At 47.7% G+C, this 72,089-nt stretch overlaps 1 protein-coding gene and 1 pseudogene across 1 annotated transcript; one reads left to right on the top strand and one right to left on the bottom strand.

The window, feature by feature from the left end:
- Positions 1 to 29,610: 29,610 nt before the first annotated feature.
- Positions 29,611 to 52,257, bottom strand: LOC119163125 (uncharacterized). Its single transcript, XM_037415067.2, has 4 exons — positions 52,133 to 52,257; positions 49,790 to 50,411; positions 32,626 to 32,791; positions 29,611 to 30,156 (listed from the first exon to the last, which is right to left on the bottom strand). Exons 2-4 carry the CDS (start codon positions 50,342 to 50,344, stop codon positions 29,957 to 29,959), a joined length of 921 nt encoding a protein of 306 aa, XP_037270964.1. The 5' UTR covers positions 50,345 to 50,411; positions 52,133 to 52,257; the 3' UTR covers positions 29,611 to 29,956.
- A 12,182-nt stretch (positions 52,258 to 64,439) lies between these two features.
- Positions 64,440 to 69,657, top strand: LOC119182965 (uncharacterized; annotated as a pseudogene).
- Positions 69,658 to 72,089: the final 2,432 nt, after the last annotated feature.

Genomic DNA, 72,089 nt, shown 5'->3' with positions numbered 1-72,089 from the left:
CATTCCTTCATTATACTTCTACAAACTCAGCAACGTCTGGCTGTGCACACAGAAAAAAGTCTATGTCATTTTTTAGTTTCGCTATTAGAACTTCTCCACGTCCACTTACAGTTGCCCAATATCTGGAAAATTGTATTCAAGATTCATAAATTATAACGTTCTGCGAGCTCTTACCACGCTCGCATTTCTAGGGCTGATGCCATGTACCCCCCCCCCCCCCTGCATGATCTCCAGCCTGTTTCTATATGAATGGCTGACTATGCGTCTTCATAGAAATGTTTAACCAAATGATCATCATGCGTCAATGTAAGTGCGTACGCCTGTATCACCCTCATCTTGTACCATTCCATAAATTTCGTAATAGTACTTTCCACCCTCTCGCTGATGGAATAGTATTTCTCTACTTTGCCAGCGATATTCTTGTGTCTAAGAAACCCCTCCCCTAGTCCTTTGCTGTTGAAGAATCTATGGCGGCATAAGACCTGTCCGTTCTGCCGCACTGAATACGCCTCAGGTGTCCTCCTAACTTCACTGAGCCTTATAGCATCCCATAAAATACCCTCTTATTACTCGAATAGTACAGTTACACTAGCCTCACTAGATAGCGTTCTAGAGTTGAACGTAGCCAAGTTCACGTTCAAATGGTGACTTGTCCGGATCCACATATTCTTAGCACCCTCCGCTGCTTCGCATGACTAATCACCGCCTTATACAGTTGCTTCGACGCCACTGGGGACTCAGGGCCGAGGCTTAACTTCTGCTTACGCAGAGAGGTGGTGGTGAAGTAGTACACCAGGGTGGCCAATCCTGCTCTGGTGAGGGACTGCATAACCGGCAGGTGGTTGCCAGTGAGGCGGCACCCCAGACTTCTTTTTTTAACGATTTCCTCATCACGTGTTTGGAGTAAATATATGAGTGAAAATGATGCGGCATCTGCATTCAAACCGAATGTTGTCATCGTATGCTAGGCTGCTGCGTTAGCTCTAAGTAGGAGTGTCTGTAGCACTTTCTTAGCAGTGTAGAATACGGCCTGACCACCTATCAGCTCTCAACTTCCCATGACCATATGAAGTTTGCACAGATCTGGGGGTTTTACGTGAACGTTTTTGAAAAATAAACCAGTTGTTAGAAATTGTGCCTGTTTGTGTTTTATTCTTTGTCCCCGTCTGCCCGTGGAAGTACTTCAAGATGGGTTAACATGGCTCGTAACTCGCCTCGCCTTTTCTTGAGTGTTTGAAATCCGTTTGAAGGCCGTTGTCTCGAAAGTATTCACAAAGCAAAGCTGGCTATATTTTTTAATATTATCAATTCATGCGTTTACGCTGCTCAGAATATTTTTGTACGAAACATGGTTCTCTAACTGCCTCCAGAATCGGAGCACATTAAACCAAGCAACGATATGGTGACGTCTACATATAACTCCATATAACTTCACGTCCTAGTGACGTCATGTTGACGTCACGAAGATCTCACAATTTTTGTTTGATCGAACTGATGTTGAATTCTATTGACAGATCGCGAGCGCTGGGCCACATTGCGAATTCAGTGAGCAGATCTGAGCGGGATGGCTCTCGCCAAATCTGCAATTGAAACACGCGCGTCTGGACGGGAGCTTTTGTTGAGCGGAAATCTAGCGAGAGGGCGCGAGAGGGTGTGAGGAAATGCAAAGCATTGTCCACAAATCCATCGGTGATTGGATGAAAGGTGGGCGCACAGGATACGTCACTTGAACTTCCGGTCAAATTCTCCGATTTCGGCGGAGCAAGGATTCTCTCTCCACAGAGCAATCCGTGATCTGCCGTTACTTTCGATCTGCCATTGAAACACACAATTCAAGCTCCCAATCCGCCATTGGAAAGTGATCGCTCCGCTCTGAGCAGAAAATCTTGATCTGAATATGCCATTGGAATTCAACGTTGAAAAATCCGTTTTCTACATTTTTGCCGCTATAACGAGCTTCTTCGAGTTACACGCCTACGACGACACCGCACGCATGCGCTGTATTTGTTTTCGTTGAGTACTCCCCGCAAGCTTGCCCCACTGGTGGGGCATTGCTCAGATGCATCTTCGTTTTTCGGTTGCTGGCAGCTTCTGGATGGTGCGGGACATTCGGGAAGATTTCTCACTGGAAGCTGGGAAGCGACAGGGCGATGCGCCACGCGTACGGCCATCTTAGTAAGGCACAAAAAGGCGGGTACTGGACCACGATTTTTAGGGGCAAAGCTCCTTAAAGCGCACCCGTTAATCCCGCGTCGTAGTACGTAACATCTCTTACGCTTTGGCCTGCAAGGTGGTGCCGGTGGAAGATCTCTCTTGTGCGTTGTCGAACAATACAAAATTCGGAGCGTGCGCGTTTGCTGAAAGCTGAATTCTCCTCTCTCTCTTCACCATTAGCAGCCATTGGCATGTGCATTGAGCACTATCTGGCAAGAAAGGGTTGCTACGTTATATTCGCTGGCCGTAACCTCTTTGGTTTTACAAAGGTTTAGCGTTCGTTGGGCCGCAGTGCCATGAATACAGTGAACTAGTATTTACCACGAACTCGAGGTGGTTAAAGGTGGGAAGTAGACACGAAGCGCAAGCCGTAACAAAGTGTGCGTGTGCCACCTCTCGCTTAGTTCTTGGAATGTCCGCTGGATGGCGGTGCTCCTATATGCGGAATATACGATGAAAAGATGCGAGATGGTTGTACTTGGAGTGCTGACTACATGGACGAACGGACACACAGACGAATGCATCGACGAACGCACGGCGGGCTGCATGGACGGATGGATGCATGGACGGACGCAAGGGTGGGTGCATGGACGAACCCAGGGATGGATGCATGGATGGACGTGCAGACGCGCGAACAGACGCACGCACAGACGGGCGGATGGACGCACGGATGGTCAGACAGACGAACGCATGGACAGACGAAAGCAAGAACGATTGGACGGATGGATGCTTCACCCCACTCTCCATCACTCACCCCTAGGATATGTTGCCATTTTTTTATTTTAAATCCTGTTCTTTACCATGCACTTATAGATTTCGCGTTGTTTTCGCATCAAATTCATGTCGTCGCCCTCTTCAGCCTCGTCCAGGCGTGTCGGTATTTCTAAAGCTCGAGTAGCCATGTATGGTGACCGCAGGAAGGAAATAGTGACGGAATGCCCACACACGTCTGAGAAGCAAGCGCACTCTTGTCGTTTACTTTTGGTGAGTTGTGGTACAATGAATTTAGGTGTCACTGACGATCTGACCACCCCTCGCGTTGGAATGGCCTTAGTGTTGTTAGGCTGCTGTTGCAGCCATACACGGAGCAGATGCCTTGGCTTATACGATAGCTGACGCGGCTAGCATTTCAAGCGTGCAGTCCACTGATGAGCCGCGGCGACTCGGGATTTTCAGCTGCGAAGCAGGGTATGGCGGAATTCAATGCGACGTTTGTCGGTACCGCCACCTTTACCGCGCATGCGCATCAGCTTAGTCTAGCACTGCTAGAACGCGTTCAGGCGCTATCGCGTTCCGGTCTGTGTAAGTGGCTTGGTAAGACTAAAAAGATTCTGCTGATGGGGAAGGTTTCGCATTACTTTGGCAGCAGTACTAAAACCAGCTTTTGCCCACCAAAGATCTCAGAACCATGCTATTCTCTAGTGGTGCGCACTTAGACATCAAGTGTCTTTAATTCCGTAGTCTAAAGGCTACGTTAATCATACATAAAAGACTGTTGTTTCCGAAGAAATAATATGCAGACAGTAGCATCAATGACTTACTCTCCAATAATATTTGCTTTGAATTCGAAGCTTTCTAAAGAACACTAGTAACACAAGAACGCCATTTGAACACTATCTGACCCAAACAGTTGCCACGTTAAAATCGTAGGGCGTGCGAGGAAAACGCTTCTTCCCAACGCCAACAGTTAATCATGCCCCCATTATTATGGCTGGTGCAACTGCCATCTTATGTTTGGCACGGCTTCACTCGTGGGAAAGAATTTTCACTACAGCAATTTTTTTAAGCCACCTTGCATAGGACGCTGTAGCCTCTCCCCATCACACTCTCTCAGCAAACATGTGGTGTCATCGCTGAACGAGATCATGCCAAGGAGGAATAAAGAAAAGAATTCCGGAGTGGAACTTCCCGCAATGTCTTGCCAGCAGAAGTGAAGCCGGCATTTTCCACTCCCAAGATGGAAGAACATGCTCTATTTCTGGTAGAGCCCACTTGAAGATCTCGTGTTTTGATATGCTAATGTAAATGCTACGTTAGTTTTATATTAGGAAGTAGTTGTTCCCTACGAAATAACAAACACAAACGAGTATGAGTGAATGAATCTCCAAAGCAAATGAAAAACACTAAGACTCACTTGGAGCAATATTTGACCCTAAACATTTTTCCATATGAAACTCGTTGGGCTTACGAAAAATATAGCAGCATATCCACGGAGTGAATGATGGAGAGTGGGGTGAAGCATCCATCCGTCCATTCGTTGTTGCTTCCATCCGTCGATGCGTGCGTCTGTGTGGCCGCCCGTGCATCCATCCGCCCGTCCGTGCGTGTGTCTGTTCGTGCGTTCACACGTCCATCTGTCCGTCCGTCCCTGCGTTCGCCGTCGTGCGTCCGTCCATGCGTCCATCCGTCCGTGCAGTCATCCGTGCCTCCGTTCGTCCACCTATTCAACACTCGAAGTACCACCATCTCGCATCTTTTCATTATATATTCCTCATATAGAAGAACCGCCATCCAGCGGCCATTTCAAGGACTGAACGAGAGGAAGCACACGCACACTTTTTTACGGCTTGCGCTTCGCGTCTACTTCCCACCTTAAACCACCTCGAGTTCATGGTATATACTAGTTCACTGTGTTCATGGCACTGCGGCCCAACTCTCGCAAAACCTTTCTAAAACCAAGGAGGTTACGCCCAGCGAGTATAGCGTAGCAACCCTTTCTTGTCAGATAGTGCTCAATGTACACGCCAATGGCTGCTAATGGGGAATGAGAGACAGGAGAATTTGGCTTTCAGTTAATGCGCACGCTGCGAATTTTTTATTGTTCAACAACGCACAGAAGAAAACTCCCAACAGCACCACCTTGGAGGTCAAAATGTAAGACTGGTTACACACTACTACTATGACTACGAGAGACGAACAGGCGCCGCAATAAGAAGTTTCGCCCCTAAAAAAACAAAAAAAAATCTCCTTCTCCGTCGCCGTTCGTGTTTTATTGTGTGAGCGCAGCTCTCGCCGACGCGTGCGTCCAGTGTTTCGACGGCGTCCTATCGGCGTCTCACCCTCAATCAGGATGAAAATCACCAGGAATGATTCGTTCAGACGTTTGTAAAAAAATGGTCCATTTTGTATAACAACGTTTCTCTATTCCCCTTATTCAGATCTTTAAGGTGGGTCCTAGTTATTTCAAATATTCAACGTAAACTCAATTCCGTCGTTTTGCCAAGCAGTATAAGTGCGATGTCCAGTACTGTGCGCCCAAGGCACTCCAACATCTTCAGCTGATTGTTTCCGATATGGCATCGGTAGAAGCGTAACTGAATAGAATATATACATATGTGAACAGTAAAAGAAATAAAGCAGACAGTTAGAAGTAATAATAAATTATCGAACTTATATTGGCAGCGCCTCAGAAAAGTTATGGTGCAGTTGCCAGACCAGAAGAAAGAAGAAAACAGTTGAGCTCTAGGTATTGCATAGGATGCAAAGGAAGGACAACTGCGAAAACATTTGTGCTAGCAATCACAATATGATTTCAAAAGCTCGTTGAATAGAAATAGTTCAATTGCGGAAGCAACGAGATGCAAAGCAAGCCCGTGACGATATACCACGTAGGAGAGCGGTATGAGATTTTTGCGTGATTATCACCATACGCATTGTGGTACGTGGTATTGATGAGTGACTAAGGGTTAGTGTCAGGTGCGTAAGCAAAAAAAATGGTTTATAATCCTCATATATTGACCAAACATCTGAATATTATTTCTGGAAATTGAAAAAACTTCTTCGTACTGCGTGGATAATGTTAAAAAAGAGTAAAGAAAAACTATAGAATAAAAATTCAGCTTTGCTGCGCGTAAATATTGTTTTAAATAGTCATTGGTTTATATGCTGAGTCTTCTGACTTATGCTCCTATATATCTCGATTGCGCTGCGGATGTGTGTTTTTTTTCTTTTGACAAGGCCATCATTTGCAGTGTGTTTGAAAACTGTGTAATTCCTAATTTGTTAATGTTGTTTAGTTTTGTAAGATATTGTGTTCTATTGCTGCCAACGTCACTAGCTCATGTATATAGCGGGTTGAGAACTTAGACAAGCGGATCGTCGCTTTTATTCTCATACCGTCAATCATATTTCAATTGCTACAGATAAAAAAATTATTCTGAATACTTATTTCTTTGTGGGCATTAACCTCAGCCGCAAACCCCGCAACAGCTGATTTCCTGGCAAATATAACATCACGTAAAAGTATTCGTGCACGCCTAGGCCAGTGTAGCCTTATTTAGAATTTGTAGCAAGAATTTAGCAACTCTAACAAAAGATTGTCAGTACAGGCAACACTTAGCGAGCACGAGCATTCGCTACGCTAATAGTTTTAAACTTGCGAAATTATAGTCGAGTACAACATTAGAAGGCGGTGATATTTCTCCTCAAAAGCAGAGGCACACGAGTTGACGTCATGAGCTGGATGACCGGTGACCCCGCCGACAAATAACGTGCTGCCGTTGTTGCTGCGAGCTTATCATGCAAGCGAACGAGCGTTGGCAGCAGTCTGCTAAGATAACCAATCATCTAGGTGCCCGAATGAGCATTTGAGCTTGCCAACAATAATGAGGCTTCTCTATAGTGTGTCTGTTCAGATATATCAGCATTAAGATGTGTTTATATGCCACTCCTTTTATCAAGCTCGATGTGTGCATGACAACGCTTAACGGAATTGAGTTTCTATGGTAAGTAAGACGCCTTAAGTGGAACTGCGTTTTTATTTAAGAGGCCGTGGAATGGAGGGTTGGCTGTGACGAACCAACTGGCAAAAAATTGGCAGCCAACAAAAGACTGTTTTCTTAGGGGCGAAGCTCCTTATGGCGTGGCTTGTGCGTCCCTCGTAGGACGTAACCCCCAGCGGCACATACCCGAAATAGCGGTCCTTACGATTTTGACCTCCAAGGTGGTTCCGGTGAGAGATTTCTTCTGTGCGTTGTTGAACAATAAAAGATAGTGCTCAATGCACATGTTAATGGCTGCTAAGGGGGAATGAGAGACAGGAGCCATCAGCCTTTAGGTAACGCGCACGCTGCGATCCCCATTAGCAGCTATTGGCATGTACATTGAGCACGATCTGACAAGATAGGGTTGCTACGTTATACTCGCTGGGTGTAACCTCCTTGGTTTTAGAAAGGTTTAGGGAGCGTTGGGCTGCATAGCCATGAATACAGTGAACTAGTATATACCATGAACTCGAGGTGGTTAAAGGTGGGAAGTAAACCCGAAGCGCAAGCCGTAAGAAAGTGTGCTTGTGCCACCTCCCGTTCAGTCCTTGAAATGTCCGCTGGATAGCGGTGCTTCCATATGGAGAGTATATGTTGAAAAGAGGCGAGATGGTGGTATTTGGAGTGCTGAATAGATGGACGAACGGACACACAGACAGATGCATGGATGGACGCACGAACAGATGCACGCACGGACGGGTGGATGGACGCATGGACGGTTACACAGACGTACGCAGGAACGGACGGAAGCAAGAACGAATGGACGGACGAATGCTTCGCACCACTCCCCATCATTCACTCCGTGAATATGCTGCAATTTTTTTTTGTAAAAGAAGTCATTGTGCTTGGTGGAGTGACGGATTACCAGACAGATCGCAGTTGGAGTCACTTTAACTAGTGTCATCTTGACTTAACTGCATGATGATGGGTTAAATGTGCTAACCCCAGACGTGTCAAGTCTGAACTCTACTTCCGAGTTTATCACAAACGTATGTCACCTCGCGGCACGAACACGAATGTGCTGACCCCACGAGATTGCAGGTTCGCAACCGCAAAAATGATAAAATATAATGTTTAGAAGATTACCTTGAAGGGGTGGTGCCACCCAATTTGTGGCATGTGTGTTCTTTGCTGTAAGCGTTTCCTTCAGCTCCAGGAAGCATGATACACGCACCAAGATTAGTGCATTTTCGCTAAATAGTTTAATATTGCTCTACTTGTGTGGACCATTTTCGGTTTCGGTTTTGATTTCGTGGTGCCGAATGGGGCAGTGACGTCGATGCATAGGTGGCTTGGTCACGTGAGCACACAAGGCTGTGACGCACATCGTGTTCAGTTTCGTCTGCTCTCATACACACGTGTCACACCAAGTGCCAGAAAAACAAACGCGATGACAATCGCCACGGCCAGCTGCTGTAGCATCGAGGCAGTGGCAAGGAAAAAGGCAGCCAGAAGGAAACAAAGCGTTTAAATTTACAACGTATGTACAGAAAGTGGACGAGGAAGCAGCCCTACGCTCGATGCGCTGGCCTTTTATGGGCGCTGAGAGGCTGATGGAGGATGAGACAGCCCCGCTTTTGAATGCGCGGAGCGTCCGTGAACGACGCGTCTAGTGTCTCTTCGAAAGCGCTCAGCGTCTTTGACGGACGCACACAGTGTCTCTGCAAGGGACGCCAGCTCACTCGCAACAGCAGGCATGCTAGTCCTCTCCATAGAGTTTCCTAAAATAAACTAGAGGGGACTCTGGCGCTGCGATCGTTCAGCGACCATCGGAATGATAGGTAATACACACATTTCCCTTGTCTTCGTACTTGCGGGTGGCAAATCGTACTTACGTCTTCGTTTACTGCTGTGTTTCGGTTTTGTTTTGAAAGAAAGATTCAACCCTTTTGAACTTCGTGACGCAATTTGGAAAGGTAAGTCTAAAAAAATAAGATGGTGAAGCGCAACCGCTGAATATTTGCTAATATTTGTTTCGCGAGAAAACAGCTCCAAGCCACATGCACACGGAGCCAAAAGCAGGCCAGAAGTACGAATATTAGACAAATTTGTGTACTACCCATCATTTCCACGCTCGTTGAAGCGCCATGGGTTGCTGCTCCCATAGACACTAGCGCCAGAGTTCCCTCTATTGTATATTAGGAACCTCTATTGTCCTCTCCTTGTTCACAAAAATCGTTTCGGAGATGGTGGAGGTCACTCACATCACTATAAATCTGGTATGACGTCATGACAACTGCATTTGCTTCTCCTATTCGGAAACGTCAGTGTTGCTGCGAAAGCGATTTGCCTATAGATCGCGAAAGTGAGCATTAAGCTACACATATAGAAGTGAAATAAAATATATTCTACGCGTTTTTTGTGTCCCACTCTTCATGTGGAGAGTCTTTGCATGCAGAGGAAACCCACAACAGGCTTGAGATAGCCTCGAAATTTGGTTACACCACCGCTTTAACAAACTGAAAAGATGAGGCTTGTGCAAACACACAAACATACATGATTTTACGCTATTAAGCCAGTGACTGCTTTATAATTACACGCCCTGTGCCTGTGATCTGGCTCAGTTGCAGAGGACGCTGCGTAATGTGAGTTTTACTAAAACAGTCGCCAAGATAAACAAATGCCATTTATGCTGACAAATATGTGCTTTAGATGATGTTACAATTTTTTGAGCGGGACGATTTCTTTGGCGGCGGTGGTAACTGGCAACTGCGCATTTGTCAGCAATGCAGGGCCTCTCCTGTCCTCTTAAGTTCACACGATTTTAGTATAGTAACCACGCAGCGTTTGTGAGATTTCGACCACAGAAGCAAATTTAGGGGTCAATAACACTTGTATGGAATGAACCAGCTGTCCAGCTCATTCTTTCGTGTCACGCTTCAATATGGTTCCCAAAGCCTTTTATTGTGGGGTCTTGGTTGTATCAGCCATGTATCTCATGCACGAATCACGTGATGCTGTTAGTTTTTTTTTCGTTTTTTAGAAGACCACGTCCACATATTGATTCATAGATTGATATGTGGGGTTTAACATTCCAAAACCACCATATGATTATGAGAGACGCTGTAGTGGAGGGCTCCGGAAATTTCGACCACCTGGGATTCTTAACGTGCACCCAAATCTCAGCACACGGGCCTACATTTCCGCTTCCATCGGAAACGCAGCCGCCACAGCCGGGATTCGAACTCGTGACCTGTGGGTCAGCAGCCGAGTACCTTAGCCACTAGACCACCGCGGCGGGGCGACCACGGCCACATAGGCACTCGACAAACATAATAGACGATCAAGTGAATGCTTGGCAGGCAGGTAGCGGACCACCGGAGTGAAATAAAAATAGATTTATAATGTCGCGCCAACGACAGGAGGGGATTGGTGCAAAAGCTTCTAGAAAAAAAAGTCAAAAGTAAGCAGTAACATTACGCCGGTAATGGCATTACGTTTAACGCATTACGGCAGACACCTTATGCAGTGAAGAAAAACACTTCTTATGTACGTAAGGGTAAACCTTGGATATTTATTCGATAATATTCCATGTTAAGGTATAGAAAGATTAGAAACATGTTGGAGGTGACGTGCTGCAGTAGCCATACGTCAGCGTTGCCTTGTGTTATCACGGAACTGTGATCTGCAAATAGACATCCCGAAATTTCATTACCTGATAATGTACAGTGGGGTAATACCGGTAAAATCAACCACAGTAGTCGTCGTCTTGTACGATAGAAAGACCAAAAAAGAAACATTAGGGCAGTCAATGCCCTGCCTGGTAAGGATAATACTGCATCGTCACGCAGCGAATAAAAATAGCCCAAGGAAAGCACAATGACTTCCACGAGCAGCTTTTCTTCTTAAAAATAAGGCTGCATTTTCGTCGATTGCAAGGCAAAATTATCTCTCTGATACGGCAGTCCAAACACGTGTAAAGAGATTCATTGGGCGAAGCAAACGGGCAGGTGGAAGCTTCGAGATAGCGACAGGACGAGGAAGATGGAGGAGCTCGAGCGCCGATCTCGTGCTGCCTTAATCTGCGATGATGCTTGTTGTTCCCTTTTGTTGTCATCATTCCTTCATTATAATTGCCCCCGTCGAGAAAGATCAAGCCATCCTGGCGATCTAACATGTGGGAACGAGTGGGTCGAAGTACGGCTTCAAGCGGCCCACGTAAACAATATCGTGTCCACGCCGACGATGGTCACCGAGGGGCGTAAGCGGTTCAATGGCATAATTGACGGGCGATGTACGCTCTACCACGCGGTATGGACCATGGTAATTTAAAAGTAGCTTGGTAGACAAACCAGGTGCACAATGTGGTACGTACCGCCATACAAGGGTTCCAGGGGCGAACTTTGCGGCAGGAGGGCGGTCGTCATCGCGGGCCTTTTTCTGGCGTTGCTGGTCAGCCGTAGTGAACTGCTTCTCTAGTTGGCGGCATTCTTTGGCGTGACGGGTGGCTTCAGACATGGTCGTGCACTCAGATACATCTGGTGCGTATGGCAGCAAAGTGTCAATTGTGTGCGATGGTTGACGTCCGTGTAGAAGGTAGAATGGGGAAAAGCTGGTGGTGACTTCAGTAGCGGTGTTGTACGCGTAGGTCGCAAACGGAAGAAGCAGGTCCTAGTTCGTTTGGTCAGATGCCACATGCGTCGCGAGCATGTCACCCAGGGTCCGATTAAACCGCTCCGTCAGGCCATTCGTCTGAGGGTGGTAAGCAATACTCATCCGGTGTACAATATGGCACTGACGGAGAAGTGCTTGGATTTCGTCGGATAGAAATACACGGCCTCGGTCACTGAGGAGTTCGCGAGGAGGGCCGTGACGCAACACAAACCGATGGAGGATGAAAGATGCGACGTCCTGAGCGGTCGCCGTAGGAAGAGCACGGTTTTGGCGTACCGTGTCAGGTGATCTACAGCAATGATAGCCCACCGGTTACCTGATGTGGTCAATGGCAGTGGTCCATAAAGGTCGATTCCGACGCAATCGAATGGGCGGTCAGGGCACGCAAGCGGCTGTAGTTGAGCTGCTCCTGCATTCGGTGGCTGTTTTTGTAGCTGACACTCGTGGCAGCCGCGAATAAACTGTCGAACAAAAGTAAACATCCCACGCCAGTAGTACCAATTCCTTAAACGTTCGTAGGTCTTGAAGACACCGGCGTGAGCGCATTGCGGGTCGGAGTGAAATGATGCACAGATTGTAGAGCGCAGCTTTCGGGGAATAACGAGCGGCCACTTCCTGTCGTCTGGTGAGCGATTGCGCCGGTACAAGAGGCCACCTCGAATGGTGAAGTGCGAAGCCTGGCGTCGCATTGCTTGAGTGGTGGGAAGTGTCGGTACCCCAGATAAGACATCCAGAAGCGAAGTTATCCATGGATCGTCGCGCTGTGCAGAGGTCATTGTGTCAATGTTAAGAGTGGACAGCGCATGTTCTATAGAAGATATAGAGGCAGCCTCAGTCGACAGTGGTGATCGCGAGAGCGCATCAGCATCGGCATGTTGGCGGCCGGAACGGTACACGACGCGGATGTCATACTCTAGCAGTCGCAGAGCCCAACGAGCAAGGCCACCTGATGGATCCTTCAGCGACGACAACCAACATAAGACAAGATGGTCTGTAACTACAGCAAAGGTGCGGCCATATAAGTATGGGCGAAATTTCACAATCGTCCAAAGTATGGCTATGCACTCTTTTTCGGTAACGCTATAGTTTTCCTCAGCCTTGTTGAGCGTTCTGCTGGCGTAGGCGGCGACATACTCAGGGGATCAAGGCTTGCGTTGAGCGAGAACTGCACCGAGACCGACACCACTGGCATCTGTATGGATTTCAGTTGCAGCCGTGGGATCATAGTGGCGCAATATAGGTGGTGATGTCAGGAGACGGCGAAGAGTGGTAAATGCGTGATCACATTCGGAAGACTATGATGAGATGTCGTTGGCACAGCCTAAAAGTTGGTCAAAGGGGCAATTATTGAGGCAAAGTTGCGCACAAACCGACGAAATTAGGAGCACAATCCTACGAAGCTGCGTAACTGTTTTAAAGTCGTGGGTTTGGGGAATTTAGCGACTGCGCGTAGTTTAGCCGGGTCGGGAAGAACGCCATTCTTTAATACGACGTGACCGAGAATGGTGAGCGTCCGAGCAGCGCAGTGGCATTTTTTGAGATTCAGTAGGAGCTGCGGGTTCTTCAGACACGTGAGGACATGTTTCAGGCGTACAAGATGTGTTGCGAAATTGGGTGCAAAGACGACGATATTGTCGAGGTAGCAGAGGCATATGTTCCATTTCGAGCCCCGCAGAACTGAGTCCATCATGCGCTCGAATGTGGCCGGCGCATTGCAGCGGCCAAAGGGCTTGACATTGAACTCATATAGCCCGTCCGGTGTCACGAAGGCTGTTTTTGGATGATCACCATCTGCTAAGGGCACCTGGCAATACCCCGAACGCAAATGTAACGACGAAAAAAAAACTCGGCACCTTGTAAGCAATCAAGGGCGTCATCATTCCTGGGCAAAGGGTATACGTCTTTGCGAGTGAGCTTATTAAAGCGCCTGTAATCAAAGCAGAAGCGAATCGTACCGTCCTTCTTCTTAACAAGAACGACAGGTGATGCCCATGGACTTTGGGAAGGTCGGATAACGTCGCGCTTGAGCATATCGTCAACCTGTTCGGTGATAACCTGACGTTCTGTGGCGGAAACACGGTCGCTGTCGTGCTGGCGCGTTGGAACCTGTGTCGATGCAGTGAAAAAAAACTGGGAGTTCGGCCAAGGGTAGGCTGAGCAACGTCAAAGGATTCACGAAACTGGTAGAGCAGCTGAAGGAGCTCAGAGCGTTCAGATGGCGATAGTCCATCGGCAATCGATGAACCGAAAAGCTCGGAAGGTTGTATATTGGAAGGGTTGAGGGCACTGATGGCGTCGTAGTCACCGGAATTATCTGGCGGCATGGTAAACATTTGTTCTTTATTAATGACATGCACGTGTCTAAGAGATTCACCTTGAAACAGTTCGACGGGATACGGAAGGGGATTGATGAGGCAAAGAGCACTGTTTCCTTCAGAAATAGAGAGGGTTGAATAAGGCAGAAGAAGTGATCTTCAGCTAAGGAAGAGGCTTGATGGTTCAATGAATGCAGCTTCGTTCCTAACGCCGTCACAGAACGCGGGGAGCAACAAAGCTGCTGTCAGAGGACTTTCAGTGCCTTCTTTGACGACGAGTTTGTGTACGGCGGGCTGAATGCGGCTGGTTGGTTGGTCGTAAAACGAGAAAAGTTCAAGCTCTGATCTTGCACAATCAATAACGGCATGGTTACGCGATAAAAAAAATCCCATACAATTATGATGTCATGTGAGCATGACGAAAGGACAATAAACTCAACAGTTAGTGGTCCTTCGCGATCATCAGTCGGACAGTAAAGCGGCTACAGGCTGAACCGGGTCCCCATTCGCTGTTTGCAAGGACATCATATTAAGAGGCGTCGTCACTTTTCGGAGCTTGCGGCAAAGTTTAGCGTCTATCACGGAAACGGCAGCACCAGTATCCACTAGAGCATAAGCTCGAGTACCTTCTACGAAAACTTCGACAATATTTGACGGCAATGTCCAAGGACTTGAGCATTTCGACAGCGCAGTTCTTGCCTCCTGAACTGTGGCGGTTAATTTCCCTCATGTTCAGGAGCTGCCCGACGACGCATGGGTGACAGGGAGCGACGACGGGGTGAAGGTGAGCGACCAGACATAGTACACGGACATTCCCGTGAAGACGAGCTTGACTGAGGGTCAGAATTTTACAGACGGGCTCGAGGAAGGTTCATGAAGCTGTTCTGTGTCCGGACGTCTGTGTATCCCGGAACGCGACGATGGCAGCAATGGGCAATATGGCCAGGGCCTCCGCACGCAAAACAGATGGGCCGGTTATCACGCGTTCGCCAAGTATTGGCGACAAGGGGAGCAGCCCATGCGGCAGACGGGTGAGTTGAGGCTGTGGTGGAAATGGGAGGTACCCAGGCGGTGGATGGCTGAGTCGGGGCTGAGGTATACGGCAGTCGCTGGAACGGCGGGGGGTGGTGTGGCTGCTGCCGCTTTAATGCCTCAGCGTAAGTAAGAGGCGCGATGACGGGGGGCTGCTGCAAGGGCACCGGCATAGCCTCGGAAATCTGCTCCTGGACCACATGTTGGAGCATGGGAGCCAATGGTGGCGGGTGTCGCAGTGGCTGTTGGTGCGAAAGCTCCTGACCTTGAGCAAAAGGCAGCAGAGAAAGCTACCGAGCCACTTCCTCTCGCACGAAGTCTTTCATTTGTGCGAGAAGGTTTGTCTGGTCAGTCATAACGTCCAGTGTGGTCACTGGTTGGATTGTCTGGAATGAGTGTCGCGTCTGAGCTCGTTGCTTCCACAATTCATCATAGCTTTGGCACAAAGTCACTACTTCTGCCACAGTGCTAGGAGACTTCGCGAGAAGCATCTGGAAAACGTCATCATCGACGCCCTTCATAATGTGCTGTAGCTTCGCACTCTCGCTCATGGAAGCATCGACGTGCCGGCAGAGATCGATCACATTTTCTATATATGATGTGAAAGTTTCACCTGGCTCCTGTGCCCGCGTGCGCACACGCTGTTCGGCGCGCAGCTTCCGTAAGACAGGACGACCAAAAACGGCACATATCGCCTCCTTGAAGGCGGACCAATTCGCGAACTCGGTTTCGTTGTTTGTATATCACAGTTCGGCCAAGTCAGTGAGATAGAAATTGACAGTGCCTAACTTGGCAGCGTCATCCCACCTGTTGGGTCCACTGACTTTCTCGTATGATGACAGCCAGTCCTCGACGTCCTGGTCTTCAGTGCCGGCAAAGATCGGGGGGTCTCGCTGATGAACCGGGCCGGGGCAAGTAGCGGCCGCGAGAGGTATTGTTTGTTGGGCAGCGTCAACTTGCATGGTCGATGGCAGGGTGCGGGATCGGAGTTTCAGGTTGTACGTGATGTGGTTCCCCAGCACTATCCACCAAATGTAAAGAGGTTTATTGGGCGAACCAAACGGGCAGGTGGAAGCTTTGAGATAGAGACAGGACGAGGAAGGTGAAGGAGCTCGAGCGCCGATCTCTTGCTGCCTTACTCTGCGATGATGCTTGTTGTTCCCTTTTGTTGTCATCATTCCTTCATTTTACACGCAATATTTCGGGGTGATGTGCTTCTGGGTCCTTTATTTATCTGCCATCGCTTAATTCTCTAGCGAACGACATATTTACCGGCGTTTCTAAATAATTTACTACCTCCGCTTTAATATAAGCGCAGCGCTGTATTTCCACGCTGTCGAAATTGCGTATTAGAACACTGCTTGTCTTTAGATGTTCGTGTACTGAATGCGAACTAGCTTTCAAGTTTTGCAATCAAGTGGCAAAACAACAGAATTATCCGTTATCCCTCTTGCCACGCCCATATTATCCCGAATATTCACTACGGCTTCACACAAAAGTGTGAAGGCACGTCGCAGTAATTAGACCACGTGCTATCGATGCTTTATTGATGGCCAACAGATAATGCACGTGTTTGACTTGCGGAGGTTAGATGCACATAGTAGATACATTGTCCATTTAGTGCTTTTTTAGTTACAAGTGTAGCCACTTTGGCAGCAACCGAGATAAGAATATCGCACGTACCCGAAAAGGTACTCCGCACTCGGATGTTGTATTGCGAAAGAAGTTTTGCAGTGGCATTGAAGTGCGTTCTTCGACTACCAACACTGTACACAGTCAGCTTTTTTTCCCTCACACAACCTCCGCCTGTTCGTAAACGGCAATGCATCTTGCATTAGTATAAATAGTGCTCAGAATACTGATAAACGTATTTGCCTTCAAAGATGTTTAGGTGATTTAAACTTTTACTAAACTGTCCCCAGGTGCAATAATGGTATATCATATGGCTTGCTAAAATGTGCGTGTTTGCTAAACTGAAAGTAACATTTAAACTACCATCATACCGGCAAAACAAACACTTTTTGTTATTTCTGGCATATTTCTGTTATCAGCTTCAGTCCCCTTAAGCAAACCGTGCTCCGTCATAGAGGCTTACAATCATAAGAGCTTGCAAGAGGGAACCTTTATCTAACAATACTAACCTAATTTATATAAGTTATTTGCTGGTACGTTGACAAACTTCAACTGTATGTACAAATATGATTACCCAGAATATCAAAATAATATTTGTAAGGACGGAAGCGTTAGATGGCTTATCAAACAGGAAAAAAGGCCGTCAGTAGCGTCAATGTCAACAAGTAATGCACAAGCCATAATTATGCAGTGGCGTCGTCCTGACGTCGCAGACTGCCAGGATTTTCGACAATAAGGACTGAAGCCTATCTATAGCAGAGCCGTGCATAGTATGGTATACAAAGAGCGCAACAGGTATGTGAGGGCATGAAGGCATGGTGTAAGGGCGACGAGGATCGAAATCAGCAGGGGCACAACTGAAGCGTAGAGAGCCTCTCATAGTGAAGTATACAAGACGTGTGAAATGAACCTGTGTAAGAAGGAGACGAAATAATGGTGGGTGAGGCCAAGCCGAGGTCAGAGCTTTGGCCCGCCGCGGTGGTCTAGTGGCTAAGGTACTCGGCTGCTGACCCGCAGGTCGCGGGTTCAAATCCCGGCTGCGGCGGCTGCAATTCCGGTGAAGGCGGAAATGTCGTAGGCCCGTGTGCTCAGATTTGGGTGCACGTTAAAGAACCCCAGGTCGTCGAATTTTTAGGAGCCCTCCTCTACGGCGTCTCTCATAATCATATGGTGGTTTTGGGACGTTAAACCCCACAAATCAATCAATCAGGTCACAGCTTTAATGAGACGTGGGCGAGGAGAGAGACCAAAGTGGTTGCGGCTGACGTGTCCCGAACAGCCAAGAGTCAAGCGCGGTTGGTTCTCCTCGGGATTTGCGCATCACGAGCGAGCAAGATGAATGATCGAAGAGTCGAGACTGAGAGTCACTCGTCATGGATGCACAGTGCGCGCATAGGTGGGCAGGCTCGAAAATTCAGACAGAATCCTAGAACGTCGTGAAACCCCACTGCAATACTCTCTTCTATAGCATGAATACGAATATTGGTGTAGTGAAGAAGAAGAGCTTCAGCGGCATTTCTCGGCGCATCAGGGGCATCGCCATCAGCATAAGCTCGTGCTTGCTGCGCTTGGCCGGACGCTGCTGACTGCTTCGCTTTCTGCGTTCTGCGCTGCAAATAAACCCCGTTACAAGTGGTGGATTCTGCTGGGTTTCGATCACCCTGGAGCTTCGGAATCGCATTTTACCATCAATTATGCCTACCGACGCAAGCGCCGCTCCAACTCCTCCACCGGCACCGCCTACTGTTCTCTGCGCCGGTTCTCTGCGTCTGCGAGATCCCCCTGTCTTCTCAGGCACAGAAGACAAGGACGTTGACGACTGGATTTCAATGTACGAGCGAGTGAGTACTCACAACAAATGGGATGACACCGCCAAGTTGGCCTACGTCTCTTTCTACCTGTCGGACGTGGCCAAGCTGTGGTTTATAAACCACTAAGCGGAACTCCCTACATGGTCGGTCTTCAAAACGAGCCTCACACAAGTTTTCGGGCAGCCTGAGGTACGCAAACGCCGTGCCGAACAACGCTTACATACTCGGTCCCAGCAGCTTGGTGAGAATTTCACAAGCTATATTGAGGATGTTCTGGACCTTTGCAAGCGAGTGAACGAGTCAATGTCCGAAGAGCTTAAGATCAAGCATATCATGAAGGGCATTGAGGACGACGCTTTCCAAATGTTGCTTTCTAAGAGTCCTCGCACTGTCCTAGAACTGACCGAGTTATGCCAGAGTTTTGACGAGTTGCGCAGGCAACGTCTTTCCACCCGACGTCCCTCGGTGCTCGACGACTCTTCGTCCAGCCTTTCCACCCTTGGCATAGGAGAAGACCATGCCCCTCTTCTCTCCAAGATCCAAGAGTTCATCCGCGCTGAGGTCGCTCGTCAGCTCTCTTTGATGTCCTGTGTACCCGATCAACCACGCAGATCGCCGTCTACACTCCGCGACTTCATTCAAGACCAGGTCGCACAAGTTCTTCCTCCCGCCCGTGAACCTCCCCCAGTCGCCGCACCTCTCACGTACGCCGAAGCCGTTGCTCCACCTCGACAGCCTGCGTTCCAGTCAGCGCCTATGTATTCGCCGCCGCCCTTTTCGCCGCCGACCTATTCGCCGCCGACCTATTCACCGCCGCCTATGCCGATACCACCTCGGCCGCAGTTTTCTGCCCCCCAGCCGCAAGTCGGAGTCTACTCCGACCAATGGCGGACCTGCGACAACCGTCCCATATGTTTTTCTTGTGGTGGTGTTGGCCACTTGGCACGTTATTGTCGTCGTCGCCAGGCTGCCCAGAACATTCGACGAATGCCCTCTTTCGATCCTCAGTTTTCGTCTACGCCTTCAAGCCCTCCTTCCTCTTCCTTTCCTTCTGATCGTCCACACGGCCCGACCCGCCGCTCCCCATCTCCACGTGGACGTTCGCTTTCCCCTATGCGTCGACGTTCCGGACCCACCGACCAGGAAAACTAACGGCCGCAGTTCCCGAGGCACGAACTGCGTCCCCGTCGCCATGCACAAGTCCTCGCCCCTGTCCAGCTAACGTCATTGAAGTGTCAGTCGATGGTATCGTCATCATGGCGCTTGTTGACACCGGAGCCGCTCTATCCGTCCTGTCCATGAACCTGTGCCGCAAACTCCGCAAAGTTCTGACGCCATTATCCGGCCTCTCTCTTAGAACGGCTAACGCAGAAAGTGTAACACCTCTCGCAGCCTGCACCACACGAGTCGTCATCGAAGGGATTGTGTATATCGTCGAATTCGTAGTGCTGCCCTCGTGTTCCCATGACATGATACTCGGCTGGGACTTCCTTGCGAATAATAATGCCGTCATTGACTGCTGTCGCGCTGAACTTGAGCTATCTGCACTTCCTGATGTTGACGCTGTCGAAGCCTCCCTGCCGTGTTATAAACTGTTTATTTTCAACGACACCACCGTACCACCGCGCTCTTCTCTGCTGATGACTGTGTCGTGTGACGCTATTTCCGACGGTGATGTTTTATTTACGCCCTCTGCCCTGTTCATTCAACGGAAATGTTCTCCACTGCCCATTGCTCTCCTTACTCTCCACCATGGCGTCACGAAGACGCTCGTGTACAATACGCTAGAAGGGCCTTTACCTTTATTCTATGGTGAATGTCTCGGTCACGTGCATCCGATCGACGCCCGTCACATTTTTGACGCTCCATCTAGTTTACTTTCTACGGACCTCAGCGCACTCATTTCTGACTCTGTTGTTGACCAGTCACTCCTTGACGCTTTCCACCGCTCCATCGATGTCGCAACGTCTTCGTCAGAACGAAGCCAGTTAGTGAACCTTCTGCAAAAGTTTCGTACTTCTTTTGACAGCCACGCTTCTGGCCTCAGTCGCACATCGAACATATCTCACAAGATTGACACAGGAAGCCATACGCCTCTACGGCAGCGCCCCTACCGAGTCTCAGCGTCGGAGCGCCGTGTTATTGACGACCAGGTTGCTGACATGCTCCAGCGGGGTATTGTACAGCCTTCTAACAGTCCCTGGGCGTCACCGGTCGTTCTTGTTAAGAAGAAGGACGGCTCCATTCGGTTCTGTGTGGACTATCGACGTTTAAACAAGATCACCCGCAAGGACGTTTACCCGTTACCTCGAATAGACGACGCCCTTGACTGTTTGCAGGGAGCAGAATACTTCTTTTCGCTGGATTTACGGTCTGGATACTGGCAAGTTCCTATGGAAGCATCTGACCGACCGAAAACAGCATTTGTCACACCTGTTGGGTTATACGAGTTTACCGTTATGCCTTTCGGCCTTTGTAACGCTCCAGCCACTTTTGAAAGAATGATGGACGCTATTTTACGAGGCCTCAAGTGGAACACATGTTTATGCTACCTCGATGACGTAGTTGTCTTTTCCACCGATTTCGACACCCATTTAAATCGTCTCGAGTACGTCCTCACACGTCTCACGGACGCCGGCCTTCAACTCAACCTCAAGAAGTGTCGTTTTGGTGCTCGGCAGCTCACCATTCTTGGCCACGTCTTATCGCGAGACGGCATACTTCCCGACCCCGCCAAGCTTCGAGCAGTCGCCGATTTTCCGAAGCCAAAGAACTTGAAGGAACTTAGAAGTTTTGTCGGCTTGTCGTCATACTTCCGACGCTTTATTAGAAATTTTGCTTCCATATGTGCGCCCCTTACGGACCTTCTTAGCGGCGACAAGGACCTTTCCACCTGGTCACCAGCATGCGACGATGCATTCACCAAATTACGCCACCTGCTGACTTCACCACCCATCCTCCGCCACTACGATCCTGCCGCTCCCACGGAGGTTCATACTGATGCCAGCGGTGTTGGACTTGGCGCTGTGCTCGCGCAACGAAAGGCAGGGTTTGATGACTATGTCGTCGCCTACGCAAGCCGTACTTAGACGAAAGCCGAGGCTAACTACTCCGTCACCGAGAAAGAGTGTTTAGCTATTATTTGGGCTCTTGGAAAATTTCGCCCCTACCTGTATGGCCACGCATTCGACGTCGTCACTGACCACCACGCCCTTTGTTGGCTATCCACACTTAAAGACCCTTCCGGACGACTCGCTCGCTGGGCGCTCAAACTTCAGCAATACGACATCCGCGTTATTTACAGATCTGGTCGTAAGCACACGGACGCCGACGCCCTTTCTCGCTCACCCATATCGGATGAAGGTGTTTGCCTGTCTTCCCTCGAGCCTGCACTTGCGTCATCCGCCTTGCGCAACATGACGGTGGAACAACGAAAGGATCCCTGGATCAGTGGCCTCATAAGCATTCTTTCTGATCCTCTCACTCCTTCGCCGTCTCGCGCTCTCCGCCGCCAGGCTAGCAACTTTTGCCTAAGGGATGATCTTCTTTATCGACGCAACTACCTTTCTGACGGTCGCAAGTGTCTCCTTGTGATACCCCGCCATCTTCGAGCTGCCATCTGCGAAGCTTTTCACGTGGATCCACAGTGCGCCCACGCAGGCCTCTTCAAGACATACGCTAGGCTTCGACTCAGATATTATTGGCGTGGCATGTATAACTACGTGCGAAAGTTCATTCGCTCGTGTGCTCAGTGCCAACGACAAAAGTTACCTCCCGGGCAAGTCTACCCGTCACAACCTCTTCCTTGTCCTAGTCGACCTTTTGATCGCGTCGGCATTGACATTTACGGACCACTACCATCAACTCTAGCTGGCAATCGCTGGATTATTGTTGCGATAGACCATCTGACACGCTATGCCGAAACAGCCGCGCTGCCGACTGCCACAGCCCGTGACGTTGGAACGTTTCTGTTGCAACGTTTCATTCTGCGTCATGGTGCCCCTCGCGAGCTCTTAAGTGACAGAGGCCGTGCCTTCCTTTCTGACGCCTTGAAGGCTTTACTCAACGAATGCCGAATCGTGCACCGCACAAGTACAGCGTACCACCCTCAAACAAATGGCATGACAGAGCGCTTCAACCGTACTCTTGGCAGTATGCTGTCGATGTACGTCGCCTCTGATCATTCAAATTGGGACCAAGTTCTCCCGTTCGTCACCTACGCGTATAATACTGCCGTACAAGCTACTACTGGGTTTTCGCCATACTTTCTTTTGTACGGACGAGAACCTTCAAATACAGTAGACACTATTCTTCCATATAAACCTTATGAGTCCGAAAGTACAACTCTGTCCGAAGCTGCCCGACATGCTGAAGAATGCCGCCAGCTTGCCCGCTCTTTTTCTACCGAGGACCAGTGGCAGCAGCAATCCCGCCAGACTGGGGACCGTTCGGCTCCAAACTTTCCACCTGGTTCATTAGTATGGCTTCGGGCACCTGCTACCGCGCCTGGCCGCTCCGCAAAACTTCTTCCCAAATACATCGGGCCATACCGCGTTGTAGAGCGAACGTCACTCGTCAACTATATCGTGGAGCCCATCATCCCATCCACAGACCTACGCTACCGCGGCCGCGACACTGTCCACGTCTCTCGTCTCAAGCCATATTACGACCCATTAGTCGTTTCTTCTCCCTAATCCGCCAGGATGGCGTCTTTTTGTGCGGAGGGCGATTGTAGTGAAGAAGAAGAGCTTCAGCGGCATTTCTCGGCGCATCAGGGGCATCGCCATCAGCATAAGCTCGTGCTTGCTGCGCTTGGCCGGACGCTGCTGACTGCTTCGCTTTCTGCGTTCTGCGCTGCAAATAAACCCCGTTACAATTGGGTTGTTGGGGATCCAACCTTGCAGGCAAGTGACGTCAGGCTCTTTGCTGAGGAGGCCACCCCGAGTTGCCCCGAGCATAGAGTTTCCTAATATGCACTACAGGGAATTTTTGCGCTAGTGTCTATGGAAGCTGCAACGCACGGCACTTTAGCGAGCATGGGATTGATAGGTTGTACACAAATTTGTCTAATCTTCGTACTTCTGGCCTGCTTTTGGCTCCATGTGTGTTCGTGTGGCTTGAAGATTTTTTCACGAAACAAAAATCAACAATATTCAGCGATTGCGCTTCGCCACCTTATTCTTCTAGACTTACCTATCCAAATCAGGTCACAAAGTTCAAAAGGGTTGAATCTTTTTTTCAAAACAACATAGAATTACAGCAATGAACGAAGCCGCAAATACGATTCGCCGCCCACAAGTACGAAGACTAGGCAAATGTGTGTACTACCCATCATTCCCATGGTCGCTGAACGATCGGAGCCACAGAGTCCCCTCTAGTTTATTTTTAAAACCTCTAAGGCCCCGACTACCTGTATCTAGCACGGCTGAACTCTGCAAGATGACTCCATGGCGATAAGCGCTGGTTCGAGCCTGTAGCACGTATACGGAGAGTGCCTGGGGTGTGGTAGGCGCAGATGTCAATGGTGAATGTCCTGTGAGAAGTCTCCCGACGCCGGTAAGGAGAAGTCAGTCCTATTGCTTTCTGCAGACCTAAAAGTTAGGATTACAGGTTTGAGGAAGAGGAGGAGCCAAGGGAGGGAGAGGAAGGCAGAGGTAAAGCATAGAAGAGCGATGCATATTAAAATATGGCGAGCGCTGCAAAAGGGAAATCGTGTAGAGGTTGACGTATATGAGGGTGAATTAGAAAAGGAACACGTAGAGTAAGCGTAGCACTGCCTCCTATGTCATAGAAAATTTGGTTGGTGAGAAGGAAGGCGTGACTGTAAAAAGAAAAAGAGTTGGAATTAGAGCTTACGGCATAGCATTGCTTTGTACTGTATCATATTACAAGGTGTTTGGAAAGTGCAGCGAAGGAAACCAGGGTAATGAAGCGGAGTAGAAGGCCGAATCTCTGTTCTTTCGACAGTCTTCGCACCAGCCGTGCATCAACATTCAAACATTTTTGCCGTTTGCTGACTAGGTAATTCAGAAGCACAGCTGATTTGAAAGCTTGCAGAAAAGTATTTTGCAGTACGCAATCTCTGCATTTTTTTTTGTGGAAGCTCAGCTACCGGGTTGTGCCTAGTCAAGAACAGTACGGTCCACTGTTACATGAAACACGTAAGCTTGTGACCAGCGGGCCACGTAGAGCTGACTGGGGCGAGATTTGTGAATGCGACGCATGAGCATAGAATCGACAGGGTGGGACATCCCCAGTTTCGTCTGCTACATTTCGCCGGTGCGCACAAACGCGTTGAAAATCGCTTCCGCATTTTGGCGGTGGAATTCGCAGTGAGTACCAAAAAATCATAATTTTGATTTTTGCTGCAGTGTTTTTCAAGCACTAACGTAAACCTTGTCCACATTGCCCCGCCACGGTGGTCTAGTGGCGAAGGTACTCGGCTACTGACCCGCAGGTCGCGAGATCACATCCCGGCTGCGGCGGCTGCGTTTCCGATGAAGGCGGAAATGTTGTAGGCCGGTGTGCTCAGATTTGGGTGCACGTTAAAGAACACCAGTTTGTCAAAATTTCCGGAGCACTGCGCTACGGCGTTCTGATAATCATATGGTTGTTTTGGCACGTTGAACTCCACATATAAATCAATCAAACCTTGTCCATATTTACCACATACTGCTCTCTGCATCTGGCCACTTTTGATAAAACCTAATGCTAATAAAGTTTGATGCAGCGAACAATCTATGCTTGCCCACGCTACCATAAAATAGTCGAGTGAGTGCAGGGGACCAGGCAGCGAAGTGTAGTTACGAAAACCCCTTGTTTGCTTTATGCAGGCTCAGCTGTTTGCTTTAGCTGGAACGCTTGAACCGAAATCTTGCTTCTCTATAACCGCGCCTTCCGACACGCGTACCTACCGTATATCAAGTGGCTCCTGGTTCCTTTCCTTTTTTTTTCGTGGAAAAACGGACGTTGGTGCCATCTAATGTGACTACGTCATCGGAACTACCTATAAAGGGTCCTTTGCAGAGCTCCAGCTTCAGTGGGTGTGGTAGACCAGGCAGCGGCATCTGGTCACGAAACCCCCCTTTTTGCTTCATGCTGGTCAGTGCTGTCTACAGCAGTACTTGTGGTGACTATCAAGGCCTTCTGGTCCTGCCGTGACCACATTAGTGTATCACGCTTGCCAATCATGCATTCACTGCGTGTAAGCTTCTTTTCTGTGGCGATGTTGAGACTAATTCCGGCCCTACAAGCACAGAAGTGCTGAAGGAGCACCTGGCACGTCCAACTAAACTACCTGACAAAATGTCTGTTCCTATAAATCAGCAAAAAAGGTTAGGAAAAATCGATGCCTGACCTTGCAACACGCTTTCTCGAAATATAAAAAGAGACAGCCCATGTTGACTTACTCAAGTAAGCAATAAACGATTTGAAATCGAAATTAACTGACCTAGACGACCGCACTATCTGGTCGAACTTAGTTATTTTCGAAATGCAGGAAGAATCGACCGAAAAAGACATGGACCTAAAGCAAAAAGTTCTGGACAATATTTTTTCAGTTAATCTTGCCTATCAGTTGCTAGAATTCACCGCTTAGACAGAACTGGCAATCCTAGACCAATTATTGTTCATTTTAAGGTTATAATGAGGAATAAATGGTGCTCAGGATTGCACACAATCGTAAGGGTACAAAAATATCTATTCAAAATTATTACTCTCACAAAACTCCGCAGAAACAAAAGCGATTATGGGCAAGTGCCAAGAATGAAAAACATCAGGAAAAAAGTGTTTTCCTTATTAATGACAAACTGTGTGTCGACGGGCTGTTTTTCATCTGCGGTGAAATTGTTAAAAAAAGTAAAGATTCTTGTCTTTACTCCTAATTTTAAAAATGATAGACCGATCCAGACCTTTGCAAGGCAGCTGAGGCTCATTACCATAAATGCGCGCAGCAGCGCCAACAAATTGACGGAACTAGAAGATATGGTGTTATGTTTTGATTTTGATATTATCGTCATCACGGAAACCTGTTCAGGACGACACCACTGATGCAGATTATTTTTCGCCCTCACATCACGTACATTTCCGTGACCGCCCTACCAAAGGTTGTGGTGTGTCTGTTATAATAAAATATGAAATCGATCATCGCCGGTATGTCAAATAGATAACCATGAAAGTGTTACTTTGCCCTGGACGCACTTTCTTGTTGTGCGCAGTTTACCGACCTCCCGATGCACCAGCTTGTTTCTGCATGATTTATGGGAACACTTACAATCGTTTTCATGGAATGAAGTAGTAATTTCAGGTGACTTCAACTTACCCTTTGTTGACCGGCCCCGCCTCTTTTTAATTACTGATAGATGTGCGAATGTCGGCTCTTTGTTCGTTATTTTACTAAATCTGCATTTGCAACAAGTAGCAACAAAGTGTACGCGAGTTTATCATGCATCCTCTTCGGCCATAAATCTTGTTTTTGTTTCTTAATGAATCGAAGAACTTACATTCTCAGTGAATCCTGGTATTTCCGCCATTTTTTCGTGTTGCTATCGTTTAGCACTGAAAAACCCTCCATTGAACCTGCTATTTTTTTTGGAACAGACTTTTCTCATGCCAGAGATGGCAGCGTTTTGGATCATCTTGCACTAATGTTTAGCAATTTTTTTGGTTGGGATTTTAATAATCTCTGGATTCAAGTGAAACAGATCTGCACCTATTGTCTCAATAATTTCATACCAAATAAAGATAGAAAACTAATAAATCGAATCCCTGAATTACGAGACAGATCTTGCATCTAAAGAGAAAGCTTAATGGCCTTGAAAAAAAGAAGAGCCTCTAGAAGCGTAGTTGATGCTGCTAAAATTGCCGCTATCGAAAGAATAAATTGTTCTAAATAGCATTCCTTCCAGCATAGCTTACCGAATTTTCTAAATAAATCCCGTCAGAAGTTCGGAGACTTCTGGAATTGAAAAAAAATCTGTTAGAGAGCTTCGAATTGATGGTGTTCGAATTGACGATGAGGATGCCATTGGGGCACATTTTAATATTTACTTTTGTAGTGTGTTCTCTTTTTTATTAAAGACATTCGGACTTGACCTTGTATTTTGCCCGGACTATGAGTATACTAAAGACAAATGCATCACCTGGTCCTGATAGTCTTTCGAATGTCTTCTTTCGTCACTATGATAAAGCCCTCCCCCATTCCTGCATACATATTTCGTACATCGTTGTCATCTTCAGAGCTACCTCTTGACTGGGAAATGGCACGTGTGGTGCCCGTACACAAGAAAGAGGACACTAAGCTGATTACAAACTATCGTCAAATCTCACTCACTACTTCCTGCTGTCCACTTCCTGCTGTAAGATGCTTTAGGATGTTGTCGTAAGTTACACATATAAACTTTTGAGAGTCAACAGCATTCTTTTTCATTTCCACGTGGCTTAAGTAAGCGTTTTGTGGCAGAGCGTATGCGACGGGATCCTTTGGAAACCGAACCGATGGCAATCATTGTCTGCTGCCAGATGCCGCCAGGATGAAATAGCTCTCTGGCAGCGTGACGTCATCTGGTCGCCTCAAGGGGCGCAGTTGCACCTCCTAATTGTTTCTTGTTCCGTTACCTCAACTAAGTGCAAACTGGTTGCTGCGCCGTAAGAAAAAAACTGGCTCGAAAAAAAAGTTACCGATAACTTTCAGTGCAGCGGAAGGCTGACAGGAGTTTACGGGCGAATGACACGAGTGGTTGGGTTAAAATGCTCAGTGTGCATGCCGAAATAGACAGCTACGTGGGCAGGCGACCTCTCAAGTCATACTCAAATTCACACTTCACCGGCAAAATTGACAACTTCCAGAAGAAGCCATCGCGAACAGAAACGGTGCAGGGTACTTTTCCTGTCTCAACAGCCTAGCCACACAGTGCTTTGACAGCTCAAAATGTCACTTGTGTGATCATCTGCACGCAAGCAAACGCTTTTAGAGAAGTTCAATGCGAGCTATTGTCAAGTTTTTACGAATTTCAATATGTAAAAGGCCAGATAAGTAACAGTCACGTTTTTCTTTTCTCTTGTCGACGCGAAACGGCGTTACTTCGTGTAGACGCCATCTGAACGCGTTAGATTACTTCAACGGCACGGGCTCGATTTTGTCTTCTAAGCTCTTAGCCTAGACTGTGTACTGCACTGACTGAAATTAATACGCAGCCAGAGTAAGTGCTTCGGTGGGATGGTGGTGAAACGAGCAGTAAGCGGAACGCCTTCGCGAGTTCACAGCTCAAGTCTCGGGCGCCACTTCTAGCGTTTGTGAAGCGCTGTGTGGTACTGTACGCATTTGCCGTCTATGAGTTACCCAATTACTGGAGAGCTTAGTTTTCTAATTCCCTCTAATTTAAACACTCTCGAAGACCACATAATAAACTGTTCCATATTCTGCGCTTGTACACATAATCCTTGCATTGTGTTCATTATATGCCATTCCCGGATTTAGGGTGGCAATTTAAGCTACCACAACCTTTAAATCATGATTATTAGCCACTAAGATGAAGATAGGTCATCACGCGTCAACGTCCATCCAGGTAAATTGCACCTGTAGATATTCTGGATGCTCTTAATTACTGCCGTACAATGAACATTATAATACTGCTGTGAAGGCCCGTTTTACTTTCGTGTTTCACTGATTCTAATGGTGGAGTGACTGATTGATTTGTGGAGCTTAACGTGCCGAAGCCACCATATGATTGTGAGAGACGCCGTAGTGGAGGGCTCCGGAAATTTCTACCACCTGGGGTTTCTTAACGTGCACCCAAAATGGTGGAGTGGCATCGACTATGCTTTTTTTTTCTTATTCAATTGAACGTGCCTAGTCAATGCTACGCTCTCTCTGCTCAAAATTTAGCGACATACTTTCATGACTTCGCTTTCTGAATCAGCTGTCTCTTCATATGCACCCTAGTCTTCAAAGCCACAGAAAACGAGAATATTAAGCCAGATCCTATTTTCAGCGCCGTCGGCCACCATAGCGCAGACTTCACTCACATTGTGCTTTATTGTTACTTGGCTGCACAAAACTGCTTTCTGCAGGTCGTCAAACTTTTTCACCTTGGCATCTGGGATACTCAAGTTTTTTATGGTCGCAACTGTAGCAACCTGCTTCTCAGCTTCGAGCTTTTGAGCAAGTGATTATTTATCTTCTATTTGTTATTGTAAGGACTGAAAAAATAAATGCGGAAACAGCACAAGACCAGAAAATAATCACCTTTTTTATTTTTGTAAGAAGTTACAGATGCAAGATGCTACAAGATTTCTCATGGGCAGCTTGACAAGCTTCGGCACAGTAAATCGTGAGAGAAAACGATAAACATACAATACGTAACACTAGGGCAATACACGAGCCCGCTTGAGTCCAGAGAAGCGTTTTTTCAAGATAAATTGTCAGAGATGGAAAGCATATATATATATGTATATCAAGATGCTTTAACGCACACTCGCAGCACGGTTTCCGGCTGTAGAGGTGCGTTGACCTTTGCTTACTTATTTATACTTTTGCCATCATGGACTGCTCAATAATATAGTCAAACGCCACGTTTTAAGTGGAAATAGGGTTGGCCTTCGGCGGATTCTCCGAAAGTTTCTCCAAGTGCACGACAACAAAACTGTGTCTCATGGTGACCCCCTCGGTTCTTGATGTAGTCTTCTTTTCGAGCAGGTCTCTGCAATACTTGCGAAAGGCTCCACGCTTTTCTTCCGGAATCTTGGCGTCCAGCTTGAAAACGGGCACGTAGAGGTCTGCAAAGTTGCCGTTAAGGAGCTTTAAGCCATTCTATCCCGTGTATTTGGATCATCAGTGACACTGTTTAGCTCGCGACACAGTAACTTCAATGTGCAGCCGATCTCCCAATTTTTATTCTTATAAGACATGTCTACCCGGAGAGTACATATTTGATTTAGCAGACGTCACTCTTTACAGTTTTACATTTCAGTGGTATAGTACGGCGGTATTACTGGCGCGGCATGTACACATTTGTTTGCAAGGACGTACGTGCTTGTACTGCATTCCAGCGACATAAAGTTCCACCTCAACGCCCGGCCATTACACTTCAGTCTCCTAGGCTAGCCCAGCGCGTTCATTTAACCACGTCGGTACTTACTTATACTGACTACTTCTCTCATCGTCTTCTGGAAATCGGTTCATAGATAATTGTTGGCGTGGACCATCTGAGGCGTTACGTGCAGGCGGCAGCGCCATCCGCAGCCACCAAATTCGCGCTTTTCATCTAGCGCAACTTTGTTCTTCACCATAGTGCTCCCCGTTATATTTTGAGCGCATGGGGCTGTGTTTTCTTGTCTCACGCCATTCAAGCCTTGCTAGTTCAGTGCAACATCTTTCATCGCATGACAACCGCATATCACCCGCAGACGAATAGCCTCACAGAATAATTTAATCGCACTTTCGGTGATATGTCGACAATGTACGCCGCTTCGGACCAGACCCATTGGGACACTGTCCTTAAATTCGTCACGTATGCGTATAACACCACTACGCACGCGACCATGGGGTTTCCCATTTTCTTTCTCTTGTGCGGACGTAAACCATCGTGCACGCTGGACGCTATCCTCCCCTACACGCCTGACTCATCTGAGTTGACAACAATTTCTGATGTAACCAGGTACGCCGAAGATGGCAGACAATTGTCTCGTACACTGATAACCGAGGACCAAGGCCAGAAGCTACGGCACGACGCCGACCGGCCTCTCACTTTTTTCATGACTGTTGCCCTGGTTTGGCTTTGAATTCCACCGAGTACTCCTGGCTTTTTGTCAAAATTACTGGCCTGCTACTACGGGCCCTACCGCATTCTCGCTCGTGCGTCACCAGTCAACTAAGAGATTGAGCCTTTTACACCGTCTGATGACCTACGTCGTCGTCGTAGAAAAGTTGTACATGTTAGTCGCCTGAAGCCTTATTATGACCCCGCTATAGTGACAACGCCTTAAGTCGCAAGGTTGGCTATGTTCTTCACCGAGGGCCAATGTAGGGAACAATTCGAGACGATGACGAAGCAGCCATCAAGGCAAGTTAGAGCCTTGGTGATATAAACCAAGGCTGTAACTTGCGCTTGCTTGCATTTCAGCCTGCTGACGTTCCTCGGTCTGCAGACGTTCCCCGGTCTCTCAGTACACCTGTACGTGAATGAATCACGTGACAAAGTGAATAAATTTGGTGATTAAAAATGACGCCAAAGATCCGTTGCAGTTGTCCTCTTGTCCCAGCTGTTCGATACTTACTAACTAGTGGATAGTAAAAATGAAATAATTGCGATACAGTTGAGATAAATGCCGTAGTAGAGGGTTCCAGAAAGTTTGAATATCTGGTGTTGTTTAACGTACACTGACGTAGACAGACAGGCTACTGCTATTTCATCTCCACAAATGTGACTGCCTTAGATGCATTTGAACGCGCTGCCAAAGGTCACCGGCCCAGCGCCATCATCACTGACTATTAGGTGTACATGCATAGTTATTCGACCTCAGTTCTCTTCAGACCGTTGATGGCTCGCCCACACAGAGACTGTAGTGGCCACTCTATACCAAAGTATTAAAGATGGATCACTATATGGGCCAGGCTTGTCATCTATCCATCTCATGTCGCGTAATCACGCTCACAAAGAAGTTCTCAATGTCGGCTATCACGAGGGTAGAAACGCTTGAATCCATGGTAAAGTGAACGAAAAACGTCTAAAATTATTTAATAACCAAATATAACCTGGAAGTAGTCCCACCAGTGAGCTCAAAATTATTAAGTTACTTTTGGCGCTGCCTTCGGGAAAGCTCACTAAAGGGCGCCACTACCTCGCCGAGTGAGTGAACTCCTCTTTCCCTGCGTCTGCGGTGTGCTGCGTTATGACGTGACTGCAATCGATGAGGGTAACAACCTGCCGGAACTCCCTACAAAATACGCCCGTTTCAAATATAGGCGTGATTGACGCTTTCGTTAACGGGGCAGTGCGAACTCCACAAGAAAAAATCACTAGATAACCCGTACGACACATCTCCTCTTGCAGTAGTGGAGCTTAAATGTGTTTGTTTCTTTCATGGTATGACGTTTTTGTTGTCGGGTTCTCTGCTTTGTCCGTGTCTGCACGCTTTTACACGATTAAACACGTATCACATTGTGTAGGTGCGTGTCGATACTATAAAACCATTTGATGTGAAAACGAACATACACTGCCTTCAATACTGCGACGAATCACTCACCAATCCAGGCGTCCACGTTTGGCATTATCCACTGACTGTCGTAAACAGAGCAGGACACGAGGTTTAGCCCTGCAACAGCTGAGGCCTCTCGCTCTGCTTCCTCAACCATTTCTGCCACAATCGGAGCATCGAAGAAGAAGCGTTCAGAATAGAACTCTGTCGGATCCTGCAAAGCATCGGCACGAGTATTTCTCCATCAAGTTAACCTTTCTTTCTGATAAACACAAGCTGGTATTATTGAGGTGTAGCCACTAGAGACTACACGAGTGTTTCATAGCTCGCATGCTTTATTGTTGCCCTTACAATATTGATTTCTTTTCTTTGAGTGAAACGCCAGCAGGTTGCGATAATCGAGTGCGGCTTGTTCCTGAGTTCTTAGTACAAAAAAAACATTAAATATTTTATGCACAATATACCCGTTTCTAGAAACGCACGCTGGTCAGGCAGGTCAAATGAACCTGTGTGTGTGCAGCACGTTAAAGACTACAGGAGACACTGAAGAATTGTGAGGCATTTTTGTAGGCCAGATTGGGCTATTCCAAAAAACGGTAGGAAGAGGAAGGCGGAAGCTTGCGACGAAAAATCTGTAAACAGTGGTTGTGTCAAGCCGACATTTCGACAAGCGTGCTTGTCTTTCTCAGGGCTAGAAGAGAACTGGTTTTTTTAGCGCTTGCGTGTCTCACGAAGCGTTTCCCGAAGTACAAAAGGTCGTGTATCACCGCAATAAGAATTTTGAGGGCATTGCACGCAAAAGGCAACTCTCATTCTACTGCCCAGTTAACAACTAGCTTCTGTCCTAGATGCAAGGCTTGCAAACACCTTCAAGATGGCATGATAGTTGAAAGCACTGGGGGTCATTATGTCAATCATACAAAATGTTGTTTATTCTGCACTAGTGGAAATATTATCTGCATGATGGTACGTTCATATTGTCATAAAACTATAAATTGCAAAAAAAGGACAACCTGTTATAGCTAGATTAAACAGCCATCGTGTGACCACGAGAAAGTAATTGCTGAAAGCAGTGGCACAACATTTTGATATAGCAGGACACAATTTCGACGATCTCGAACTCTACATACTGCGGTGAAACCTGCGGTCCGCTGGATAGAGAAAATGTACAGAGTCATACCTTATTGACAAGCTTCACACACTCCAGCCAGTAGATATAAGCGTTTCTGAAAGCACTTTTGAATTCATTCCGTATGGTACATACAGAAAAAAACCATTGCAAGTTAAGGCCTCCGTCTAGATGTTACAAACCTATCATTGATTACCTTCCGACAAACGGTTGGAAAACAGGTAATAGGCAACGCGCGTACTTGCTCAACTTACCATCACTTTATTATTTTCTCTTTATTCGGGTCTGTATATTTTATACTTCGTATTAATTACTTTTGTCTTGCATTACCAAAAACCTGTTCCTTCTTCACTCATACAACTCTTCGCAGCACCCCTCCCTCGCGCGCTTTCTCACACCCGCGTGTTTATTGTTGCCCCTCTCAATCCTTCTTTAGGATGGAAGAAAGAGTAGGAAGCGTAGACACGCTAGCACTAACTAAATCAGTTCTATTCTAGACGTGATGAAGACAAGTTCGCTTGTCGAAACATCGGCTTGATACTGTTTACGGATTTTTCATCAGATTTGGCTAAACATTCTTACTTTTGCTATGCGTACCCTTCTTCAGCAAACTAAGTTATGCTATCAAAATGGAAACCAAGACATTGGCAGGGCACTATAAATGCGTTTTCATTTTCAATCAACTTCTTATAACAAGAAAGCTTTGCGTTGAACACGCTTCACGATAATAGACGAGAGTGATTTGTGTTGATATACTCGTTAAAGAACCAGTTTGCTCTTTATAGGTTTTACAAATTTAGAACCTTTGTGCAGCTTTACCGATTTTATTGTAGCAGTAGCCCTTTACTAAAGGTTTATTTAAATAGCTTTCAAATCGAAGATAACTATGGAAACATTTAGGTACCGTATCTTCATGGTAATAATGGTAATAAATATTCAGCTAGGCTTACAAAAAGAAAAATATAGTTTGCCGCAACCTCCAACAAATATTTGTATCCACAAAATCTGATGAAGCAATCACTTTGCCTCGTCTGCTTCTTTGAACTTGTTTAGCTGTTTATGAACAACTTTCTAGCTTGCTAAGAGCTGTGATGTCGCTACGTATGGTCATGCCGTTTGGTCTGTGCAACGCCCCAGCAACCTTAGAGGGAATGATGACAAGCTGCTTCAACAATTTTAATGGGCGACGTGCATGTGTTACTTAGATGACATGATAATCTTCTCACCCACTTTCGCCAAACACCTTGAACACTTTTCAACTAGTCTAACAACATTCCGACATGCCGGCCTCCAGCTGAATTCCTCGAAGTGCCGCTTCGGTCTTCGTCAAATTACTGTGTTGGGCAACCTTATTAACGCTTTTGGTGTTCGACCAGCCCGGCAAAGGTACGCGCAGTAACGAACTGTCCCGTTCCGAACTCAATCCATGATGTTCGCAGTTTCTTGGGCCTAAGCTCTTACTTTCGCCGGTTCGTGAAAGATTTTGTGGCACTCGCGCGCCCACTCACAGACCTTCTGAAACACGACGTCCCGTTTTTTTGGGGTCCTCTTCAAGCCAACGCTTTCTCTCGACTAATCACCGCTCTAACGACACCACCGATACTTCCACATTTTGACCCAGATGCTTCTACAGAAGTGCGCACACACGCTAGCGCTCACGGCATCTGCGCAGTTCTGGCCCAAATTCAGCGGGGCACTGATCGTGTGATTGCATATACATGTCGTCTCCTTTCAAAGTCAGAGCATAACTACTCTATAACAGAACGAAAACACCCTGCCCTTGTCTGGGCGGTTTTGAATTTTCATCCTTACTTGAATGGCCGCCCGTTCCTTGTTGTCACAGATCATCACGCCCTCTGTTGGCTTTCTTGACTGAAGGACCAATCTTGACGACTTAGTCGTTGGGCATTGCGTCTTCAGGAGTACTCCTACTCAGTTGCCTACAAGTCTGGACGCCTCCATCTGGACGACGATAGCTTGTCCCGCTACCCTGTTGACCAACCACATGAATCAGTCGTCCAGCATGGCCCCAGCGTCATTTCCATGTCTAGGTTTCATCTGATTGGTGACGAACAGCGTCGCGATTTTTCCTTGCGGTCACTCATTACCCGTCTGGAATCTGCCCTTAACGACGTGTCACTACGCATGGTCGTTCTCTTAAATGGCACGGTGTACCATCGTGGCGTCCAGCCAGATGGCCCTGAGCTACTTCTAGTCATGCCTAACCATCTCCGTTCAGCGGTCCTGCAAGAGCTTCACGATGAACCAACTGCCGGCAACTTGGGCGTATCTCGCACCTTCGACCGCGTCCGGCACCGCTTCTTTTGGCGTGGTCTCGCGCATCTGTTCGACGTTACGTGGCCCCCTGCGGTAAATGCCAACGTCAAAAACGACCTGCCGCACCTTCTGCTGGACTCCTTCACCCGATCTCCATTCCTACCAAACCTTTCTTCCGTGCTGGTGTAGGCCTGCTCGGACCATTGCCCGAATCAAACTCTGGGAACAAGTGGGTCACCGTTGCTATGAACCATGTGACCAGGTTGGCCATCACTAGAGTGCTCCCCACCAGCGCTGCAATTGACGTTGCCGACTTTTCGATCCACGATGTAATTCTGCACTATGGCACTCCTCGGCAATTGCTCACCGATTGTGGACGCGCGTTTTCGTCAAGCGTACTCGATGACCTTTTGCACTCTTCCTCAACGAAACACATACGGACTACTTCCTACCATGCTCAAACAAATGCCCTTACCGAACGCCTAAATTGCATCCTCATGGACATGCCCTTGATGTATGTCTCATCTGACCACCATGACTGGTATCTAGCGCTACCTCATGTGACGTTCACCTATAATTAGTCTCGTCATGATAGCGCAGGTTATTAACCTTTTTTTATGCTCTGTGGCCGTAATCCGACCTTACCACTGGACACCCTACTACCGACTACTACACATCCACCGAGTGAATACGCACGTGATGCTATCGCTCGTGCCGACGACGCACATCAGACTTCCCGCTCTAGGCTGTTGGTTTTACAAGCAACCAAGAAGGGTCTCTACGACAGCAAGCATGTCAACGTTGTCTTTTCACCTGGTTCCCTAGTTCTTCTTTGGTGCCCAGTTCGTCGTGTTGGATTGTCAGAAAAGTTGATACCTCACTACATAGGACCTTAACCATATCATACGACGGGTAATGGACGTTACTAATGAGGTCATTCCAGTCTCCGGGACTAACCTGTTGTCACAGAACGAGCGCTAAAAAAGAGCGCGCCGCCAAATACTTGTGACAACGGGCGGCAGAAACGCCGCGAGGTAAAAAGAAAAAAAAAAGAAAGCAAACATCCAGGGCTCCCGGGCGCGCGCTCTCCCCGCAGAAGCACGGCTTCGCAGACGATCCTCCTCACCCCACATCGGCGGCCCAGCAAGACCGCGATTTTTCTAGAACGAAAGAGGCGGGGTCAGACCGAGTGAATCATCCTCCGGAGAGGGCAGTCGAACCGTCTCGTGCCTCTCCCCAGCCTTCGCTGCGTATCGCGCCGACGAAATGACGAGAAACATCTGGAAAGTCGCGCGCAAGGTATTTAACCGAGCAGCCGAGACGAGAAAACAGGAGAAGATGGAAGTTAGCGCCAGAGCGCGTAGGAATTCCGCCGTGTAGTCGGCGAAGGTTCTGCCTGTAGTGACAGAACAGGAGGAGACGGAAGTTAGCGCCAGAGCGCGTAGGAATTCCGCCGTGGAGTCGGCGAAGGTTCTGCCCGTAGTGACAGAACAGGAGGAGACGGAAAGTTAGCGCCGGAGCGCGTAGGAATTCCGCCGTGTAGTCGGCGAAAGTTCTGCCCGTAGTGACAGAACAGGAGGAGACGGAAGTGAGCGCCAGAGTGCGTAGAGAGTCCGCCGTGTAGTCGGCGAAGTTTGTGGTCCGTAGGGACGGCTCGAGCTTCAGGCAAGAGCGTGGGTTTACCGCTATCGAGCGAAGACGCGGGCAACAGCTGCGTGTGTGAAGCCGACGGATTTCCGGCGAAGAAGTTTGAAGAGTGGCCAATTGAAGACGGGAGGTTTCCTGGAAGAGAAACTTCGAGAACTACGGAACGACAACAACGCTGGACTTTGAGTGAGTGATTCTCGGAAAAGTATCATTCAGACTTTTGTTCCAAGGACTTTGGACTTAATAGGTTTTCTATCTCTTTAGTCCTTAAGTGTCTTGGTTGTTCAATGCATGCGACTGCATTGTAGTGCGTATTGTTGTCTGTGTCCGTTGTTTTGAGTGTGGCTGATTGTACTGTGTAGTACGTTGTCTGATTGGTGACGTATTGTATGTAACTACTGTGGAGTGTGCATTCTTGTGTATTGTTTTCGATCTGCCATTTTTGAGAATATAATATCTGTTTTGTTTATCAACTCTCGACTCTGACTTGTTCTTTGGGCCACAGCCGGCGTCCGCTGGCGCACCAATAAGGACCACTTCTAAATTGTCCACGCTTTCGTGGTGCGGTTCGGGGGGCCGATACTTCGGCTCTTGGAACTAGCCCGGCGATCGCCTCCCTAATAACGGGACAGGTGTGACAATTAATCTGGCGTCCGCGATACAGGACCTTTTGGTGCACAGTGTGTCCAAAGTGGTGAGAAAGAGCCTCGAGTTGCTGATAGTGCTATCGGAACGATTTTGTGTGTTGTTCAGTGTTCTCGTTAACGAGTGCAGGGGAGTGTTTCGATAGACTGATTTAGGCAGATACTTTTTGCACGCGGCAAGGTTTTATTTGCGAGTTGCGAGACACAATGGATCTCGAAAAGTTAGTTGCTCTTGGTGAAAAGATGGGTCTTTCTGGCGCCGAACTACCGAAGTGGGTCACCCAGAAGGAAAAAGAAGAAAAAGAGAGAGCCAAAGAAGAAAAAGCAGCCGAGCTGGAAAAAGAGAGGTTGGCGGTCGAAAGAGCCAAAGCGGAAAAAGAAGCTGAGGTGGAGAGAGAGAGGTTGGCGGCAGAGAGGGCCAAGGAAGAAAAGGCAGCTGAGTTGGAGAGAGAAAGGCTGGCCGCTGAAAGGGCGAGAGAAGAAAGAGAAGCAAAGGAGCGACAGCTGAAAGAAGAAAGAGAAGCGAGGGAGCGACAACTGAAAGAAGAAAGAGAAGCGGAGATGGCTGAAAGGGAACGGCAGCGGCAGCACGAAATTGAACTCGAGCGGCTCCGTTTGCAACAGCGAAGCGAAACTCCCGTCCAAGCTAGAGTTGAAAGCAGCGAACGGGAAGATCACGGCTTCCGCTTGAACCCAAGCAAGCTGCTCGTAGCGTTTGATGAAAGGAAGGACGACCTAGACGCGTACCTCCACAGATTTGAGACGATTGCGAGGAGCCAGAATTGGCCGGAACAGCAATGGGCAACTGCTTTGAGTACTTGCTTGAGTGGTGAAGCGCTCAGTGTGTACGGCAGGCTGACGCCGACCGATGCAGCCAACTACGCAAAGGTGAAGGCTGCTTTGTTGAAGCGATTTAGATTCACTGTGGAAGGATTTCGGGACAGATTTCGGACAGGAAAGCCAGCTGATGGTGAGACGGCTACGCAGTATGCCGCCCGACTTTGCCATTATTTCGACAGATGGATTGAACTTTCAGGGACAGCGCAGGAGTACGATGAGCTTAGAGAGCTGCTAATTAGAGAACAATTTCTTACTAGTTGCCACCCAAGCCTGTCACTGTACTTAAAAGAGAGGAAGGCTGACTCACTTGAAGACATGCTTGAATTGGCTGATCAATTCTTGGAAGCGCAAGGTGGCACTAATTTGGCCAAGGTAAAGAAGGAGTGTCCCGACGATTCGAAGAAATTGGCTCCCGAAGAAAAGAAGCGTGCACCAGAGAGCATTCAGCGATGTTTTCTGTGCAACCGAGTGGGTCATCGCGCGAAAAACTGTCGAACGATCTTTACGAGCCCTACGGTTGTAAAATGTTTTAAGTGTGGTCAGACTGGGCACAAAGCAGACGCTTGTCGGAACGGAGTGAGTCAAACTCACCAGGTATCCTGTGTGCAAGCAGCACCGAAATCTGATAATAATGCCGTCACCTATGGATTCGTAGAGTTGAAGAATGGGGAGAAAATTCCTATTGTGGGTGCTGTAATGTCAAAACAGCCAACCGGTGTTACGAAAGGAATGCCAACGCTGCTTGGAAAAGTTGCGGGCAAAAAGATTACGGTGTTAAGAGATACCGGCAGCTCCACTGTTATCGTGCGGAGAAATTTGGTACGGGAAAGTGAGTTGACAGGCAGAACGAAGCCGGTTTGCTTAATTGACCGTACAGTTCGGATGCTTCCCGAAGCAGAAATCGAAATTGAAACCCCGTACTTCAGCGGGAAAGTTACCGCTCTATGTATGACGACCCCCCTTTACGACCTTGTCATCGGAAACATCGTCGGGGCGCGAGGGCCGAATGATCCAGAATGTTTGGGAGAAGACCCGAAGATAGAGCCCTCGCCAACACAGCGGCCGCGAGATACAGTGAAGGAGCATCCTGTGACGGGTCTCACTAGAGCCCAAGGTGAAGCTGCGGCGCAAGAGACAGTGAAGGAGAAGACGATCGTGTCGAATAAGTTCACGTGCCGAGCAACCGGACTTACGTCGGCACGACCTCAACCGACCGACAGTGTAAAGAAGACGGAGTTGGCCAGCCGGGCAAAAAGTAGAAGCATGATCAAGCGGGTAAATAAACAGACAGGACCCGTCGAATGTAATGACGCGTTAACGGTGTCGGAAGAGACAACGATGGCTGAGACGACGCCTCAGATATCGTCGTGGGAAAGGGCTCGCCGAAAACGAACGTGGAAACACAAGAATAGATCGAGCGAGCACCGCAAAAAGGGGCGCAAGCGCTGTTCGAAGTACTCAAGATAGGTGCTGAGGTGGAATCAGAATGTGTTCGGCAGGGCTGAGTGACATATGTTGTGTTAATGTTCTTGTTATCCTGTGTCTCAAGTGTATGTCGAGTGAGTCAGTGTTCTGTGCGATGGTGTGATGTATAGTGTTGTATAATTGTTGGATAGACAGAACTTTGTACGTTTGTATTGTTTAGAATGTGTGATGAAGTGTTGTAGGCATGTACCTGTGGTTATATTTCAAGTGCTGTGGAATTGAACTACAATGTACGATTGTATCGAGTGATATATTGTGAATGTGAAGTGTCATGAGCGACGGATTGTGTTACAGTCTGTGAGAATGTGTGGTGACTGTTCGCGCTCGTTTGTGTGGTTTTGAATATTATGAGATAATATTCTTAAAGTGGGGGGCAGTGTCACAGAACGAGCGCTAAAAATGAGCGCGCCGCCAAATACTTGCGACAACGGGCGGCAGAAACGCCGCGAGGTAAAAAGAAAAAAAAAGAAAGCAAACATCCAGGGCTCCCGGGCGCGCGCTCTCCCCGCAGAAGCACGGCTTCGCAGACGATCCTCCTCACCCCACATCGGCGGCCCAGCAAGACCGCGATTTTTCTAGAACGAAGGAGGCGGGGTCAGACCGAGTGAATCATCCTCCGGAGAGGGCAGTCGAACCGTCTCGTGCCTCTCCCCAGCCTTCGCTGCGTATCGCGCCGACGAAATGACGAGAAACATCTGGAAAGTCCCGCGCAAGGTATTTAACCGAGCAGCCGAGACGAGAAAACAGGAGAAGATGGAAGTTAGCGCCAGAGCGCGTAGGAATTCCGCCGTGTAGTCGGCGAAGGTTCTGCCCGTAGTGACAGAACAGGAGGAGACGGAAGTTAGCGCCAGAGCGCGTAGGAATTCCGCCGTGGAGTCGGCGAAGGTTCTGCCCGTAGTGACAGAACAGGAGGAGACGGAAAGTTAGCGCCGGAGCGCGTAGGAATTCCGCCGTGTAGTCGGCGAAGGTTCTGCCCGTAGTGACAGAACAGGAGGAGACGGAAGTGAGCGCCAGAGTGCGTAGAGAGTCCGCCGTGTAGTCGGCGAAGTTTGTGGTCCGTAGGGACGGCTCGAGCTTCAGGCAAGAGCGTGGGTTTACCGCTATCGAGCGAAGACGCGGGCAACAGCTGCGTGTGTGAAGCCGACGGATTTCCGGCGAAGAAGTTTGAAGAGTGGCCAATTGAAGACGGGAGGTTTCCTGGAAGAGAAACTTCGAGAACTACGGAACGACAACAACGCTGGACTTTGAGTGAGTGATTCTCGGAAGAGTATCATTCAGACTTTTGTTCCAAGGACTTTGGACTTAATAGGTTTTCTATCTCTTTAGTCCTTAAGTGTCTTGGTTGTTCAATGCATGCGACTGCATTGTAGTGCGTATTGTTGTCTGTGTCCGTTGTTTTGAGTGTGGCTGATTGTACTGTGTAGTACGTTGTCAGATTGGTGACGTATTGTATGTAACTACTGTGGAGTGTGCATTCTTGTGTATTGTTTTCGATCTGCCATTTTTGAGAATATAATATCTGTTTTGTTTATCAACTCTCGACTCTGACTTGTTCTTTGGGCCACAGCCGGCGTCCGCTGGCGCACCAATAAGGACCACTTCTAAATTGTCCACGCTTTCGTGGTGCGGTTCGGGGGGCCGATACTTCGGCTCTTGGAACTAGCCCGGCGATCGCCTCCCTAATAACGGGACAGGTGTGACACCTGTCTGCAAACACTCCCAATGACGTAGTCTACGTCAGTATGTTGAAACCATACCGCCGCTCTTTTGAAGAACACGGATAAAGTGCACCGAGCCGGTGCTTATACAACCTGGGGTAATCCTACGTAGCTATTGCATAAAGGGTGAACCATTCTGTGGACAGAAGACGACGAAGAGGACTGGTTTCCTCGCTGTGTGCTGTGCTCCGTATTTATCGGAGTAAATACACTGGCAAATAGTCACAGCGCGTCTCATTTTACGTAACCATATATACAAATAATTAAGGCCTGGCGTTGTCTGCCACTGCGCCGCCGCTGGTGTGCGTAAAAACATTCGACCAAAATTGGGGACATGCTAAATAAATCGAAAACACCAAGGATATAGTGGCATTCGAGCCAGGGTCCCCTGTGTGCCAGTGTACAGTTCTATCACTTACCCACGCAGGTGCTTGCGATGCCTTTGCAAACTGGGCTTAGTCAGGCTTGATGCCAGGAAAGAAATCACAGTAATTTGAGTAATGAGGCATTTCAGAACAGTAAAGAAACAACCAGGTTCAACTTAATGTGAATTGCGAAACAAGTGGGTCCTTGAACGCTCTCACCCATTACGAGAACTTCTCGTTCACGCATTAGCTGGGGCGCCTACCTACTGTAGGGGATTATGCAGATTACAAAAGCATCTGTCATAGTTTTATATCATCGTCAGCCACAGCTTGAAAAAATTCACAAAATTTCTTGCAAATCTGCAGCAGGAATCACGCTTACCCGAAGAATGATGAAGGCAGGCGTAGTGAACTCCTGCCCAATATAAAATGATTCATGGCGTGGTGGGTACCTTGCAACTGTGCCTGAGCAGCTATTCAAACAGTTTTAAAAAAAGGCTGCGAAATACAGCGCTTCCACATTTCGCTGTGCCAGTGCTGCACATTACGCGCATGCCTGGCGGTGTTTTTTAAAGACTATAGTCTTCGTTGGGGACCTTCAATGCAAAACGTTTGGTCGTTCTGTCTGTTTATTTGTCTGTTTGTCTAGCCTTAACGGTACCGGGCACTTTAAACGGCACCAGTGGATATCTAAAACGGCCGACCCAATCCGCAGCGCCCACCAACGTTGCTCATGGTTAAACGTTCATACTTGTGAGATTGTCAATACAAAAGCAGTCATCATGCATATCTGAGGCACTATAACAACATGTATATAATCTAAAGGTGCGTCTTTTACTAGAAAATGCATACATAGGTTATTCTAAGGACCGTAGCGTTTATCACGCGGTGCTGACCGAGTAACGCTTGCGCGAAAAGGGAAGTGTTTCCAACGCTTTGCTAAAATGACACGGTGGTGGCACCTACCCGTCGCCTTGCGTTATACAACTTATCACCTCTGAGACGGGTGCGCGCATCTCTCCAGACGTAAGACTATTGTCTTTTGAAGACATTTGCAGATTGACATGCCGATACAGGGCCAAATCGTTTTCTTTTTATTACATGTATTTTTCGGACTTTTTGACTTTGTGACAACGCCATCGACACTGGATATTCTGAGACACGAGCTCTTTAACGCTCATGAGCTAATATTGTCACAATGCAGAAACAGCAGCGGTTGAATACAAGAAACTCACTTTAATTGTACCAGAACACTGGCAAACTGATTGGAAGAGAACCTCGTCTTCTTCTCTCGCTGCACGTGTTCTTCGTTATTCTCTTGGTGCTACATATTCAAAGTGGCATTTGCCCCCCTCCAGAGAGCAGCGTCCCATTGCTCTTCTACAAAAGACGGTGTAGTAGATGTATGGTGTAAATCAGTCCAAAAAGTAGGGCTTCATTCGCACAACGTGCGCGATTTCTGGTTTTTGCTGGCGAGTTGTCGAGGGGCTGTCAGGAACGACTACGTAATTACCGTCGCTCAGGCGTTGTAAAACTGTGTAAGGGCCAAAATACTTCTTCAGCAATTTTTCAGACAGTCCCCGGCGGCGGATAGAACTCCATACCCAGACTTTGTCGCCGGCCCGATAGAAGACATGTCGGTGTCGCAGATTATAACGTTGGGCGTCGTAAGTGTGCTGCTGGGTGATTCGGACGCGCGCAAGCTGCCTCGCTTCTTCTGCTCGTTGGGTAAAAGATACAGCGTCCAAATAGATGTCATTGCAGTCGTGCAGTACATGGCGTCAAGCATCGTCGTCACTTCACGGCCATGAAGGAGACTGAACGGCGTTCTTCGTGTAGTTTCTTGCTGCGCTGTATTATAGGCGAACGTGATGTACGGTAGAATGTCGTCCCAGTTCTTGTGATCTACGTCAACGTACATACTCATTATGTCGGCAAGAGTCTTGTTGAGGCGTTCTGTTAAGCCGTTGGTTTGTGGATGATAGGAAGTGGTTTTCCGATGGGCTGTTCCACTGAGCTCGACAACTGTCTTCAGGAGTGCGGCCATGAAAGCGGCACCTCGATCTGTTATTATGATTGTGGGAGCACCGTGCCTCAGGACGATATTTTCTACAAAGAATCGTGCGGTTTCAACGGCGGTGCCACTTGACAAAGCCTTTGTTTCCGCGTAGCGCGTAAGATAATCAGTGGCTACTATTACCCACTTGTTGCCAGCATAGGAAGTTGGATATGGTCCAAGGAGATCCATTCCAATTTGGGCAAAAGGTACCGTGGGCACTTCAATTGGTTGTAATAGTCCAGCTGGTTTTAACGGTGGCGATTTTCGTCGTTGGCAATTGAGGCACGTGCGCACGTAATGCTTCACAATAGCTGGAAGTATTGGCCAGTAGTATTTCTGTTGGATTCTGGCCAATGTGCGTGTGTATCCGAGATGACCAGATGTTGGCTCATCGTGGCAAGCACAAAGTATCTCCTCACGGAGTGACGTCGAAACGACAAGTAGGTGGGTGCTTCCTGTGGGAGAAACGTTCTTCTTATAGAGAACACCACTACGTAAGCAGAATGACGGCAGGCTCCTTGCAAATCTTCTAGGGACGGTTGTTGTCCGGCCATTCAAAAATTCAATAAGGGAAAGCAACTCACTGGCTTCTTTCTGCCTGCACGAAATCGTATTGGTGTCAACGACTCCTACAAATGCCATGCTGTCATCTTCTGTGTCATCGTCGGGCTTTATCGGTGACCTTGATAAGCAATCGGCATCAGCGTGCTGCCGTCCGAACTTATACACGACCATCATATCAAACTCTTGAATGCGTAAGCTCCACCGTGCGAGCCGACCAGACGGGTCTTTCAAGTTGGTCAGCCAGCAAAGGGAATGATGGTCGCTGACTACGTGGAAAGAACGACCATAGAGGTACGGACGAAACTTCATAACCGCCCATACGACAGCAAGACACTCTTTTTCCGTTGTGGAGTAGTTGGACTCGGCGCGGGAAAGCGTCCTACTAGCATATGCGATCACACGCTCGGCTGAGTCTTGCCACTGGACGAGTACAGCGCCTAAACCCACGTTGCTGGCATCTGTATGGACCATGGTAGGAGCATCCTCATCAAAGTGAGCAAGCGCAGGCGGAGTCTGCAGGCGTTGTCGGAGATCGTCAAATGCCACCTGTTGATCGTCGCCCCATGTGAACGAAACGTCTTCTCTTGTGAGTCGTGTTAACGGCGAGGCTATGCGGGAGAAATCGGCAATAAACCTTCGGTAGTATGCGCATAGGCCAAAGAAACGCCTGACTGCTTTCTTGTCTTTTGGTATCGGAAATTTTCTGACGGCCGCAATCTTATCAGGATCAGGTCGAACACCTTCATGGCTCACCACATGGCCTAAAAATTGGAGCGCCTTGAAACCGAAATGACACTTCTCGGGTTTCAGGGTCAGGCCGGCAGACCTTATTGCCCTGAATACCAATAGCAGCCTGCTCAGGTGTTCCTCAAATGTTCTCAAAAAAACAATGACGTCGTCCACATAGACCAGACATGTCTGCCACTTAAGGCCTGACAGAACGGTATCCATCAGTCTCTGAAATGTTGCGGGGGCTAAGCACAATCCAAATGGCAAGACTTTAAATTCATAAACCCCGTCAGGCGTTACAAAAGCCGTTTTTTTCTCTATCTCGCTCGTCGACCTCAATTTGCCAATACCCACTTTTGAGATACATTGACGAAAAGTAGCGTGCATACCTCAGCCTGTCGAGTGAATCATCGATGCGCGGTAATGGGTATACGTCTTTCTTTGTCACACGGCTCAGCTTGCGGTAGTCGACACAAAATCGCAAGCTTCCGTCTTTCTTTTTAACCAGCACTACCGGCGATGCCCAAGGATTTCTTGACGGCTGAATGACGTCATCATCGAGAATTTTCTTCACTTGTTCCTGGATTGATTCACGCTCTTTCGGTGCCACGCGGTATGGGTTCTGTCGTATTGGTGTTGCCGTCTCCTCCGTTATTATCCGATGCTTCGTCAGTGGCGTTTGACTGACCCTCGAGGTCAATAAAAAACAGTCTTTGAACTGGTGAAGAAGATCTACCAGACGCTGTCTCTGCGCTGGTGACAAATCCGTGGTTACGTCGATAGGTGGTGGGGCTGACGTGGCTTGTGGCTCGTCTTGTTGTACTACACAGCGCTCGCGGATTTCGGTGATCTCGTCGAAGTAGGCAACTGTAGTGCCTTGTGTAATGTGTCGTCGCTCGTTGGTACAATTCGTCAACAGAACCTCTGCTTCACCGCACACAACATTGACGATACTTCTGGCAATTGCAACACCGCGAGAGAGTAGGAGCGTCAATATTTGTTCAGCGATTCCTTCTCCAGTATTCTGCTCGCTGCACGTGACTAAAACAAGGCGGCACGATAACGGAGGTACGGTCACATCGTCAATGACTCGTAGGGATGTTCGGTGTAGCGCTGCGCTTTGATCCGCTGAAAAGGTCAGTACACCGTCCAGAATATTGATGATGGCACCATATTCACGCAAGAAATCCATCCCCAAGATTGCCTGTTTGCAACACTCAGAAAGAATAACAAACGTTGCGACGAAAGGTGCATCCCCTATCTTAATTCTTGCGGTGCACTTTTCGGTAGGTGTGAGTAGCTGCCCTCCAGCTCCTCTAATCTGTGGTCCTGTTCATTCCATTCTAGCCTTCCTGAGCGTGTCTGCCAGACTCTCACTCATTATTGAGAAGTCCACGCCAGTGTCGACCAATGCCATGACGTCATGTCCGTCAATCGTAATTGCAACTTCGGCAGTAACAACCCCATCTTTTGTCGATTCATTGAAACTGTGTCTCTCTTCGCTCGGCAGTATTGGGGAATTTTCAGCACTTCGACGATTCGCAACCTTCCCCCCTGAGGTCGCTGCTTTTAGTTTCCCCGGCGTGGACTTGGAGATCTCCCTCTTGGCATGTCAGTGGTGCTCCGTCTAGAGGATGGAGAATAACGAACAGGATAGGGTGAGCGTGACCGAAACCCAGGAGGAAGATCCCGCGGGGTGATGACACTCGTGTCGACGTCAGGTGTTCCGTTGAAATGACGCCGAGGAACCGCGGGAGGAAACCCTTGGTACCCTGCGGTGCGATACGGTCAATACCGAACGATGTGGCCTGCTTCCCCACAGTGAAAGCACAGGGGCCTATGATCAGGGGTACGCCAGATGTCAGTTTTGCGAAGTGGTGGCCGCCTCGGCATCGAAGTTTCTCTGTAGTGCCAAGGTGCTGTCGGCGGATGTTGCCGGAGGTACTGATGTGGCGTCGGCACGTTCGCTGACTGTCGGCGGACTACGTCTGCATAGCTTGCCCTGGGAGTGCTCGTGTTCGGCTCAGGAAGCGAGAGCGCTTGCCTGATCTCCTGGTGTACAACTTCCGTTACTGAGGCGATCGCGCAGTCATTCGGTTTGGCGACGAGCTTCTTGACCTCTTCTTGTACGATTTCTCGTATTAGTTTGCGCAAACAACCTTCGTCGGGTGTTGTTGCTGTGGTCGTGGCTGCCACGCTGATCGGTGCACTGTGAGTTGGGCGGTCATACTGGCGATAACGTAGATGCAGTGCTCGTTCGATAGATCTCGCCTCCTTGGAGAATTCATCCACACTTGTAGGCGGGTTTCGTACGAGACCAGCGAACAGCTGCTCCTTAACGCCCCGCAGGAGGTGGCTAACCTTTTTCGCTTCGGGCATATAAGGATCTGCTCGACGAAATAGCCGCGCCATGTCCTCAACAAGCATCGTAACGGATTCATTTGGTTTCTGAATCCGTGACTCGAGGAAAAGCTGTGAGATTTCTCGTCTTTCATTGCTCGCGAACGTGTCAAGGAACTTCTGCCGGAACTCATCCCAAGACGACCACACGCGATTCGTGAACCATGTTCGGGCTCCGTCTTGCAGCGGAAAATAAACGTAGCCCAATTTCTGTGTGCTATTCCACCCGTTAACATTCGCTGTGTGCTAGAATTCCTCGAGCCAGTCATGTGCATCCTCATATGCGTTTCCGTGGAAGTCAACCGGAAGTCGAGGGTTCAAAACAGTCACCTGTGTCGTGCTTGGGCTGGACATGTTGAGGCCAGTGCTTGCAGGTGCCGTCATGCTTTCTGGCACAGTCACGCTTTTCGGCAATGGACCAAACTCCGGGCTGAGGCCTAACAGGCGCCGGCTGCTGTCGTGAACGGGGGTGCCGATGCGCGGAAGTCTTTCTGGACTAGACGCGGGACTGTTGTCAGGCGTCCCGAACATGTACCCAACGCCTCCACTAGTGTCACAATGTAGAAACAGCAGCAGTCGAATACAGGAAACTCACTTTAATTTTACCAGAACACTGGCAAACTGATCGGAAGAGAACCTCGTCTTCTTCTCTCGCTGCACGTGTTCTTCGTTGTTCTCTTGGTGCTGCATATTCAATGTGGCAATATTGCGAAAGTTTGTTCTGGCCATTGCTGCATGGATAGAAATTACGAATTTGCTATTGCATAAACGCGCATGCCATGGTTTATTGTCTATGCCTATGACCATATTAGCCATGGGTAACTTAGATAAAAGGCTTGATGGCACACATGCCAGGCCTGTTACCTTAGTTATGCCATGATTTTAAAGTCATGCTCATCCTACCATAGGGCCATACACTGCCTAATGAAACGTCTTGCTGGGCAAGTTACTGCATAGGTATAATGCAAGAAAGTGGTGCAGTAAGGTCAAAAAGACGGTTACAAAAAAACGGGGTACATGAGACTAAGATATTGTTGAACAGACAGATAGACAGGCAGACAGACAGACAGACAGACAGACAGACAGACAGACAGACAGACAGACAGACAGACAGACAGACAGACAGACAGACAGATAGATAGATAGATAGATAGCATGGTGCAAAGTGCCTTTCCATCACGAGGAAGTGCTTGGCAGTCAAAAACTTGATGGTGCATATAATACAAAAACATAACAAATGCAAAAATTTACGTTTTCTGGTTTTAGAGTCGCAGGCAAGCGAAGATACATAAATTCAACATGATGACTTCACACACACAAAAAAAAACTCTTTAAAACTCATGCCATGCGCTCACCGGAACGTAGTCCTTCCACTCTCTTGTGCAATGGAGCTCGTTCATGACGTCTGTGATGACCGACCCCGTAAGCGTAACGAGAGCTCCTTCACCGCCTTGTTTCAGCAGAGAAAACATGTTTCGGTAAGCATTCTTCAGGTCTCGGACGCACTGAAGAGCAAGGAAGGAGTATATTCGGTCAAACTGGCCGTATTTGTCAATTAGAGCCCGTGGGTCATCCTTCTCAATGTCAAACAACTCATAGGAAATGTTCGAGTGACTAGCGTGCTTGCGTGCGTACTCCAGTAAGATCTCTTCTCTGTCGACGGCAACGATCCTCCGACAGGGATGCACTTTTTCGAGTAGCGCATCTTTGGTGAATCCTCCAGAACCGCAGCCAATGTCGAGGTACTGATGTTCATCGCTAGCGGGCCGCTTGAAATGGACGTATTCTAGAGCTTCAAGTTTGTGAAAGTAGCCAGGCTTTTTGGCAGTTTTCAAGATCGAAGGGTCGAAATAGCAGGAAGATTTGTGCGTCGAATCCACACTTTGCGCTTCCTTGCTGTTGGTCGGCATAATGACGATGGACCTCGCGTAGACTTTTGCTTCTCAGGGAGGTGCACGTTTCTGCTCTGCTCACCTTCTGAAAAAAAAGAAAAAAAATAATAGCAACTGCTATTCAATGGGCAGCAACACACATAGACCAAGTCAAGGGCACCTGAGATAAGAAACACTCGAGTGTTATTCGGATGGCATTGAGAGATAGATTATCGGTGAAATAGGCATGATGCATAGGTAAGAAATTATCAGCTGCTATTGACCGGGTCTGTTGAACGGTTATCTGTTGTTGACTGAATCTTTTGTCAGCTGTTCAATAGAACACCCCGTCTTTTGGGCTGTGAATTCAGTTGACATGATCTGTTGACCGGTTATCCGTTGTAGACAAAATCTGCTGTTGGCTGCTCAAAATAACACCCACTGTTTCAGGCTGTGAAGTCCAAATGATTTGTGTGATGCGGCCGCCTAAAAGGTCATTGATTCTGGGAAGTGCGTGTATTCCCAATAGACCAGGAGGCGTTATAGCGGCACCTAGAAGAACGATTTTTTTAGTACAAACGCGTAACGTAAACGTGAATTAAGTGAGACAACGATAAGCGCGTTCACACAGAAAACTTTTTCGAAGTAATGCCCCTCGCTCACTGAAAGGTATACATATGTAGAGTGCTTACATTCTCGCGTTCATTGGACAATGATATCGGTGATAAGACACCAAGCAGCTGTGGGGAGAGCTCCTTCCCCGCAATTTTTCAGCAGACCTAACATGCTGTGGTACAAGCTATTGATGTTTCGTGCGTGCTCAAGCACCAGCAAGGAGTATAGGCAGTATTCATACTTAGGCACTGTCTACGTTACGCACTCGTATTTCAAGTAATCATGGATTGCATGCCCAGCTGTCATGGTCTAATGGTTATAGCACTCGACTACTAACCAGAAAGTAGCAGGATAGAATCCCAGATGCTGCAGCTGCACTTTCTCTCGAGGCCCATGTATAATTTAAGGACCGTGTATTTAGATATCTAAGGCATGTCAAAGCAGCACCATTGGTTGAAGCTTCGGGCACCCTTCACTAGGACATCTCACATATATTTATAGGTGCTTTCGAACGTGAAACGCAAATAATAATTATTATCATTCTTCTTTTAATTTTCTGTACAAATGCAGGGCAGAGCCCACCCAGCTTTTCAGGGGCGGAGAGCACGACGGGCCCTCCGGGTTTTGTGACAACTTTCTAAAGATTGGGGGTTCTTAGGTTTTACTTAGCGTGGACTACCCCTCCCCTCCCACTTAGAAGAAAACAAGAAAGCAATGCACACTGCCGGTATATATGAATATATTGTATTTATAAGTTGTGCTTACATCAGTATAATATTTTTTGAAGTTCTAGAACGCGGCAAAAGGTAAGAAACTTTGTACGCAAGCAATGATTTGTTTCTATCACCTACCACATAGCGTCAGCTTGAATTGCTATAGACCCTATTGTTGTTTACAAACGCAGCTGCTGGATAGCATCCGGTTTCGCGTGCCGGTGTGTCCTAGGAGTTTTGGTGAGCAACAGAAACCTTAACGAGTAGATTTTGATTTTCGAAGTTTTCTCCTTGTGACTGGTCATATATTTCAAATCCACTTTCTTTTAGGCTAGATACAACTTCATAAGAATTAGTTCTTGACATTAAACGCCTGCCTTTTACCTGAAAACAGTAAGAGAGCTTTTTCTTATAGCAAAAGTTATTAGGCCAGTCAACAGGCTCCGACTTTTTTTGACACTCTAAACAAGCTCGCACATCTTTCGTGGACCTGACAAACCTTCTTCCATGCGCAATGACGTCAACTAGGCGATGGGTCAGGTTGACTTGACTACCGTTTGTGGAAACCAGGTTTAGACCAACCGATGAGCTGCGTGTTGCAACACGTTGTCAATCACAGAATAGGTGGCCAGTAAAAGAACGACGTATTGTGGGAGGCACCGTCTGCTACCGGCTTCCAGTTCGAGAAGAGTGCACGACGGCGAACCGCTTCGCCTCAAGCCGCAGATTATTCGGGATTTGCGCACGCGGTTGCTCGTTTATCTTCGTCCTGATAAACCATGGTCGGTTGTGTAGCCGTTGGCTGCTCCTACTCGAGCGTGAAAGGCAAACGCATGAATCGATTGCCACAAAACGAAGAAAGAAAAATGAGGTGGGCCGCGGCTGTGAAGAGAGGCACGGCGACAGGTAGCCTTTGAGTATACACGGAACGTGAAATTCTGAGTGTGCGAATAAAATTTTATCACAGATACATGTGTATTCCACACTAATAAAAGCTTACGTATGAATTTGCTGTGAAAGCTATATTGAGAAATAAACTGTCGCGCAGGCGCCCCTAGCGAAGATATTATGGGAACGCGCGGGTGAAATCTACCTGACATACGATATGAGCGCCGGCCATTGTACCCATATATATAACAAAAAAGGCAAAAGCTTCATTCGAGAGTCTGTGTACAGGAAGCGCTGGACGAGTGCATTTGCGTTTATCTTGGTCAAACTGTGTGCCAGGGCGGCAATCAAAGGAAGATGTGCGTTAAACAAGCGCAGGGTTTAGATTATTCGGCGCCATCTATGTCTGACTGTATTTTTTATGTGCCGCCCTGCCGCGCAGACTAATCAATATCAGCGTTTATATAATAAGCGGCTGGCTTAGACTAAGAAATGCATCTAATAGCGCACAGAAGGCGAGAAAAAAAAAAGATATGTTGATGGGCTCAAAAAGTGCTGCGCGTCATGCCGATCGACCAACGATGTCGGCCAAAGCAGCGATCCCGAAATGAACTTTCAGCACACTGCTATAGTCATCCCCATCCCGTGAGATAATTAAAATAGTGATTTTTTATCTGCAGTAACGTATCATACAATGAAAACTGTTTTCTGTATCGACTGATCTGATAGCCCAACAGACAGCACCCCCGAGCAGCATAAATGCATTTTAGATCATTTTTGTGCGATAAAATGTTTCTCTACCGTTCATAGCTTTCGTAGCTTGTCATTGTCACAATCGCAGTTACCAAAAACAAAAAAAAAACAACTTCTAAAGCACTGACATTGCACGGAGTGGTTTTTTTTTAGGGGCAAAGCTCCTTATAGCAGCCCTTGTTCATCCCTCGTAGCCATTGCAGTATGTAACAAGTATAACATCTCGACTTCCATGGTGGTGCCAGTGAGTGATTTCGTCTGTGCGTTGTTGAACAACAAAAAATAGTGCTCAATGTACATGCCAATGGCTGCTAATGAAAAATGAGAGACAGGAGCATTCGGCTTTCAGTAAGCGCGCACGCTGCGATCCTTATTAGCAGCCATTGGCAGGAACATTGAGCACTATCTGAAAAGAAAGGGTTGCTACGTCATACTCGCTGGGTGTAACTTCCTTAGTTTTTGAAAGGTTTAGCGAGCGTTGAGCCGCAGTGCCATGATTACAATAAACTAGTATATACCATGAGTAAACTCGAGGTGGTTAATGGGGGGGGGGGGTGAATGAACTCGATGTGGTTAATGGTGAACGAACAGACGCACGCACGGACGACGGATGAACGCATGGATGGTCACACAGACGGACGCATGGACGGAAGGAAGCAAGAACGAATGGACGGACGAATGCTTCGCCCCACTCTCCATCATTCACTCCGTGGATATGCTGCCATGTTTTTTTTGAAGGGAGCAGTACAAGAATGCGCGCGTGCCGCTGCTGACCAGCGTGGTGCGTCGAACTAGAAGCCGTCGTATCCCTCAGTTCCCTGTGATTGCCCATATTACCGGTCACCTATTGATGCCACTGCTCGTCGAAGGAGGTTGTTCACACGCAGGAAAAATGCGCTAGCTTTTCCTGCGCGTGTTGCTACCCAAGAGACTTCCGGTCACTTTATGTATTACTCTCTAGCATTGAAGCAGAATTCTTTTACTTTAAAGGGCCAGTGAAAAGGCTCCGAAACGCGCAGGGAAAATGTACGAGCTTTCCTGCGCGTTTCAGAGTCTGTTGACTGGCCCTTAAAAGTAAAAGATTTCTGCTTCAATGTTAGAGAGTGATAAATGAAGTGTCCGGAAGTTTCTTCGGCAGCAACACGTGGTGCTGCTATTACTACGTTAAAACCGACCGAAAAGGCGAATATGAATCTCGGAACCACACTTGTACGCAACAAAAGTCTAGGTGACACGCTAAGCTTTCAAGTGCTTATAGGTATTGTCCTACGTTTGGGAAACTTAACTAGTACTGTTGGACGCCTATGGTTTAGAATAAATATTTCAAATTTACCTGTTTAATGGTTCAGACAGTGAAAACATAGGTTACGTGCCGGAGATAACGTAGAGTGGTACTTCAATCAAATAATAATAAAACAATATTTGCCTAATACCACCTTGTTAAACAGGTGCATAGCAAAACATGCTTGGTAAACAGTGCGTAAGAGAACCGTTGCACATTTAGGTGTCTGCAAACATACGTAGTAAAAACGTCAAAAAGATAATAAGTGCCCAAGAAAGCAAGTAACAGCTTCTTTTACTAATCTATGTTTTAGTTATAGGCTTTTTAATTTTTTTTATAGTGCACACTTAGGGTACAGTGGTTTGGTCCTCAAATGACGTAGATTTTTTTTAATGATCAAGTTCAACGAACTCCTGAAAACGCAAGAATGTGGGCCGCTTCAGTCATCGTACGTTGCGGGTGAATTTACACGCCACCTTGAATTTCACACAACAGGCTGCATGAACACCTTCACGTAAAATCAAGCTTTGCGAGCGTTACGCATTACGAAGCAACATACTGCAACACGCAACAACAGGATCATCACGATAGTGTAAAGATGCGTGCCGGTGCGAATACATACACCGACACACGTTAGCTCAATCGCGGGGAAAACACATCTGATAGTGGGCACACCATATAATGATCCTGTAGCTGCTCAACACAAATGAAACTGCTTAGACACGTTTACTTCTTAGCGCACAATGAACAAGCGTGCTAAAACAAGGAACAGAAGTTATTAACAGGTCACAGCTTACGCGTCTTATACACGATCAAAGGTTACAGATAATAACTGCCGTTTTTGCCAAACGGTTATTTAACCAATATAGGGATCTCTTGCAAGCGGGGATACCTTCGAACGCTAGCGACGTCCGGAGTGGGTGCCGCTCGAATTCAGTGCAGCACCTCCGCAGAATTCACGCTCCACTTTCTCACTATGCTTCACACTCCAGACAAAAAAAAAAAAGCTCTCTCGTGCTTCGCTTCGCACAGTCTTGCCTTTATCCTGATGAAATGATACCCACAACCTATATTTTCCAGCACACATATCCCGGCTTAGTGCCCGCAACACCCTCCCCTTCTCACGCATTTATTCGATCTCTTTTCTATTATCTTTCATTCCCCTCACTCTTTCCCCAGCACAGGGAGGCCAGCTGCCAGCCGGTTTAAGAACCGGCTAACCTGCCTGTCTTTCCGCTTGTTTCTCTCCTATACTCTCCTAATGTCTTCCTGTCTCACTCGATTTTCACATTGCAGGGTTCAAAGTGTCCGCAATGTCGGCGTTTTGCTGATTTCGAGTGGTCGCAGTTCTACTTTGACGCTTCCTGTAAACTGAAGTGTTGCACGCACCTGTTTTGCGACTAATCGGCTACATTCATGTGATTCTTTCGTTGAGCGTGTATGTCGCGGGTGGCTGGAGTGCCTGAAAATTAAACGCAAAAAGTTTCTAAATGCTGAAGAATAAACGGACGCTGCCTTTAAAGCTGTATCCTGTTTTGTTCGCGTTTTGGGGTAGTAGTTAAAAATTGGAAGATTTCACGTACGGAGGGAATCGATGATATGCGAACCATGATTGAGAAATGACGTCACTTTAAAATCAGCTCAAAGTTACGAGGTGGAGGTAAATGATGCCATATATGACTTCCATGTCATGATTATTGTGTTTGTATGTGTCGTTTACCTTCGTCATCTATTCACGTCACGTGATACCAAAGTTATATATGCGGAGCTAGCGAAAGGGCCGCGAACACGGCATGAGCGTGGTATGATGTGTTTTTACGCAACACGCGTGCCCCGCCGTGGTGGTCTAGTGGCTAAGGTACTCGGCTGCTGACCCGCAGGTCGCGGGTTCGAATCCCGGCTGCGGCGGCTTCATTTCCGATGGAGGCGGAAATGTTGTAGGCCCGTGTGCTCAGATTTGGGTGCACGTTAAAGAACCCCTGGTGGTCAAAATTTCCGGAGCCCTTCACTACGGCGTCTCTCATAATCATATGGTGGTTTTGGGACGTTAAACCCCACATATCAATCAACGCAACACGCGTGTTAGGATTAGCATGTTTGCACCAGTCATATACTTCGTCATCTAGTGACGTCACGTACACAACAAATTTGGTATATGTGAAGCTAGCGAAACGGCCGCGAGCGCATCGTGAAGGGCCCAATATACTCCAGTGTAGCGTTGACGCGCGCGCACGCTACATTGCCAAATGCGAGCACTCTATAGTCTGACACCAGGCGCGACCAGCGTCCATCGGCGTGGCCCGACTGTAACCGGCGCGAAATGTGACATGCTGCCTTTCGAGCCGACGCATAATCCAGATAACCCTGCGTCTCCCTCTTTCCGGGACAAAGGGACACCGGATGCGCTGAAGCAACGGCGTCCCTTCGCAACGCAACGCAGCGCGGCACGCGCCTGCGAGTATATGGCAACATACAGTTTCCTAATATACACTATAGGGAACTCTGGCGCTAGTGTCTATGGGAGCTGCAACGCACGGTGCTTCAGGAAGCATGAGAATGATGGGTAGTACACACATTTGTCTAAACGTCGTACTTCTGGCCTGATTTTGGCTCCGTGTATGTTCGTGTGGCTTGGAGCTGTTTTCTCACGAAACAAAAATCATATAATGTTCAGCAATTGTGCTTCACCATCTCATTATTTTAGACTTACCTTTTCAAATTAGGTCACGAAGTTCAAAAGGTTTCAATATTTATTTAAAAACAAAACCGAAACACAGCAATGAACAAAGCCGCAAACACGATTCGCCACCCGCAAGTACGAAGACTAGGCAAATGTGTACTACCCATCATTCCCATGGTCGCTGAACGATCGCAGCGCCAGAGTGCCCTCTAGTTAATTTTGGGAAATTCTATGTATGGCAAGACCAGCGCCAGGCGTGGCAACGCCAGCGTGACGCGATGAAACGAATGCTAGCGAGCACGCGCACCGCGTCACGCCTTTACTGTGGTATGTAGTCATGTTCTCACATAACACGCATCTCATGATTACTATGTTTTCACCAGCCACATACATTCGTCATCCATTGGCGTCACGTAATACCAAATTTGGCATATGTGAAGCTAGCGAAACGGCTGCGAGCGCGTCTTCAGTGTGGAACGTAGTCATTTTATAACATAACACGCATGCCATGTTTATCATGCTTGGATGTGTAATTTACCTATGCCATCCGTTCGAGTCGCGTAATACCGAGTTTGGTACATGCGATGCAACCGAAACGGCCGCGATTGCATCATGAGCGTAGCAAGTAGTCATGTTGTTACATGACTTGCATCTCATGTATATCATGTTTGCACGAGTATCATACCTTCGTCATCCATTCACGTCCCGTAATACCAAATTCGGTATAAGAGAAGCTAGCGAAATGGCCCTCAGCGCATCATGAGCGTGGTATGTGGTCATGTTGTTAACATGACATACAGCTAATGAATATCATGTTTGCACCAGCACATACCTTCTTCATCCATTCACGTTCTGTATTACCTAATTTGGTATGTTTGACGCTATAGCGAAGCGGCCACGGGTGCATAATGAGCAAGACTTGTGGTCATGTTGTTACATAACACGCATGTCATAATTTTTATGTTAGGGTATGTCCCTTGTGTTCGCGTGATACCATGCCATACCATACCAGTTTTGCAACATGCCAAGTGAATGAAACCACCTCAAGAGCTGCGCCACCATGAATCGTAAATCATGACATTTATAACATACATGTCAAGATTTTCATGTTATGACTAGTCAAATATGTTTTTAATACAGTCCTTATATGTTCCTTATACAAAAATATGTTCTTAATACAAAAATTGCACATGCTAACTAGCATGCGCATGCTAATTAGCATGTGCAACTTTTGTGTTCTATTCTATAGCATGCGGGTGTGAGTGCGGCGGGCGTACCTCCATCACGAAGAGAGGCAGACGCGGTGTTGTCTGGATAACGTCATCCGCGCAAAATGCAGCATGTCGTATTTCGCGCCTGTTGCTGCCTGGCAGCGCCGACAAACGCTGGTCGCGCCAGTCGTTCCCAAGGAGGATTGAAGACAAATTGCTGGAGTGGAATCTCCAGAAATGCCTTGCCAGCAGAAGTGACGCCATCTTTTGCCACTGCCAAGATGGCGGAAACATGCTCTTTTCATGGTGCCCCCATAAAAATCAAGTGACTTTGATATGTTATGTAACTGCAACGTTAGTTCTATGTTAAAATATAGTTATTCCCAACGAAGTAACACACAGAAATGTGTATAGATGACCTAGTCTTCAAAGAACTTTGCCTCCAATTAGAGGCTAACTAAAGAAAACTAGTAAATATAAGACGAACTTGAAGTACTATGTAACCAGAAAAAGTTCCCACATCAAAATTGTTGGGCGTGCGAGGGAAACGCTTTGTTTTTATTCGCTGAACGTTGATAATTCATCATGCCCCTAGTAAGATGGCCACCACAGCCGCCATCTTGCCTGCGGAATAACTTCACTCCTGGGCAGTCATTTCCACTGCAGCATTTTTTTCACCCTTTTTGGTCATGCCTTGTGTCAGACTATAAAGTACTCGCGTTGCTAGCGCAGCGTTTTAGGGGCGAAGCTCCTTAAGTGGCATGGGGTCGCTGCGAGCGTTCGATGGTGACGGACGCACTCCACATCGCCTCCGTAGGTTTTCTGCTATTTCTGCGGACATCCACCTTGGTACCCCTGAAACTTGGATTTATCGTCACCACCAAGTTCTCCGCTTCGCCTAGCCAGCACTTTCGTCCAGGTGGGTCGTTTTGACAACTTGAGGGACATCCTTCACTCCCAGCTACAACACCACTTCGCTAAGGGCTCTCAGCCCGGTGATGGCGGCCGCTAACGTGGTTACGGGCTATTATCATACCTCAAGCCAAGTGCTGTCCATGGAGATTTCATCCTCCGTAAACACTATGCCATCAGAAGACGAATACCTCGACGACATGGTGAGACTGTGGCAACGCAAGCAAGCGAAATCGAAGTCTGCGTCTCAACAGCAACGAGACGCCACAGCAGGCCACCATTCCCCAGCCTTGCAAAGAACGCCGGTGCGCCATCCCTCCGGTGATGTGCCTACCTCTGCTCCGTTCTCGCAGCCAGCGAAGCAACGCAAGTGGCGTCCGCGTCAAACTCCTCACCTCTCTTGCGACGACTACATCGTAGTAGTGAAACCTCGCGTTCCCTGCGAGCTACGCACATTCGACCCGGCCGATCGCGCGGGCGACGCCATCCGCAGCTACCTCGGCGACCGGACTACCACGCAAATTCAAGTGTGGCCGATCTGGGAACAAAACATCTTGGTCTGTAGCACCACCATCTTGCCTATAGCACAGCGACTCCTCGGGGACTTCCAGCTGCAAGTGGGGGATCAGCAGCTGCCCGTTCGGGGCCACGCCAAGGCACCAGGGGATACATGCAAGGGCATCATCAACATAAACCCTGCTGAAAGCCCGGAGAAGATAAAGTCAAAACTGCATTGGCCTCGAGGTACTATACTCGCGGTCCGCAAACTCGCAGATTCCGCGGTGGTGGTGGTGACTTTCGAGGGCACGAAGTTACCCTGCTTCCTCTTCTACCACTGCGGGGCGACGTATATCCGCGCCTACAAGAAAATGATCCCTGTTTGCACCAAGTGCGGTACCATCGGTCATCGACCACCTCAGTTTCCTCACCCCGCTCCAACCCAGTGTGCCGAATGTGGAACCCCCGCACCTGCAGGTCTCAATACCCACGACTGCCACCCCAAGTGCCTCCTCTGCCACGGCGCCCATGAGACTGGGACCAGTGGCTGCACGTCAAAATATCGAAAATATCGAAAACGCAAGCAGCCCTCAACATCTCCTCGAGGGACCACCTCATGTTCGTCACAGCCAGACAGCGGCACCAACCTGCATCATTCGGCTCCACCACTCCACGCCGACACTCAGGCAATCCCACCGCTCGAAGCACCAGCGGCGGTACCTCAGGGGAGCAGTTGGGCAAGGAATGCTGCTTCTAAGCCTCTCTCACCCCCTTCTGTCGATGCTCCTTCTCCCGAACTTGCGGCCCTTCGTCAGCAAGTTGCGGCACTTCAAAAGCGAAATTCTCTTTTAACTAAACAACTCGAACTCTTAAATAGGCGACTTCAACCCCAACAACAGTGTACTGCAAGGCCATCCGATATTGCCTCCTCTGTCCAGGCGGCTACGCCAGCTACGTCCAAGCTTAGTCCTCCCGCTAAGTCCACTCCCATTAAACCGCCGGCTCAAGCAGCCATGTGTACTCCAGCACTCGGAACTGGTGCCGCATCTACTCCAGAAACTCTTGAGGCTCCTAGGGTACCTTAGGCTCTCTTGCCCGCTATCCAAACTCTCGCTAGCGAAGAGCGCGCCCCGCGCATAGAGGAACGCCTTACGCGCGTCGAAGCTTCGATTAGTCACCTCCTCACCAGCTTCTCGGTCCAACGCATAGTAGTACAGGTTACCCAGGCTTTTCAAGCCTGGGCAGTCACCCGGTTTCAACCCAAGGCATCGCGTTCTCGCTCCGGCTCGGTGAGCAGTGAGGGTACAGATCCACGGCGTCGTCGTAAGGTGGCTACCACCACCCCGCCGTCAAAGAATCCGGCCTCCGTGCCCTTCCCTGCCTCTGAGGATTCCGAGCGGGACATGGAGGACCAAATATAAAACCTAAGACAGTCACGATGGCTACTAATCATACATTCGGTTCAAACATTGCGTCTAAATTCGAGATCACACAGTGGAACCCTGAAGGCTTAGGGAACAGGCGAAAGCGTTCACATCTTTCCCTTTTCCTCAGCTCACTTGGCTCTCAGCCGGCCGTCTTGGCGCTCCAAGAATCTGGCCCTGCTCCATCCCTTTCTGGATACTGCTCCTATGTAGGCGGCACCACCATATGCCTCCTTGTGCATAAAGCTTACACGGTGATACAGATTGACCTCGATCTGGATCTTCCTTACGACTACTGCATGATATCAGTGCTGTCTCAGCGGAGGGGCCAACCATAGATACATATCTTAAACGTGTACTGTCCCCCTCGCCTTGCGAGGGCTTTATTTGCGCACCTCTTCCATCGGGCGCATTGTATATTGGCCCGACAGCCACTGGTGATTGTCGGGGACTTTAATGCCCCCAGCCCTCACTGGGGTTACCACTACGAGAAAGCCCGGGGCAGAGAGATCAAGGAGCTCGTTTTCTCGCTGGGCCTGACGCTTCTTACCGATCCGGCACAACCCACACGTTCCGGCAACTCGGTCACGCGAGACACATACCCCGACCTCTCCCTCACCCGTCACTTCCGCGATGCTACATGGGAAAATTTAGTCGAAACCCTAGGCAGCGATCACTTTTTACTCCGCATTTCGTTCACACCGCGGCAGAAAATGCACCAACACTGGGGCCAAGTCCGTCTCACCGATTGGACTCAGTTCAGAATGCAGCCATTCCCCGCCATCCTCTCCTCGACCGAATATGCAGCGTGGGCATCATACGCCCTCCATATGAAACAAAGGAACACTTGCACTCTTGCAACCTCTAATTTGACTCCTGCAATCGATCCACACCTCCTACATCTTTGGCACGCTCGCCGCGGGCTCGTAAGGCGCTGGAAACGCAACAAACTTAATCGGAAACTTCGCGCTCGCATTGAGGCGCTCACTGCAGAGGCGGCCGCATACTCTGCACAACTTTCCGATGCTAACTGGGCAGACACATGTTCGAAGGCTGCAAACCAGATGAGCTCTAAGAGTGCGTGGCGACTCTTTAGAAACCTTCTCGATCCCTCCACCACCAGGGGAGAAACGCAACGCCAGCTCCACCGTGCTCTGCATGCCTTTCAGGGCATTACGGATCAACTCGCGCGAGAACTTTGTGACCGCTACATCTGCCGCACAATTGATCCCGCAGGCCCAGCATATACGGATTCCGGCGCCCCTAACAACGACCTCGACGCCCCATACACGCTTTCCGATTTACGATTTGCACTCACGAAAATGCGACGGGGCATGGCCCCTGGACGCCACGGAATCACAGTATCGCTCCTGGCAAATCTTTCCGACCAAGCACACCTCTCGCTACTCCACCTCATAAATTCGATATGGGACGGCTCTCCGCTTCTAACGGAATGGACCACATCGGTCGTGACATTCATACCCAAATCGGCAAAGTTCGTTAGTATTGAGGCACTGAGACCCATCTCACTTACGTCTTGCGCAGGCAAACTCATGAAAACCATGGTTCGCGAACGCCTTTCCGCCTACTTGGAGGCCAGGAGGACCTTTGCCGACACGATGTTTGGCTTTCGCCCGCATCTGTCGGCGCAGGACGTCCTACTCCAGCTTCAATACGATATCATAGAGCCGACTACTATGCGCCATTATGATAAAGCCGTGCTCGCTCTCGATCTCCACGAGGCGTTCGACAACGTCAAACACAGCACTATACTCACTAACTTGTCTACCACAAACTGCGGGCAGAAGACTTTCAACCACATTCGCGCCTTTCTACCACATCGCGCCGCCTTCATTCGCCTTAATTCTACCGAACAAGGCCCGTATTTATTAGGCACGCGGGGGTACACCTCAAGGGGCAGTTCTGTCTCCTTTGCTTTTTAACCTGGCGACGATGAACCTCCCCTCTCTTCTAAGCGAGGTCGCGGGAATACAACACGCACTATATGCGGACGATATCACAATCTGGACCAACACCGGCTGCTTAGTGCAAATCGAAGAACGCCTGCAAAAAGCTGCTCTTCTGGTGGACACCTACGCTGGTTCATGCGGCCTGGAGTGCTATCCAGCTAAACCGGCTCTTCTTTCAGTCTCTCCGCTACCGCCGCCTCAAATTGTTCTTCCATCCGGGCCCGTCCCGTCAGTGCAAAATATTCGGGTTCTTGACCTTCACCTCACATCGTCCTTGGATCCAAAGGGCACAATAGCAGGCTTCAGACGCACCAGCGAACAAGTGAGCCGCATGATACGGCGAGTTTCTACTAAGCGCGGCGGCCTCCGCGGGTCTCAGTCCCTCCGATTGGCTCACGCGTTTGTGACCAGTCGCGTCCTCTACGCCTTGCCTTACCTTCGCCTGCGTCGTCGACACGAGCACCAGCTAGACGTACTTCTTCGTTCAGTATACAAACACGCTCTGGACCTACCTATTGCAACTTCCAACAGCCGATTCGCGGCTCTTGGGGTACACAACACCTTTGCAGAGATGCGTGAAGCTCATCGCGTTAACGAAATGAATCGACTGTCGCAGATGCCTTCAGGGCGCCGTCTTCTACACAGACTTGGCCTTAACCCGATATCTGATCAAGACACTCTGCAGCCGGTACCAGAGCTCTGGCGTCAAAAGCTATGGGTGGAACCTCTACCCCGTAATATGAACCCCGACCTCCATCCTGGCCGTAGACTAGCACGCGCCGCGGCCCTTCATACGCGACACTCCGATCGTCCTGGTGTTTTCTACGTGGACGTATCGGGTCCCTCCCCCTCGGGTCACTTCACGGCTGCCGTGATTACAGAGGGCAAACACAACGATGGCCTCTCCTTTCAAGCAGACACAGTAACGCACGCTGAAGAGGTTGCCATAGTTTTAGCCGCTTCTCACCCTGCCTCACGCACCATCCTGACGGACTCGCGCTCGGCCTGTTCTCAGTACCTTCAGGGTTCCATTGCCCCGCTGGCGGCTAGCCTACTACAGGCAGCCTTTTGGCGCTTTAACCCTCATCCCATTCGTATAGTCTGGACCCCAGGCCACTCGGGCCTTCCCGCCAACGAGGTGGCAAATGCCGCTGCCTGCGCTTCTCCTGTCCGGGCCGTTGCCCCTCCATGTCCCGAGACGGTATCTGGCAATATCAACCTGACGCGCTTTCGCAAAATTTTGCTTATTACCGGGCTTCGCGCCGCCTCTACCCGGACGCGCATTTGTAATCTGCAGTAGGTTCAACGCATGGCAACCGCAGCGGCGCGCTATTGGTCACACTCTCGCAGAGACGCCGCGGCGACGTGCGCCTAGCAACGGCCGCCGCGCCTCATGACGAACTACTCTCGTTCTCGGAGTGCGCCCTGAAGGAATCCCTAATGGCCGTTCCTTTCAGCGCAGATGGGAAGAAAAGGCTTGCGCTGTTTCGTTCAATGCCCGTGGCATTTTCGTCTCCGCCTGTGCACCATGGACTGCTCTCGCGTTGACTGAGGAAGAGGCGCTTGGCGTGGCGTTGGACTAATTTGTGGTCTAGTGTGCATTTTTCGTGCGCGTGATTTTTTTTTTTAATTCAGTGAACATTTGTGCTGACGCCTGCGCCTTTTTGCGGCCTTGGCCCTTCAGCAAGAAGTGATCTGCCGTTGTGTCCTACTGTGCGATTTTTTTTTTTTACAGTGAACACGCTTGGCTTTCAAGTATATTTGGTGCCGCCAGTGTCTTGAGCCCTCGCCTTGTCGCTCGACGCGATCACCTTTGTGTTGAACTACTCGCCTCCCCCCCCCCCTTTTTTTTTTAACTTAGCGGCGCGGAATACTCTGGTGACCACGTGTTTCAAGACGTGATCGCCGCGATCGCAGTGTGTTGTACGGCTATAGCTAGTGAAAGCAGCGCATGTGAAACATCGGCGCACAGCGCGATCGAATGCGTCAAAGACAATGAGAGCTCATCACCTGACGTCGACGTGCTTCGAGCAAACATCACCGATGAACGTCACGCCTGCAGCTGGGTAGAAGACTACGGCTTGAAGACGAATACGTCATGGGTTGTAGACTTCGTCAAGCCAACAGCAAAGTGTGAAAGGTAATGCAAAAAATGATCTTATAACTCCAAAAATAACTTACGTCGTCTCTGGTGATAAAACTTCATGTTTTGCGGATAATGTCCAACGATGCGCCGTCTCAATGGTTGTGGACAACGAGGAGATGATCGGTACGAGAGGGCTAGACTCCGCTCATTAAGTGACATTTCTCAAATATATAGAAATAACGAAACGCGCATTCCCACCGCCTAGCCGCAAACTGGACACCCTTCAGGTGATTCACCGTAGTTGCCTTCAAACCAAAACTTAATGCGCTTACAAGTGTCCTCGCATGGGGGGCAGAATAGAGTGCATTTTTCTTTTTCTCAGAAACACTACAAAAAAGAACGAAAACTTAAACAAACCTGGTACAACATGGCCGTAAGTTTTCGCAATTACATCCGCGAGGCAAAACGTATCTTCTATAATAATAGAGGAACCACCTCAAAGCATGTATTCTGGGACTGTGAAATAGTTGAGAAAAAAGTTGTATTACCCCCCCCTCCCCCCCCTGCACTTCCCAGATGAACCACAGGCACAGTAGAGACTGCAGTGACTAGCTTAGATCCCCAATACCAACTTTTAACTTTGTGCCGATTCCAGGAAACTATTGTGAGAGTGTCTCTCGACTCCCCCCGGTTTGGCTAATACAAAAGCAATTCATTAGCAAAATATTTAGTAAAATTGTCTCACTCAACAATTACTGTGCCAGAAAACTAATTGACTGAATCCCCTTTTCTTGGAATTGTGAGAGCATCAAATGCCATAAAGTTCCAGCTTGCACAAATAAGAGCTGATGGTCACGATAAATTCAAATGCAGAGTTTGTGCAGGCTTTACAACTGTGATCTCTTGTTCAAATTTCAAGTGTTGTGGCAAGCCTCTAAGATGTGTCCACGGTAGCTAGTAGCTTTGCAGCAGGATTGGCATTTTCCGTGATTTATTTATCCTAATGATGACAATGCAGTCACTGAACAAGTGAAAATGAAAACTCACGAGAGACACCCTGAGATCTGTAAGAGCCCCTTGATTACTACTAGGAACCTGTACTAGTTCCGAAACGTCTCTCATTTGTTTTCGCCTAAACTTGTTGAGTGACTGGAACTTTATTCTCATGTTTCCTCACCATCTGAACTGTCGTCAAACTCTAACCTACAAGCTGAAAATGTCTTAAATGTGCTTCGGCAATGCAAGAAGTAAAATTAATGATTGTGTTTTTGGCAGGTTTGTTGAGTTCATCCTTTCAGATGCCACCTGTGAAGAACTGCCTGTAAATGCGTCAAATTGACACATGATTTCAAGGCTGTCTATATTCTATTGCAACAACAATAATTTTATAATAGATTGATTAGGCATTTCATAGCAGTTAATTGAAATTGAGCTTTTATGAAACATTACTTATTCTAAAGACATTCATATTTGATTCTTGTATATAAAGAATGAAATCTCAGACTAGATATATACTGGATATTGGTTTCTCATTTTAAGGATATTGAGAAAAAAAAAAAAGATATTTCGAAGTGGCTCCAGCGAAGCGCTGCATTGAATGACTCGTCGACTATGGTAGTGCTTCTGGAAAAGTGATTATATGCAACAGTAGTGTGAAAACTGAAGTTAAAGACATGTTTATTAGGGAGGAGGTTGATTATTTCATCTAAACTTCATTGTATCTTGCACTTTTTTAGCCCCTAGTTGACACAACTAGCAAAAACAAGTGATGTACACAATTGTGTACAAAGCGTCTAAAAGGGTTAAATGCACTGCAAGGAGATTTGTGCAGGTACCTAGTAAGTGCTCAAGTAACTGGTGTATTTTTCCTTTGATCAAATGGCATTCGCAGGCAAAGCAGACCCCTTTCGTTGCTGTCACTGAAATTCTAAATTCGTACTGCTTTGCAGGATGGTGTTCCACAAAGTATGGCGCTGCAAAGAGGCAAAGCGGGAAAAATCATGTGGTGAGGCTGCAGCACACTGTCCAGCAAAGATTGACCTCAAAATCAAGAAGGTCAACAGAAATACAAAACGTAATGATGCCTTTTTACGTGGGGAAAAGCCACTGCCAGCTGTGATAAAGCTCTTTCATCACAAAAACCACAGACAGCACTGCAGCAGCAGACGCACTTTCTCGTCTTACTCCAACAATGCAGACCAGAGAGACCTTTTTGGCATACTTTGACAGCGGCATGTCACCAGCTGAAGCCACCAGGCTTCACGAGAGCAAATTGCTTGTGCAAGAAGATGGGTATGCCCTCGTTGCCAACTCTGCAGTGAACCCATTGCCTCCTGCCATATACTACTGGCACAGGCTCTGCAGAGAAAAAAACTTTGGAAAGGATGTAGACCCCCTCTTAAAGATAGCTGAGATGCCACTTTATGCTAAACATGGTGAGTTGACTATTACAACACTGCACTTACACCATACGTTCCATACTTGCTACAGCTGTCTAGTGGTTATGGTGCTTGACTGCCAACCCAAAGGTCGCAGAATTGAATCCTGGCTGGGGCAGTTGCATTTCAATGGAGCCAAGATGCTAGAAACCTGTCTGCTTAGATTTAGGTGTGTTTAAGAACGCCAGGTGGGCAAAATTATGGTTGTCTCCGTATATAGTGTCATGATATCGTGGTTTTGAGACATAAAACATTATTATTATTATTATTATTATTATTATATTTGCATTATTAAAGGCTATTAAAATCCTAAGCCCTAATTTGCATGCATTTTTAGAAGACATTTAGTTACAACACATCTTGAAACCAATTTTCTAAAATGTTCTGTCAGTGCAGCACTTAATTCACAGATTTTGGACACTGCTAAAGCACTAAGAGAGCTGTAGAGGTACCACACTTAGCGTTTTCAGTCACAAAAGATAATACATCCAATCTTATAACAGTTCAGTAAAGTTTACAATATTAACATGAGACATTCATGTAATATTGTGGCCAATGTTTCAAAGGGAATCCATACAAGTTCCTAGAATGAAAAGTCATACATCACGCAGTTGCATATAGTAGAAGCAACATTATTGCCACTACTCACAAGCTATAGATGACACCCAATGCTAGCAAAAAAGTTCAGCATAGAGTAATGACGAACAGAGCTACTTTCTTTCGTAAAGGGTCATAATGTCATCCACAGGGTGCTGTAACAATGTGTAGCCAATGCAGGATGACATGCCATAATTTTGCTTGTAACGAAATTGAGAAGCACATAAAATCAGTGCACAGAGATCTCTTTATGAAAAAACTATCATTCAGTCCCACAGTGAAAATGGTTTGAATACTCCAACATGCCTCTATATTAATTGCATACTAGGTGTCACTTAGTAAATATGTTTGCCTGTTTATGAAAGTTTCAAGTGACGAATAGATGAAAAAAGTGGAACAAGTTCTGACTGTTTATTTTGCTCTATAATATTCACTTCCAGCTTAAATTACTAATTTGTAAATTGCTAAGAACACTGGATAATAAATTTGTGGCAAAACAGAAAATGAGTACCACATCCCAGAGCTTCATTTTCACAAAACAACTGAGTACCATACAAGCTTTTCCAACTATCTCTTGGGCTAACTGCACCTCAGGTTACAGAGTTGCAGGTGGTGCTCCTCTGACTATTACTCATCAATGCTGTACAGTTAGCATTTGGAACTATATGTGGGCTATTAATTGCTTGTCACCAAACATTTGGGTCAACAACAGCTCAATGGTCACAGCACACTACAGCTACACCCTGGGGTGCTTAATTCCAGCATTTACATGGTGTGGATGAGATTCTAGCTCGCATCGGCATACAACTTTTCAAAATGATACCATAAAAGCTGTCGTCAAATAAGTGGATGTGGAGCCCCTGCAGCCCAATGTAACACACAATTTTTCATTGAAATAAATACAAAGGTCATACAAATAAATATTTTCATAACTAGTTATTTATTCAGCCGATTCAAGTCTTCAAAAAATATGTCTTCCTGTATTCTCCCTCACTCAACCTTTTTTCAGATGCTTGCTTGAATACCAATGTAAAAAGAATTCTTTACATTAACTGTGCTTCAGTCATGTACCAATTGCTGTACCTCTTCATGCGGTCATTTCTTCTTTCTGCCCAATTTTTCGTTGGAAGCATTGAGGCAACATGCACAGGTCTAACGCCCATGAAGCAAATGACCTGCTATTGACCCATAAGTCATTAGTATCTGTAATTGTTGTGCAGGCAACCTTAGAGTGTGGACCATCTTCTGCAAAATTACTCTGCAGACAGCATTCTCAACTACCTAGTTTTGATAAGAGGTATTCAATGAGCTCTTCCTGCCAGGCAGCACCAGTGCGTGCGCTGCCATAGCCCTGGTCGGTCAGTGATCTGGGTTATGACAGCGTGTTATTTGGTGGCGGTGCACATCACTAACCCATTTTCTTATGAAAATATTAGCAAAACACACACTGCCGAGAACTTTGGTTGTGGAATGATGATGTTTATGCGCGAAAGCACAAATATGGCGACTTCCATGCTAGGGCCTCTTGCATATGACGTCATGTGATTACCTCCATTATGTAAGAATAAGATAGTGTTTTAGTAGATGAAGAGTACTATAGTTAAAACCTTTTATAAGAGACACTGATATAAGAGACAAATGGATATAAGAAACACCAGTGTGCTTAGAGTAAAATACGGATTGATAGGAAAAATGCATACGTGGTAATCTGTATTAAGAGACAAGAATTGCTGCCCGGAGAATGCCACTTATTAAGGGGTTTAGCTGTACTAGGCATGGTATCTGGAGAAAAAGTCAGTATTCTGTAACCACATTTGTATCTTAGCAAAAGGCGGAATCTGATACTTTTGCAGATGGTTACTCACAAGACTGATCCATTCAGTCATTTGACTACTGCATCTCACTTTCCTTGTTTTTTTTAACACTTGGTGGTTGGCCTATGCTTACACCCCAAAGCCTTAAAAACAATTGTTCTGGAAGTCGCCCGCTAGCATTTCACAGTGTGCGATTCCCTGATACAGCTCTTTTATAAGCCACTGTGGTAACCATTTCGATTACACTACGAAGCTGCGGCACACCGTAAAAAGTGCGATTGCATCATCCACAGGTTACATCCACAGATACTTAGTGACTTGCCTGCTCTGACTTGTCAACAGAAGTCGTCAAAAAAGACTGCGGCTCGCAACTTAGTAGCAGCAGCTGTCATTCTGCTGTCATATGCACATGTTCACCTAAAGGATGAGTAAGATGTCATCCAAAGACTGACAGCGATTTCTGCTATTTAAGCTGCATGCAGGACGCAGGTTTCGCAAACTTAGTAACTGTGTTGTACTGTGATGATGTCCACTGCAGAGAGATTGGCTTGGAGATGCTGGGCAATAAATACTTTGAATTCAAATTTAAATATTTCATTCATGTTGCCTTGTGTGCAGAGAGTGTTAATAGCACACACCATAGAAATGAAAAATGTTTCTTTACGGTGTCTGAAAATCGTGTTGGTACTCCTTTATGGCATGCCATTGTAAATAAATATGTGTTATTGCTTCTTAAATTATGAGGTCTATCTTGATAAAAAAAAGTATCTTCAGTGTTCTTAAAAAGTACCGAAGTGTGTACTGGGAGACTATTGAGAAAATACTGTGCTTCCAGTATTTGAAAACCTAATGTTTGAAGCTATACCTAATAAAGTGACGATTGTTATAGGATGCAGACAACAGCCTTGAAGCGCTGATTGAGCAGTTACGGCGAATTCATGCAGAGGAGAAAAGCAATGCAGTCTACAGAAGGCACCTCCTCAGCGGCACTAAACGCCTCCGAAGACTCCAAGAGCAGAAGCGCGGTGTTGGTGCCATGATGGCAATGAACGCTGCTTTAGGTCTGGGTTTACGTCGTGGACGATATATTAAAGTGCAGCCAACAGCAATTTCAAGACGACGTCCAGGACTAACTAGAGGCTCCAAGCGAGTAGCTGCAGGACGACCAGCGAGTGGCCCTTCACCCAAACGGGCAAAGAAGAGGCGCCATGTGCTGCAGCAAAGTGTGAGCCAGAACATTCCTCATGTGAAGCTGCATGGCTATGGCCATTGAAGTGATGTTCTAGTGACTACCTAGTGACTACTCGGGGCAGAAGATTGAGTGTGTGTGTGTGTACAATGGTGCGTGCGCGTGGCATTCCTGGCTGAGGCACGATGTTCCCATGGATGCATATGGTCACGATCATGCTTTGACAGGACAGCTGCCCATGGTACAAACTTGCAGGGATGTTACATCTTGCAGATCATATACAGTAGACTCTCATTGAATGGAACCTGAAGGGTCCGGGAAAATGTGTTTCATTTAACAGGAGTGCTGTTTACTGAGAGGTGAAGTGGGTTGCAGCATTCCAGTATGAAACCAATCATAACAGAGAAAGTTGTTCCATTCAAGCAGCAGTTCAGTTTTACAAATTTCCATTTACTGAGAGTCTACTGTATGCTAGAAAAGACAGAAAATCAGGCATGAAGGCAGCCATAGTACAAGTGCAACATTTTTCTCACCAGGTTACGGAAGAAGCCACTCAGTCCTGTTTTTCAACTACTTCAACAGTCTTCTTTTTTTTTTTCAACTATTCCACCTGCAGGTGTATTTTGCCAAAACAGTTGAGCAATTTCTTCCCTAAGTTGCTGTCCTGGTAAAGGAGTTCTGCCGCCTTGTGATCGATGCCCACAGGATTAGCAA

This window comes from Rhipicephalus microplus, chromosome 9 (genome assembly GCF_043290135.1).
Source record: "Rhipicephalus microplus isolate Deutch F79 chromosome 9, USDA_Rmic, whole genome shotgun sequence".
Taxonomy (NCBI): domain Eukaryota; kingdom Metazoa; phylum Arthropoda; class Arachnida; order Ixodida; family Ixodidae; genus Rhipicephalus; species Rhipicephalus microplus.
Note: the sequence above shows the minus strand (reverse complement) of the source record. Positions and strands in the feature narration are given on the sequence as shown.

Bases quoted from the DNA above. Each gene is read 5' to 3' on its own strand.
- LOC119163125 (XM_037415067.2), bottom strand. From the start codon at position 50,344: ATGCCGACCAACAGCAAGGAAGCGCAAAGTGTGGATTCGACGCACAAA. The intron at 32,792-49,789 runs GTGAGCGCATGG...GATGCTTTGCAG, and splicing joins AGTGGAAGGACTACGTTCCG to GATCCGACAGAGTTCTATTC. The intron at 30,157-32,625 runs GTGAGTGATTCG...GCAACTTTGCAG, and splicing joins AAACGTGGACGCCTGGATTG to ACCTCTACGTGCCCGTTTTC.